General features: G+C 49.8%; 1 protein-coding gene across 1 annotated transcript; it reads right to left on the bottom strand.

The window, feature by feature from the left end:
- Positions 1 to 19761: 19761 nt before the first annotated feature.
- On the bottom strand, positions 19762 to 60051 carry SLC6A1 (solute carrier family 6 member 1). Its single transcript, XM_049766282.1, has 15 exons — positions 59953 to 60051; positions 34709 to 35039; positions 34361 to 34492; positions 33842 to 33942; positions 32739 to 32848; positions 31756 to 31888; positions 30657 to 30791; positions 30420 to 30523; positions 30021 to 30145; positions 26342 to 26454; positions 25921 to 26052; positions 25625 to 25727; positions 24168 to 24268; positions 22364 to 22531; positions 19762 to 20772 (listed from the first exon to the last, which is right to left on the bottom strand). Exons 2-15 carry the CDS (start codon positions 34941 to 34943, stop codon positions 20668 to 20670), a joined length of 1797 nt encoding a protein of 598 aa, XP_049622239.1. The 5' UTR covers positions 34944 to 35039; positions 59953 to 60051; the 3' UTR covers positions 19762 to 20667.
- Between the last annotated feature and the right edge of the window lie 6832 nt (positions 60052 to 66883).

Here is a 66883-nt window from a genome sequence, read left to right on the forward strand (position 1 = left end):
TGGCTCTGCACCAGGCATGACTGTGCTTCGTGGAACAGAAGCCAGAGATGGAGGAGACTCCAGCAACAGAGAGAGCTGGCCCAGGCTCCCCAGGACACCCTCTTCAGACTGAGCAGGAGAAGTTCTAAATCTCTAGCCACTGATCTCCACAACTAGGATCTCTCACTGGACTCATTAATCTTTCTCACAAGGCTCTCGGCTCATCCTTGACTTCCTTCTTTGCTGTTTTTGTTTGGGTGTTTTGTTTTCTTTGGGTCGTGCCCGGTGGTGCTCAGGGTTTACTCCTGGCTCTGCATTCAGAAATTACTCCTGGTAGGCTTGTAGGAGCATGTGGGATACCAATGATCAAACCTGTATCTGCTGTGTGCAAGGAAAACATGCTATGCTACCCACTGTGCTATCATTCAGGCCCACCCCTGACTTTCTTAGGTACCACTATATGGTAGTCAGCAGAGAACTCTTGTGCCCCAGAAGCTGCTGACATTGTGTGTGTGTGTGTGTGTGTGTGTGTGTGTGAGTGAATCCTAGTGTGACCATCTGATCCCCCTGATATGGGTTCATATCACAACTTCTTTGATTTCTTTTGTTTTATTTTTTATTTATTTTAATTAATTATTTTTGGTTTTGGGGCCACATCCAGTGATGCTCAGGGGTTACTCCTGGCTATGTGCTCAGAAATTGCTCCTGGCTTAGGGGACCATATGGGATGCCAGGGTATTGAACCATGGTCTCTAAGTAGGCTAGTGTGAGCAATGCAGATGTCTTACTGCTCCAGCCCCTGTTTTATTTTTTTGAACTTTATTAATTGATTAATTGGTTTTTGGGCCACACCCAGTGACACTCAGGGGTTACTCCTGGCTCTATGCTCAGAAATTGCCCCTGGAAGGCTGGAGGACCATATGAGATACCAGGAATCGAACCAGGTCCCTCTTGGGTTGACAGCATGCAAAGCAAACGCCCTACTGCTGTGCTATCTCTTCGGCTCCAACCTTCTGTTTTCTTTATCTGGGTTTTGGGCCATCTGGGCATGCTCAGGGGTCACTCCCGACTCTCTACTTAGAAATTATTTCTGACAGTGCTCAAGGGACCATATGGGATGCTTGGGGATAGAACTCAAGAATTCATGTCAGCCACATACAAGGCAAACAACCCACCTACTGTGCTATGTATGGTTCCTGCCCCTCTGACAACTTCTGGTCTTGGTCTTAGACACAGTGGGGGTCACCTTCCTTCCTGGAACCCATGTCCCCTGTGTCCCAGATCCATGGCACAGACAGGCTCCTCTCTGGAGGCAGAAGCCTAGGTGACACTGATGTAAGATCCCCCTGGACAAGGCTGGTCATGTCCCAACACCCATCTCCTCTTTGAGACAATGATCACATTGCATTCCTTTTAGATAGGCAATGCAATGATTCAGGATTGTGCAATAATAGATAACAGTAAATCTATCTGACATCCTGTCACTGCACCCAATTACAATACTTTCCTGCTTGGGTCCAGGTTGTCTCCATGGGCAACTGACTGCTTTTAATGTAAGAATTCGAGGTTTTTGTTGTTGTTGGATTTTGGGTCACACCTGGCAGCGCTCAGGGGTTATTCCTGGCTCTGCACCCAGAAATCACTCTTACCAGGCTTGGGGGATCATATTGGATGCCGGGATTCGAACCACCCTCGAACAACTGCATAGAGACAGGGGCCATTCTCTGTGGTTCCTGTGCCACAGAATTGAGGGAGGAGGCTTTCTCTCCAAGGTCTTAGCAAGACTGCCCTCTGCAAGAATTAAAATTGCTGTAGAGTCAGCCAAGATGGAAGGAGACTCAGGAACAAGCCAGACCCAGAGTCTTTGCTTCCTCCAGATACTGGGGTAACCAAGTGCCTTCCTAGGTACCAGATGGGACTGAACCTGTTAGCTCATGGCTAGCTGGGAAGTAGGTGGATGCTGTGCGCATAAAAAGCTGAGGTCTGGGAAGTTTGGGGGATTGGGAGAGGCCAGAGTAGGCAACCCACAGGCAGAGATAGTTAGTTCAGCAGCTCGAAGGCTCCAAGAGCCACCTGGCCGGGGGTTTGAAGGTGGGGGCTGGACACAATCAGGTTGGGGCCAGAGCAGTGGCCCTAGAGGCTTTGCAAGCACTAGCCTAGGATGGACCACAGTTTGATACCCCATCATCCCATATGGTCCCCCCAGACCAGGAGTGATTTCTGAGTACATAGCCCCAAACAAAAAACAAAAACAAAAAACAAAACCAAAAATAATCAGGCCCTGCCAGAGGGAGCACAGCTCTGCCCTGCCACTGGACCCCTTGGCTTGTCTCCTCCTGCAGGTGAATGCCAGCAGCCCAGCCAGGTGTATGCTCCCACCTGCCACAGGGTTGGGGAGACAAGAATAAGGCCCCGCCCCAATTGTGCAGAGTCAGTTTGGCATGGCAGATAGGCGGAGAGCAAGGACAGAGGGAGACCATGCCATGCTGGGAAGGAGATGGTGGGGCACCCCCCCCATTCCCTCTTTCATCTTTTGGGAGGGAAGTCCTGCAGGAGAGGAGTTGTAGGAAGTTCCAGAATCTTAGAGTGGAGACAGGCAGGTAGGAAGGGCAGAGATCAGGGGTCACCGAGCTCTCTGTCCAACTGAGCCCAGGAGGGTTCCTGTGGAATGTCCCCGAGTTGTCTGACTTTGGGACAAGGGCCCAGGCCCAAAGGAGATTCTATGAGATTCTTGAAGACCCATCTTGAAGACCCCTCATGAAAGTCTGTGGGTATACTGTGTGTCTGTGGGCCTGAATGTGGGTCTAGCCCTCCCACTCCCAACAGCCAGAGCAGGCTGGTAGCTGTTGCCTGCCCTCTGTCTTCCTCACTCCAACCACAGATCAGGGTAGTTCTAGCCTCTCAGAATGATCCCTGAAAGGACCCCAGATTGGTCCCTGGAGGCCCCCCTTGTGTTTGCCCCCTCAGTGAAAAAGCCCAAACCTGCACTTTTCTTTTTTTTTTTTTTTTTTTTTTGTTTTTTGGGCCACACCCGGCGCTGCTCAGGGATTACTCCTGGCTGTCTGCTCAGAAATAGCTCCTAGCAGGCACGGGGGACCATATGGGACACCGGGACTCGAACCAACCACCTTTGGTCCTGGATCAGCTGCTTGCAAGGCAAACACCGCTGTGCTATCTCTCCGGGCCCCAAACCTGCTCTTTTCAACCACACCAGAAACACAACTGGAGAAACTTGAGTGCAAAGCCTAGAGCTGTTCCCCAAGCTATCAGTCCCTCACGCATGCGCTTCATCATTCATTCATTCACCTTTCACCTCATCATTCATTCACATCACCATTTATTCAACTCATCACTCCATCATTCCTCCGCCTCATCCTTCACTCCTTCACTTCATTTATTCCTCCACTTCATCATTCCTTCCTCCACCTCATCATTCATTCCTTTACTTCATTCTTCTCTCATAACTCCGTTACCTCCTTATCCAATTATTCACGTCAGCATTCATTCCTCCAGCTCATCATTTATTCCACAACCTTATCATTCATTCCTCCATCTCATCATTTATTCCTCCATCTCATCACTCATTCACCTTATAATTCACTCCACCACCTTATCATTCATTCCTTTACTTCGTTCCTCCACCTTATAATTCCTTTACCTCATCATCCATTTATTCACCTCCAAGTTGCCCTTTCTGCCCTCCTTTTACGGCTTCCCACCTCACCTTGTCTCTCCTGTCCCTCCGGACTGGGGAGGGGCCAAGAATTCCATGTTTCTGTTCTCTACTGAACCCTGGGTTTTCTCACTTGAAGAGGGAAGTCCACAGGCTTCTAGGACTCAGGCCCCCCCCCCCACAGCTGGAAGCAGAGACAGCCTTGGGCCAAGGTCAACCAGCACATGTTTTATCTCTAGAAACATCTGGAAGATGAATGACCCTCCTGTATGTCATTTTAGGAGGGCCCTGTGCTGCCCCCCTTTCCAACCACTCACATCCCTGAGTTTTTTTTTTTTTAAATAATATCTTTAGGGCTGGAGAGATAATATAGCAGTAGGGCATTTGCCTTGCATGCTGTCGACCTAGGAGTGACCCTGTTTGATTCTTGGCATCCCATATTGTCCCCCCAGCCTGCCAGGAGCAATTTCTGAGTGCAGAGCCAGGAGTAACCCCTGAGCACCACTGAGTGTGGCCCCCAAACCAATCAATCAATAAAGTTTAAAAAATATTAAAAAATCTTTATTTAAACACCGCAATTACAAACATGATTGTAGTTGGGTTTCAGTCCTAAAAAGAACACCCCCCTTTCACCAGTGCAACATTCCTACCACCAATGCCCCCCATCTCCCTTCTCCCCTGGCACCTACTAGCGAGATGCCTGGTCAGGACACCAGCGCCACCTGCTGGACATAGCTACCCATCACATCTCTAGAATGAGTGGCAACTGCAGGAAATTTCAGGCCTTGGGGGACAGGGCCTGGGGAACTGTGGTTGAGTGACCCCACAACCCCTTTCAACTCGCTCCTTCAAAGTGCAGATCAACGTCAGAGCTGGGGCTGCACAGAGCTGCTTCAGGGTCAGCTGACACCCCCCCACCCCACCCCGATGTCAGACACCTCATCTGTAGAGGTGGGACCGTCTCTGAATTTTCTCCCAAGGTATTGGGAGGAGGAGAGGAAACAAAACACCATGCTGCACCTCTCGTCATCAGCCAGGTTTTTCTCCTGTGGTCTGACATTTAACATTCCCAGTTTACTATCTTTCCCACCAAATGTCAGTTCTGTCACAGAAGGACCTTGATTGTCACAGTGTCCCCATGATGCCGACAGTGTTGAGAACTCTGTGGGACCCGGTTTACATCTGTGCCCTTAGGACCAGACTTTGCAGCCCACTGATGCAGATGACCAAAGCTGCTGACGGGTCCCCCTGCCATGAAGCATGCACCAGCCGTTACTCATAGACTGGGCTTAGCTGACTTTATTTATACAAACTTTTCTCTTCTTTTTTTTTTTTTAACTTTATTGATTGGTTTTCGGGCCACATCCAGTGGTGCTCAGGGGTTACTCCTGGATCTGCACTCAGAAATCAACCCTGGCAGGCTGGGGGACCATATGGGATCTTGGGAATCGAACCTGAGTCTGTCCTGGATCAGCCATGAAAGGCAAACACCCCACCACTTGCTATCTCTCTGGCCTTTTCTATTATAAAACTCACATACATTAGAATTGTGAATTTAGCCTTCTTTGTATGGGAGGGAAGGGAAAGGGTCACATTCTGTGGGTGTATGGGGGGGGGCCCAAAACCTAAATAAATAATTAGAAAAAAATTCTTCTGAAAAGTGCTTTGAAGTCCTCTTGTGGAATAGAGCCGTTCTGTGCAAATGTGAGGACTGAAGGCTGGAGTGATAGCGCAATGATAGGGCGTTTGTCTTGCATGCAGCCTACCCAGGACAGCTGGTGGTTCAAATCCCAGCATCCCATATGACTCCCCCGCCGGTGCCTGTCAGGAACGATTTCTGAGTGCAGGCCAGGAGTAAGTCCTGAGCGCTGCCGGGTATGACCCCCCGAAATAAAAATAAAGTGAGGACTATAAATGTCAGCACAGGTAACTGGACCAAGAGTATTCGCAGGGGTGGAGGGTGGCAGGTCAGAGTGATAGTTACAGCAGGGAAGGGGTCTTTCCTTGCAAGCAGCCAATCTGGATTCAATTCCCAGCATCCCACATGGTCCTCCAAGCCTGCCAGGAGTGAGAAGTGAGCATTGCCAGATGGGACTCAAAACAGACAAAGAAACAAACACAAAAGAGTATTCGCAGAGGGGACATAGCTCCTGCCCAGGGGCAGGTGGGGCCTCTGACACGGGTCAGAGTAGGCTGAGGTGCTATCCTCGCGTGGACACCAGGTGGCAGACCTGCATTGTGGAACTCCACAATTGGCTGCAGATGAGAGTAGCAGGAGGGCATGGGCACAGAGGCACTGAAAATGGCTTGGAGGCTCTAAGGATGCAATGTGGGGCCTATATCTGCCCTTTGGGGTGTCCTGTGTACATAAAAAACCCCCAATAAGGTTGGGGGAAGGAGCTATAGGTTGCAGAGAGATGCCCTGAACTTGCTAGGGTTCACCAGGCTTAACCCTGCCTGCTATGTGGCACTGGACTCTCTCTCTTGGCCTCTCTGGGCTGTCAGGAGGCCATCTTCATGGTTATGATCATGACAGGAGGGGTGAGAGGCGCCCTCAACATTCTGACAAAGGTTCCTGCTTCCAGGAACTGCTTCCTTACTTCCTGGGAGCAGCATGGACTATTGGTCTATGCAGCATGGACTTCTCACTCCTTCATCCCTTCCTTCATCACCTGAGTAACCACATACTGTCCTATCCTGGTCCTTCAGAAACTCATCATCCCCAGACCTCTTCTCTCTCTTGTTTGGTCAAGAACCCATCCACCCCCCTTTCATGACCTCCACCCCTCATTTACTCCCCTATCCACCCCAACCTCCCCATTCACCCCATCTGTCCCCATCTCTCCTTCATCTACCCTCAACCCCCCATTAGTCTACCCAACCCTTTCGCTGCTATCCTGTCCCAGACTTCAGGGCTTCTTCAAAAGTGAGGGACAGGAGGAGGCAGAGTGTCAAGAGTGCCCAGTCAGTGGTCAGTGGTGCTCTGTCCATGAACCCTGACTAGCTGACTGTCCATACTCAGATTAGGGGGGCTCTGGGAAGCCCCTTTGAATTCTCAAAGAGGACTCCATGGAGCAGACTAGGTAGCACAAAGTCAAGCCAGCTGAGGGAGACCCCGGAAGTCTGCTGTTGGGGTGCAGAGGGAGGGAGGGAAGGGAGGAAAGGGGCCTCTAGATCTGAGGTGGGAGGTTTGGTCTTCATGGGGGTGCTCAGATCTACAGCTCAAGTAAACTTTGAGCACTGCCAGGTATGGCCCCAAAACAAAAAAAAATATTTACCTAACAGGAAGAGGAGGAATGAATTGATCCATATACGCCTGCATAATTGCAAAATTGTCCTAAAATATTGTCCTAAAAGCAAGTACTCAACATCTTCTTCAGAGTCTTTCTATCAATGACAGCAAGGAGTGCTGAAGTCATACTTTGTTTAAGCCAAGTGACATACTGGAAACTTCACAAATGCTGGGGAGATATATCATTGTATTATGTCCAAAAAAATTCAGAGGTGGAAGAGTAGAATCCATCTCTCCGTGACATCATCTAGCAGGAGGTCCCTTTGCTTTTTGTCTCCGTCCAAATATCACACTCCCTGACCACTATATTCAGAACAAGAAGAGAAGAATGTCCTGCTAGTTTGCTTTCAGGGAGGCATATCTCTTTCGGAAGCACTTCCTGTCTTCCCCAAAGACTGTCTTTTACATCTCCAGCTGGCAAAGGGGGCATACTTGGCTTGGGCCAAGAGCTCAGCTAGGGCTTTCCTTCAGTGTAATCTAGGGAAGATACTAAATCCCTAGCAAGACCAACTCTAGTCTTCAGTACAATGCATACAATTGGTGCATTTCAAATCTGCTCTGAGGGGCCAGAGAGATAGCACAGTGGTAGGGTGTTTGCCTTGCACACAGCCAATCCAGGATAGATGGTGGTGGTTTTTATCCCAGCATCTTATCTGATCCCCTGAGCCTGCCAGGAGCAATTTCTGAGTGCAGAGCCAGGAGTAACCTCTGAACACAGCCAGTGTAACCCCACAAACCATAAATGAATGAATAAATAAATAATAAAATAAAATCTGCCCAGAGTGACAGTACAGAGACAGTAGGTAGGGTGCTTTCCTTGTACACAGCAGACCTAGATTCAATCTCTGCTATCCCATCTGATCCCCTGAGCACCACTATGAGTAGTTCCTGAGGGCAGAGCCAGGAGTAACCCCTGAGCACCGCTGGGTGTTGCCCCAAGCTAGCCCCCCCAAAACCTGCCCAATGTGCCATAGAATAAGTCAAAGCAGATAAGTCACTAGCGTCACACAAGCAAACCCAGATTTGACCTCCAGCACTGCATATAATCCCCCAAGTCCCTTCAGGAGTGACCCATGAGTGCAAAGGCCAGAGCCTGAGCTCTGCTGAATGTGGCCCCCAAAGAAGCAAGTGAAAAGTCCCCCAAGAAAAAGCCAACAAACACTAGATTTCAGCATCATAAAACTATAGCAGCAGAAATGTGTCCCCATGATGGGAGACCATTATGACCTGAATACAAGTGGGTTCTGCTAACTTGGAAAAAAGGAGTGTCTGACTTTGGGGTGAACTCCACACAGACTCTTACACACTAATCAAAAATTTTACCAGGGGTCGGTATGATGGTGCTAGAAGTAAGGTGTCTGCCTTGCCAGTGCTAGCCTAGGACGAACCACGGTTCAATCCCCCAGCGTCCCATATGGTCCCCCAAGCCAGGAGTGACTTCTGAGTGCATAGCCAGGAGTAACCCCTGAGCGTTACCAGGTGTGGCCCAAAAAACAAACCCCCCCCCAAAAAATTTCACCCCACGGCTCATAGGAGGTGTCTAGACATCAAAGGTGAAGTGAGCAAGTGGATGGTGGAGGCCAGAGCTGAGAGCAGAGCCAGGACATGCTGCAGTGTGACCCGAACTCCCCAATTTCTGTGCCTCAGTTTCCCCAAGCGTAAAGAAAGATATCTTCCTGCTGGGACTATCTAAAGTTCTGCTGTGTTTCTATGGATTCCTGGATGAGCCTTCTAGCTTGTTCCATCTCCTTCCATCACTTGGGGGTGCAAGCAGCAACTCATCAAGGACAGAAGCCTCAGGAGACCACTCTCCAAGGCACAGAGACACTGGTTCCCCTTTCTGCTTTGCCTCCTGGAGTGCTGGTGCTCAGTTGCTTTCCTCCAACCCGACTAATAGCAGAGGACCACCAACCGTGGCTCCAGCATCCGCCAACTGCGTTTCTTTAGCTAGGGAAAGAAATAAGGCACATTATGCATGGGGTAAGATGTCTGCCTTGAAGACTGATGGCCCTGGTTGATTCCTCTCATGGTATATGGACCTTCCAGCACTGCCAGGAGTCACCTCTGAATACAGAGCCAAGATTAGACCCTGTCCACCCCAGATGTGACCCAAACCAACCCACTGAAACGAATGTCAGGGGCCAGAGAGATAGAAGAGCGGTGGGGCATTTATCTTACATTTGGCCAACCCAGGAGGGATCTGGTTCGATTCCCAGCATGCCATGTGGTCCCCCAGCCTGCCAGGGGCGATTTCTGAGGGCAGAGCTGGGAGCAACCCCTGAGCACCACTGGGTGTGCCCCAAGAACCAATCAATAAATCAATCAGTGAATAAAGTTTAATAAAATAAAATAAAATAAAATGGATGTTAGATATCAGACCTGCTTGGAAGTGTGCTATATGTCTATTCATTTATTTAATTTTAGCAGATAATCAGGTTTCATGGTTTCCTCTAACATTTAGGAACCATTACAAATGGGAGGAGGAGGAGGAGGAGGAGGAGGAGGAGGAGGAGGAGGAGGAGGAAAAAGTAAGTAGGCAACAGTATGTCCCATGCAACCCCCACTAGTATCCCACTAGAAACATTCCTTTAGGTTTTGTTTCTACTCCCCCTGTCCCAGCCAGCCCCCCAGTCTCCTCACACCACATTGACTAGACTTTCTCCTACATATACACTCAGGACCCCACCAGTTACTACCCAGGAGAACAGAATACCATGTTTGACATAAATCAATCAATGCCCACCTTCTGAAAATGAGGGAGTCCTCTGGCAACAAAGCAGGAGGGTGTCTACAGAACCCCACTGTAGAAGGTAGGAAATGGCTGTTGGTTTGCCAGCCAATGGTGTCTTTCCCACCATCTCCAATAGCCCAGAGGAAGAAAAATCTGGGCACAGAGCAAGACCAGCAGCCCAATGGAGGGAACATGGTCTCAGCCCAGGAGCTGAGTTGGCTGACTGGCCTTGGGTTCACTGCAAGCTCTGGGAGGGGGAGTCCTCGATTTGCCTCCCCTACCTTGGGCAAACCCCCACCAGAGGGGTTTCCAGTTCTAGGTTCTCACCTTGGAATTCTTTCCTTTTTTACTTTTTGTTTTTGAGGTACACCTGGCAGTACTCAGGGGTTACTCCTGGCTTTGCACTCAAAAATCTTTCCTGGCAGGCTCAGGGGACCGTATGGGATGCCAGGAATTGAACCCAGGTCTGTCCTGGGCCAGCTGTGTGCAAGGCAAATGCCCTATCGCTGTGCTATCTCTCCGACCCTTTACCTTGAAATTCTGAGGTCATTTGGGTGTGTGAGCACTCACTCCTAATTTAAAACAGTGCAGTGGCACATAGCCAGAACTCAACACATATATTTCCTGATATCTGTGTTTAAGAAGCCTCTGACCCAGGCTTTGAGCAAATGACTTCGCCCCAGGGTTTAATATGGAGGTTGGTGGGAATCTGGGGACCCCCGTGATCAGGTATGTGGATATTAAGTAGCCTTGATAGGCCCTGATAATGCAGCAAATACTCTGCCACACTCACTTTCTCCTCTCCCCTCCATCAGGACTTTGGCCCCCCTTATTTACAAGGATCAGGGCTAGGCCAGACCAACAGGACCCCACACCCTTGAGAAATTGGTGTTCAGCAGAGAGGATATAGTCAGCCCCTTAGAGAGACACTCAGCCCTGCATGTCAGATAAAATCACCAAGCGCCTTAAGCTTTCTGCGATCTTAGGCTCTCCCCTAAAAAGACAAAATCACCTAGTCCAGGATGGGACCCGGGAGTTGGGTTTGCTCAGTTTGGAGGGTTTTGTTTTTGTTTGTATTTTGGTTCTGAGGCCACTCGCAACAGTTGTTGCTCAGGGACCACAAGGTGTGAGGGATAGAACTTGGGTTCCACATAAAAAGCATGCATTCTAGCTCTTGGGACCATCTTTCCCAGCCTCATGTATCAAGACCCAAGATTTTCTGCCAGGAATCAGATAAAAATAATATGTGCTTGTCTCTTGCATGTGGCCAAGCTGGGTTGGATTTTCAGAACCCATTTGGTTCTTGAGCTCTAGTAGGAGGAATGCAGAGTAGAGTATGTCCTGAGCTGTATGAGGTCTCCCCCCCCCCCAAATGACAACAACAACGAAGAACCCACTCACTTGAGTCTTCATTGGATCATAGATTTCCTAGGAATCTTCTTTCTTATATTTATATTTTGGTCTTATCCTGCTACTTCAAAATAGTGGTGGTCCTAAGCACTCATATCTTGGTTCCATGGGCCTAGGATCTGAATGAGTACATTGCTTTCTTTTTTTCTTTTCTTCTGTTGTTTTGTTTTTGTTTATGGGTCATACCTAGTGATGCTCAGGAGTCCATCATGGCTCTGCATACAAGAATCCCTGATGTATGTATCTGGGTGATTATATGAGATGCTGGGTATTGAACACAGGCATGCTGCATTTATAGCAAGTACTCTACCTATTGTACTATTGATCCAGCCTTCTAAATAAATTATTGAAAACAAAAAAAAGATCCAAGATTTAACACATTGAGGGCATGACCAATGACTTACATGATGCATTATTACCTGGTTGAGGTCCTGTTATTTAAGGTGGCATTCTGAGGTTCCCTTTCACCACACACTCCTCTGACAAGCTGTGGACACGTGTCAGAGTTGCCCAGGGTAGGGAACCCTTATATAAGCAGAGGAAACGGCATGTGTGAGGTTGGCAGGACCAGCTTGCTAAAAAGTTGCTCTACCAATAAGCTATCAAGGCAGTGCTGTATTGATTGGTTGAAAGTTCCTCCAGTGGTGATTGGTCCAACTTCGATCCAGGCCCTTTAGCTTGTAGGGATGTTCATGGAAAGATCTGAGCATGCTCCAACATGATAGGTTGGGGGTAGGGGACCCTGGATTTGCCTGCAAGCACCCATTTCAACAGCCTCCTAACTCTGGGTTTTATATAGACACAATATAGGTCTATTTTTGTGTTTCTTTTGTATATTATTTGTCGGTTCTCATTTATGTACTCATTCATCTGTGTTTTCTTTTTTTTATGTGCTGGCTTTTATTTGCAAGAACTGTTATTGGGCATGAAAGTGGGGCATGAGGTGGGGAACAGATAACATCAATATTGCCTCAAGTGAAGGAACCCCCCTTCCCAGAACACAGGAAAGGTTCTGAAAGGCAAGGACCCTGCAGAGGACTCTTAAAGTCTGAGCAAGTATTGACAGGGCAGAGGGGAGAAGGGATAGGATGCCCCCTGACACAACAGAATGGGGGTGTGTGTGTGGCTGAAATTGAATTAGTGGTCTGACAGGCTAAGAGAGTCCCAGTGCAGAGTGAGGCCTAGATTCTGTCCCCAGATGATCTCCCCGAGGCAGGAGAGAACTCCTGACTGTGTGGAGAAAGAACAGGAGAATATTTGGAAGGAGCTGTTCTGAGGGAGGGTCTCCCATCCAAGGTGGAGTAAGGGAGGACAGGAAGGAAGGGTCTGTGGGAGCCCAGCTATGGCTGAGGCTGAGAACCGGGTTTCACAAAGTCCCTGCTGGCTCTGAAGCCCAGATAAGGGGGCCAGCTGCAGACCCACGTGACCGCCATTAGGCTGATTGGGGGGGTCGGCTCCTGCACTTGCAATAAGACCTAATGAGACATTGTTTGATTGCAGAACTGGGGCTTAAAAATACTCAGCGCCAGGCCCAGTTTTTGAAAGGAACGTTTCAGCGGGCCAGGATTCAATGACAGTTCCTTGATGCCGGTTCTGAGGGTGTTATTCTTGGATTTGGAGTTTGGGGTGAGTTTATGGTGTCTTGCCCCAAGGCCTTCCCCCTTTTGGTTTGCTCAGAACCCCTTTACTGCAAGGGGAATCAGAGGGCCAGCTCCATATCTTCTTTATGTCTGTGATTGGGGTCTGGGGGTCTGAGGAAGGAGCTTGCATACCTCCAGGGACAGGGACCTCACTCTCTATCCAGGTATCTTAGGTTAATGTCCTGACACTAAGAAAGTGTTTCATTGGGGGCCAGGCGGTGGCGCTAAAGGTAAGGTGCCTGCCTTGCCTGCACTAGCCTTGGACGGACCGAGGTTCGATCCCCCGGTGTCCCATATGGTCCCCCAAGCCAGGAGCAACTTCTGAGCACATAGCCAGGAGTAACCCCTGAGCCTTACCGGGTGTGGCCCAAAAACCAAAAAAAAAAAAAAAAAAAAAAAAAAAGAAAGTGTTTCATTGATTTCATTTTATTCCTTCCATTGATCTGAGGTTTTGTCTCCTGGCTCCCCTTCCCCCCACCCCCCCTAGAGTCTATCTGTAGACCAATCAGCTTATCTGAGGTTATAATCTATTCTCTACCTCCTACCTTTGTCACTTTCTCCCTTATCTAGAATTATTGTTTTTTAAGCAAGTTGGTCATTTCTCAAAACATCGTTTTCCATCCATCAAATGGGAGTGTTCGGAGCTTTGTGGCAGGTTTCTCTGATACCTGAAACTAGAGTATTTGCAAGAATGATTTAACAGGTTCTTATTCATTTTTATTTATTTATTTATTTATTTACTTATTTTGATTTTGGGCCACACCCAGCGACGCTCAAGGGCCACTCCTGGCTCTGTACTCAGAAATTGCTCCTGGCTTGGGGGACTATATGGGATGCTGGGATTCGAACCACCGTCGTCTTGGGTCAGCTGTGTGCAAGGCAAATGCCTTCCCGCTGTTTATCTCTTCAGCCCCTGATTTAACAGGTTCTTTTTAGGGTTCCCTCCTCCCCTCTTTTTTATGGTTTTGCAGTTACATCTAGCAGTGCTCACGAGTTATTCCTGCCTCAGTGCTCAGGAATCACTCCTGGTAGACTCAGTCTGGGGGAGCATATGAGAAGCCAGGGATAGAATCCAGCTCAGCTACAGGCAGGGCAAATGCCCTCCTCACTGTGTTATACTCCAGCTCCCCTTTTTAGAGTTGTACAAAGCTCAGAAATAAGCCCCTACACATGAACAGTAATGTATCCCCCAATTCAAAACAACACCTGCCTGATCATACCAAAAAAGACCATTGTTTTGCTGGCAACTGCAGGGAACCCATCAAATATTCAGGGTGCTGCTGGGGCAGAAACTAGATTGGGTCTGGAAGATACCACTGGAGCACAGGACAAGAGGCAAAGGAAATAAGAACTTTGCATATGGTGGAATAGGAGGAGGCAGGACTAGGGGTACCAAAACCAATTCACCATACTCCAATTAGGGTACTTGTCCCTCAAGAGGATATGTGTGCAAATAGGAGAGGACAGTCATGCCAGGGAATCTTGGGAACAAGGAGGAAACCATCACCCCAGGTCCAGACAGTCTCCATAGACTTCCAGGAAGAGGCGTCAGCTTGAGACCCAAAGGAGCAATCCAGCAGAAAGCCAGACACAGAGGTTGCATCTGTTTGGGCTGGAGCCCTTCAGAACTCTTCTCCTCTTAGCCCATGTGGCTTTCATCAAATGAAGGTGATCTACCTTGATTGCATTTGTTTAAATAATTGCATACTTAATACGTTGCAAAAGTAGTATAAAGAGTTTTTGTCTCCTCTTCACCCTCATTCCACCAGTATTGATATTTGCGCTCTCTCTCTCTTTCTCTCTCTCTCTCTCTCTCTCTCTCTCTCTCTCTCTCTCTCTCTCTCTCTCACACATCTATTTTCTCAGTCATTTGAGAATCAATCATGAATCACTCATGAATTTCTTATCCCTTTATACCTAATACTTGACAGTTTCCTAAAAGCAAGCACATTTTCTTATAGTGCCACACGCTTTTATCGCAGGCAGGAAATTAACCCTAATCTAATATTATTATTCTCTCATCTCCATAGCTTAGTAGGATGCCAGCTCTTGGCTCACCAATGCTCTTTATAGCAAGGAAACAGATGTGTTTTTCTGACCCAGAATCTGATTCAGGATCATACCCTGATCCTGCATTTTGCTGGTATGAGCCTCAAAGATCCTTGACCTCCAAGATTCTTCCATCTTTATCTTTATCCCGCTAGCATTTTTTTTTCAGAGCATATCTTATTTATAGAAGATATCTCTATTTGGGTTCTGGGGCTATTTTTATTTTGTTTATTTTGGGGAGGGACACACCTGGCAGTGCTTAGGACTTAATTCCTGGCTCTATACTTGGGGTCACTCTTGGGGATGCTCAGGGGGTAATTTATGGTGCTGATCAAACCAGAATTGACTTCTTGCAAAAAACAAACAAACAAACAAACAACAAACAACCCAATGACATAGCCCCTTTACTATATCTCCAGGCCCAAATTTCTGATATATATTTTTGGTTTTGATTTTGGGGGAGTACCTGGCTTAGGAACACTATCTCAGGGTCTGATTTCAGCTCTGTACTGTTGGGGGAAATATATGTGCTCAGGGGTCCATATGCAGTCCTAGGGATTGAACTTGGGCCTCCCCCATGCAAATCATGTACTCAACCCATTGAGTTACCTTCAAAGTCTTCAACTTCTTTTTTTGATATGGTCCCATTTTCTCTTTGAGATGGGCTTGCAATATTTTTTTAAACTCACTCTTCAACCCTACCCAAATCCCCTGATTGGAATGTTGGAAGTACTAACCTAGGATCCACATTGTAACTGACTCTGACTGACTTGCATATGCCGCATGGAGGTTGATACGGGGTCCAGTTCCCTGGCCTGGAGCTCTGTGGCTTCAGGGAAGTTGTTTTCCCTCTCTGAACATCAAGATGCTCCTCTAGAAAGGCCAATAGCAATCAAGACTATACTATGTGCAGGTTGTTGTTGTTGGCAGTATTCTGCACAGTACCCCATTAGAGTTTAGATATTGGGTCCTGGACATGAGCCCAGCTAGGCACAGCCACTGCACTGGTACTATCCATTGTACAGGTTCTGCCCAATTGGTCTGGCCGACATTTCCCCAGGGTCATATCTTCCCTTGTTTTGCACAAGTGCTGGAATCCCTCTCCTGTCCTGTCTCCCTGGGTCACCTTCATACAGCTCAAGCACTTCAAACTCTTGTCTGACACTTGTCTGACATTCAAGTCTGACCTGACTTGGCCCAGGTCTCATGGATAGAGCTGACACATCCAGAGAGCACGTAAGCAGAGCCAAACTTCTTGCCTTCATGGGCAGGCTTCTTACCCAGTACACCGTGAACCCTAAGTCCAAAAAGCATTTCTCCTTCAAGCAAAACAGGCCAGCCCTAAATTGTATGGGAAGACAGAGTCTGGCGCATGAACCATGGTCACACAAGTCCTATTGACTTTCTTACATACTTCCCTTTAGGAAGTAATGCTGGCATCTGCAGTCCATAGCCTAGAGAGTTCTGTGGTGACAGATGGCTCATAGGTGTCCCTCCAAGTGGACTAGACAGTGAGGAACTCTTTAAGGTGTTGTGCTGAAGGTTGAATACATGGGAGATGGACAGACAGAGTCCTCACTTATATCTTTCCCATCAGCGCTGATTACTCCTGGAGAGCTCAGGGACTATACGGGATAGGCCTCATGTAAAGCAAATGGCCTTTCTGTCCTATAGTTCTGGCTCCCCACCCATGTGGTAAGCAAAGACAGCCATTTTCCTGAGCTTTTATCTCCTCTTGACCCAAGGCTGGAGTGACCCCTTGGCAGTGAGACCTCAGAGCCCCCTGGTAGGGAGCTTCCATCTGAAAGAGGAAACAGAATCTTTGGGGGGCTCTGGAGCAATAGCACAACGGGCCTGCCTTGCATGCAGTCGATCCATCGATCTGGGTTTAATTCCTTGCATCCCTGAACCTGCCAGGAATAATTTCTGTTTTTGTATTTTTTTTTTTTTTGGTTTTTGTGTCACACCCAGAAGTGCTCAGGGGTTACTCCTGACTCTGTGCTCAGAAATCGCTCTTGGCAGACACGGGGGACCATATGGCATGCTGGGATTCGAACCACCATCCATCCTGGGCCAGCTGCGTGCAAGGCAAGCTCCCTACTGCTGTGTTATCTCTCCAGCCCTCAGGAGTAATTTCAGAGCACAGAGCTAAGAGTATCCCCTGAGTGCTGCTGAGTGTGACCCAAAAACCAAACCAAACCAAACCAGATTCAGATTGGGGACTCAGACCCCAGAACCCTGAGTCTAGAGTGAGTTATGGGGCCCTGAAGCTTTGTTTTTCAGCTTTGTTAACCAGGGGGGTTATCACCTGATTCCCTGTCACCAGAGGTTGGGGTACCCCAAATGTCATGGAGCGACACTTGTCTAAAATGATCCCAATTCCTTGCTGTCACCTTGGTTACCTTCTGCTAATCAGAGGCTCCAATTAGCAGCCACATCTGATTATGAAGGGGGGGTTTAATTGGTAAGGACAGTTTGGGAGACAAAGCCTTCCAAACTGGAACATCATCTCTGGAAGGGCTCTGGTGGCACTTGTGAGTTTGGGGGTGTGTGATTTTACTCTCAGTACACTTTTACAATCTTCCTCCCTCGCTTCCCCTAGAGGAATCCTGTCTCACTCTGACACAGGCCCCGTTTTCCAACACAGTTCCTTTGCCCTCCCAGCCAAATCCCCCCAACTTTTGGCACATCTGGGCAGTGGCTCAGGCTTCTGCAGCCTTCCTCTTCTGGAAGGGGATAAACCTGACACCAAAAGGAGGAGCCAATCTCTGTGATCACATAAGCTACCTTTATTCTTGGCTTGAATATTTATTTAGATATCTACTTTGGAGTCTTCTTAGCATGGTGAAAGCACGTTCCACTCAGCTCAGAGTTATTTTCTCTACTTTTTTAAAATTAATTAATTTATCAATTGATTGAGTTTTGGGCCACACCTGGAGATGCTCAGGAGTCACTCCTGGCTCTGTGCTCAGAAATCACTCCTGCCAAGCTCGGGGGACCATATGAGATGCCAGAAATCAAACCAGGTCTGTCTCAGGTCAGCCACATGCAAGGCAAATGCCTTACCACTCTGCTATCTCTCCACCCACCCCCTATTTTCTCTAATTCTTCAAGGACTATGAGGATGATCTGCTCTATCTTCCTGGATTTGGAACCTAAGTCTTTGTTTCTCTCTATCTTCCTCTCTCACCCTCTCTCCCTCTCCCAAAGAATGTTTATCCCCTCCCCTGAATTTTGTTTTGTTTTTATTTGGGGAAGACACTCTCAGTGGTGCTCAGGGCATATTCCTGGCTTTGTACTCAGGTAACCCTCCTAACAGGTTTGGGAGACTCTATGGAGTTCTGGGAATCAAATTTGAATCAACAGTGTGCAAAACAAATGATCCACCGTCTGCCCTATCACTCCAGCCTATAGAAAAAGTTTTGCATGTATTATTGCTGTTTTAGACAAGAGGTTCTTGTGTTCATACTCCAAAGAATCAAAAGTCTGACATCAGGGGGACGCAGCGATACACAGCGGTAAGGCATTTGCCTTGCATGCAGCCAACACAGGATGGACCCTGGTTCGAATCCCAGCCTCCCATATGGTCCCCCGGGCCTGGCAGGACTGACTTCTGAAAACAGAGCCAGGAGTAACTCCTGAGCACCACAGGGTGTGACCCCAAAACCAAAAGAAAAAAAAAAGTCTGACATCATATATATCATAGAACCTTTATTATTTTTCCTCTAAATTCTTAGAAACTTACATATTTCCCGTGCTCTAGTTATGACATCATTTATAGACATTTAAAATGCATCTTCATTTATAAATATTTTACATTTGGTCCATAGAACAAGATATTTTTTTACTAAATAATACTGTAATTTTTTTAAAACAGGCTCTGCATATAGTTTGAATATGTATATATTACAGATATATTTTTTTAATATAGAGATAGATTTACTTGGTGTTCTGAGAATAAATCCTTATTGAAAAAAGAAAGGAAAAAAAACCATCTTCCCCCACCCCCCAGGGCAAATACTAAAAGAAAAAAAAAGGAACACAATTCACATCCCTCACAGTAATTTGTACCACGTGTAATATTGTGCTATATAAGTAGGTTCGGATGGCAATCGGGTAAGGGATTTCTTCCCAAACATCTCACTTACAAACAGGAAATACACCGCATTTGTCTTAGAAAGACGCAGGCTTCGTTTCACATTGGAAAACAGAGAGAAGGTGAAACCCCATCCTGCCCTGACGCTAAAAGAATCATTAAGTCACTGGGGAAAAAACGGGCAGGGAGGGTTCGAAACGTAGTGAAAGTTCCTTCTAAGCACTAGAGATTCACAACACAGACACAGTTTGATCAAGGAGAGAGTCGGCAGCACTGGGCAAGGGGTTGTCTTGGCAATGACACTATTTGAACACGCGACCTGGGAGGTCATTAAGCCCCTCCACGCTACGGATCACAGGCTATCTAGCACGTTTGTGGGATGGATTGTACATAGGTAGGCAAAGATACGTGTGCATGAGCTTGGGTATTTGCTCTCTACCCTAATGTGCTCGCATTGGGGAGGTGATGCTGCCTTTATTGCAAGAATAGGTGTGGCCAGTCACTTTGGGATGAGAAAGGTACGAGATGTAAAATATAAAAAAAACTCAGAATCACAGTTATTCACCAGAGTTATCAGGATTAGTCATCAAACACAGTTTTGCGCTAACTAGCTACGTACGGAGCTACGGGCACGACATACGAGTTGCTACGTGGGGACCATCTTGCTGGCACATGGGAAATGCAAGAGTTACTGGAGCTGGCAAGAAACTCTCCGCCCAGGGGTTGGGGAGTCCATGCCACCATGTCCACGGAGCCCCATCTCCAGGGGAAGGAAGTCGCATCATCATGAACAAGCAGTCTCAGTCTAGGGAGCATTCTGGGAGTCCAGGGGGTGAACTCTTTAAGTTCCACAGTGTGCTGGGGTGGGTGAGTGGCAGGGAGGAATCCACTCAGGGGACACAAGAGTTTTAAGGGTGGCAGTGAGGGCCACAGTGGAGGGAGCCGGAGGCATAGCCAGATCGGGTCCGACTCAAGGGCAGACCATTTACATAACGACTTGCCCTGTGTTTGGCAAAACAAGGGGGCAGCCTAAGAGAAAATGGGACTGACTCTTACAGGGACATTTCCCTAGATTGGTGACTCCAAAGAAAATCAATCAATTGTGCTTGTGATAGTTTTCCAAGGGGCCTCTGGAAAGATGGTGGAGAGCCAGGTGCTATGGGTTGACCTGGTAGAGAGGGGCCAAGAGCTGGCCCCCACTGGGCTCAGCTTGGGCTAAGAGGACCCCCACATCCCCACTCCCGTGGCAAGGGGTGGGGAAGTGATGGAAGTCCTGGGCATTTTTTTTTTTGTTAAGCTGCCTCAGGAAGGAGAAGAGGAGAGACAGCTCTGTGGGCTCCCGGCAACTTCAGAGCGAGTTTCTCCAGGGAAATCACATTATTCGAGATGCCCTTAGTGTGGGGACAGAGCAGTGCCCACTGGTGGCAGGACCCTGCAAAGTCTGGTAACAGTCGTGGGCTTCGGCAGTAAAGGAACAGTCAAGGATTGTGCTCACGGCTGATGGGAGGAATTCTACAGGGCAACAGTCCATAGGCCCAGGGCTGGGTTCTTATGGGGGCCTGGGTGGAAAAGGTCACCAGTCTGGGAAGGAGCTGGTGCCATTGGGCCCTCAGCCCTCGTGGGCACCCCCTTCCCGGTGTGAATGCATCCCACCCCCCCCTCGCTCAGAGTGCTGATAATGTCCAGACGTGCCGCTCGAGGTAGGTAGAGATGGAGACTACCTTCAGACTTCAAGGGGTGGTCGGTTCAGTCAGGTTGAGGGGTGTATGCGAGGGGCCTGTGAGCAGCCTCGAACCCCTACATGTAGGCCTCTTTGCTGGCTGAGCCACTGGCCTGGGGCTGCTCGGGGCCATTTTCGGGGCGCACGATGTCCTCGCTGGGCTGGATCATGACCTGGATACGCTGTGGGATATACTGGGAGAATTAGGATGGGGTGCAGATGGAAGACCGCATACCTTCCCTTCAAGTTCATCGCATCTGCACACTGTGCCTGCACCCCACCCCTGCCACTGAATTGGGCCCTCCACATCTGCTGGTTGGCCCCTGCCTGCTCAGGGTCATCTAATGTATTTCATAATTTTTTGGTTTTGTTTTGCTTTGTTTTTAGGCCACACCCATTTGATGCTCAGGGGTTACTCCTGGCTAAGCACTCAGAAATTGCCCCTGGCTTGGGAGGACCATATGGGACACTGGGGGATCGAACCATGGTCCTTCCTTGGCTAGTGCTTGCAAGGTAGACATCTTACCTCTAGCGCCATCTCACCGGCCCCCATAATTTTTTTTTATGACACAAAAATATGGATCCTTGGGGCCAGGACAATAGCACATCGGTAGGATGCTTGCCTTGCATGTGGCCAAATTGGGACAGACCAGGGTTCGAGTCCCAGAATCCTATATGGTTCCTGAGACTGCCAGGAGCGATTTCTGAACACAGAGTCAGGAGTAATCCATGAGCACTGCCAGTGTGCCCCCCGAAAAAGCAGGGATCCTATTTATTATCATCCTGGCTGCATCCCTGCACTGACAATGTATGTGACTTGGAATATGTGCTCAGTACACAGTCCCCATGAGCCTACCCCATTTCTAAACTGTCTCCATACGTGACGTGTCTCCTGATCTGCCATTTGCTGCTGGGCCACTGGGAGACACCACTGCCTTTCTCTCTTCAGCAGAAGGTCATGAAAAACAAAAGAGCTTGTCTAGAACTCGGGGAAAGGGTTGAATACTCGAATTCTTTAGTTTACTTAATGCAGGGGTGTCATGTGGTGGCCTGTTTGGCCTCAGTTTCCCCAACTGTGGAAGGAGACAAATCTGGGGCTTACCCAAGTCCCACCCTTGTATCTCCTCATCTTCATTATGCTGTAATACCAGGAGCTCCCCTGTTGGGTCCGGAAGGTGTATCTCATTGGAAGTCAAGTCCCTGAATCATTGAGTCTTATCCCTGCGAAGCCCTCTCCACCTGCATTCCCCACTGTCCCGACTTCTGAAGGGTTCCCATTACCAGTTTCACTCAAGAGTGCTCCTAATTGTTGCTTGAGAGTCACTGTGGGCCAAAGTTGTTGTCTTTCTTGGAATTCAAGGCCAAGTTCTTTTTATGCTATCAGGCCCATAAATTATGGGCAGATCCAGACCTCAGTACACCAAGCCTATGTCCAGCAAGCTCTGACTGACCTTATATCTCTATTTTCACCTCAAAGCCTGTCATTGAATCTCCCCTCTCTCCTCTTCTGCCACACATATCAGGCTATACCCCAGGAACTTTGCCCATGCTTCTCAGCCTCCTAGGCCTCTCCTTCACTTTTCTCTCTTTCAAAAGCCATCCTTCCCTCCCATGGGTAGATCTAGGGTTAACCCACAAACCAGCTTTTCACTTTATTTAAGCTCTAACACTCTACAGTCATTGCTTACAGGTTTATCTACCACCATAGACTGAGAACTTCCAGAAATCTGGGCTGAAGCCCATCCCAAAGGGAAAGGTTAGAGCAGCACTTACCTGCTTCAGGGAGCCCTTCAAGGTGAGGAACATGTAGGCCATGTATCCTGGGATGAGGACCATGGAAGACAGAGCCATGAGCCAGCCCACGCCCTGACCCCACTTGGGGAACACGTAGCTTCCCATGGTGAGCGGCGTCATCTGCACAGCACTGAAAATGAACACACCCTGGGAGTACATGAGAGGGGATGGGCCAGTTAGTCACCCTGGTGACGTAACCAAGGCCCCTCCAAGGCCCTGAGACCTAGAGAGCCACTGACATTTACTCCTACCTGAAACTGCTGCACACTGATATTATGACATGACACTTTGCTGCATAATAAGAAGCAAGCAAGGCACCAGGACCAAACAGGTGCAAGACTACTAAGTATTAGGCTAGTTACAGAGGGAACAACATATTCTGGCAGCCCTAGGGGTGAGGGAAGAGCATATGGGAGATAGGACAAAAACGGAGGTGTAGGGAGGACAAATTGGTGATGGAAATCCCCCCTGATTTTATGTAAATATGTACCTAAAATATTATTGTCAACAATATGTAAGCCACTATGATCAAAATAAAAATTAAATTAAAAAAAAAAGAAGCAAGCTCCCTTTCTGGGAGAACCAATAGAAACAAAATGCCCATCCCTAGGAAGACCAATAGAAACAAAACCCCCTTCCTCCAAGTTAACTTCTGGCCTCGCAGAGCAAGAGTTTCATGCCAGTTGCAGTTGCCATCATGCCATTCGTGGGTACCCTGTGCAAGATTACAGTCCGTGTAATGAGCCACTTTTCCCTCCCAACTTGGAGTGGTCCCTCCTGAGTCTGCTCATGCCTCAGTTTGAAAGACTCACTGTCGATCGATGGGTTGGATTTCACTGTCAAGCACCCCCATTTGAAAACAGTTAACAGCCGCTGCTTTGTGGCAGTGGGGTACACAGGGGACCCCTTAGCAGTGAAGCGGGTGCAATAAGTCTGTTGGGCAGAGTTTCTGGGATAATGGAATCAACTCTGCTGGGTACATAATGGAGGTTCTCCAAGGGGGCAAGCACAGTACTCCGTCAATACAGGAAATTTATTGTCTCACAATTTTGAAGTCTGCAAGTTCAAATCAAGGTGTTGAAATCAGATAAGGAGCCTCTTCCCTTTCTTGTGCTAACCTCTGATGATTGCTGTTAACCCTTGGCATTTTTTAAAAAAAGAAATTCTTTAATTGAATCACCATGAGATGCACAGACACAAAGTTATTCATGATTGAGTTTCAGTCATAAAACATACAACACTCTATTAGTGGACATTTCTTGCCACTTTTTTTTTTAAAGGTCTCCTGAACCTTTCCTTCCCCTTCCCCTCTTTCTTTTTTCAGTCACCATAGAGCTGAGATCTAATGGAGCCCAGGCTCTTCCTCACATTATTCTATATGGTCAGGACCTAGATCTGTGAGATTAGCCCTAGGGGTCCCTAGTTAGAAGATGCCACAGAGAGAAAGGATGCCTTTCTCTGCCTCTGGCAGACATCTCTCTCTCTCTCTCTCTCTCTCTCTCTCTCTCTCTCTCTCTCTCTCTCTCTCTCTCTCTCACTCCACTTTTTCTTTTAGATATCATGCTTTGCAATATTGTTTCTGAATGGCTATCATACATATCACTTTATCTCTTTCAGTATACCCAGTTCTCTCCTAGAATGACCATCTCTAATTATCATTGTCATAGTGGCAGTGACCTCTCCTAACCCCAGTCCACCTTGCACTGAAAGTGTTTCTCGACACAAGTTGCCCCAGGGCCTGGTATAGTGCCCCTTAGTGGAGGTGGGGTAGCCCTGCACTCACCGCCACAATGATGGGGGTGAAGAAGGACCAGCACAGCTTCCACCAGATGCAAGGCCTGGAGCCCACCATCTCCTGGATGTTGTCATAGAAACGGTTGACTCCTGTGACAAGAGTGAAAGCAGGAGGGAACAGTGAGCTGGGGAGTTGCGGGCCACTTCCTCTCAGGGGGACCAAATGCAAGCTCCTCCACATCCCCAGCTGTTACTTCTGTTGGGGGGGGGGTCCCATGAGTTTTGTGTGTAGCTTCCAAGCCCTCCATATTAAGAGGCAGAAGAGAAAGCCAGATCATTCAAGGACAAACTGACCAATGATACAGCCTTCCCCCCCTCATGTGTTTCCTCAAAACCCTCTGAGTGGGGTTTCGCCCTCAGCTCTGGGCGCCCAAAGTAACTGGCCAGAGATGGCCATAAAAAACTGCAAGTCTTGTCCAAGAAAAAAAAGAGAGGGTCCTGAGAGACAGCACAGTAGTAGGGCATTTGCCTTGCATGAGGCTGATCCAGGAAGGACCCTATTTGATTCTCAGCATCCCATATGGTCCCCGAATCTGCCAGGGGCGATTTCTGAGTACAGAGCCAGAAGTGGCCCCTGAGTACCACTGGGTGTGACCCAGAAACCAATCAATCAATCAATAAATAAAGTTTAAAAAAATAAAAAGAGAAGAAAATGACCACAGGTAAACTAAGGGTGGCACCAACCACTGTCACTGTAATAAGCCAGTCACTGAATGACAGGATGTCAGTGCCTCAGACCAGAGGAAGGCCATGAGGGCAAAAATGAAGCAGAATATGTTCTTTGACCCCATCATTTTTATATAGTAAAGCCTTACGACCGGTAACAGGGGCCCCCCAGTCATATGTTGAGATGCTGTGTCTTCCATAGTTCTTCCTCGCATCACCCACTCCTCATTCTGATTCGGAATTTTGAAAACAGGGATTTTGGGGGGGGGCTATGGTTTGTGTCTTGCTTTTACTTTTGGATCAGATCTCAAACAGGCCTCTCCTCAGAGACATCTGTGTCCCCCTCTGAAAGGCAGTGACGTTGGCTGAATTGTTTGCAAAACTGAAGAAGAAACTTGGGTTTCTGTTTTTCAGTGAGTTTCTTTCTTTCTTTTTTTTTTTTTTTGGTTTTGGGGTAACACCTGGCAGCGCTCAGGGGTTACTCCTGGCTCCACGCTCAGAAATCACTCCTGGCAGGCTCGGAGGACCACATGGGATGCTGGGATTCAAACCACTGTCCTTTTTCATGCAAGGCAAATGCCTTACCGCTGTGCTATTTATTCAGCCCCTCAGTGAGTTTATTTCATACTTTCTCTCTGGCATCTTCTAACCAGGGACCCCTAGGGCTAATCTCACAGATCTAGGTCCTGACCATATAGAATAATGTGAGGAAGAGCCTGGGGTCCATTAGATCTCAGCTCTATGGTGACTGAAAGAAGGAAGTGAGTGAATGATACTCACCATAAAACCAGGAGATGGAGACACATTCAAAGAAGACGAGGAAGAGCAGGCTCATGCCACTGGCCGAGTAGTAGTCAAAAAGCTTGAAGACATAAATGCCCCCCTGAAAGGAACACAGGGTGAGAATAGCCCACCCCAGTTGGCATCAGAGCATCAGCCAGAGAGATGTGGTGGGGATCAGAGTCTGAGGGTTGGGGTTAGTCTTCACTGTAAGGCCAACTGTAGACTGGAGAAAGCCCTAAGGGACAGGAGAGGATGATTTGTAGATTGGGAAGAAAAATGGCGCCATGCATCACCTGGGTGATGTTGGAGAGGCCAATCAGGTAGGAGACAACGCAGACAGCGGCGATGAAGAGCTCCCGGCGTTTGCGAAGGAGTCTGGGGTACTCATCCACCAGGGCTGTGATGAAGCCCTCTACGGTACAGAACTTTGGGGGGAAGGAAACAGAGGTCAGCTAGTCTTGGGTTGATGAGCTAACCACCCACCCAGAAAATCCTAGAATCCATGCCTGGTTCTGCCTCTGCCTCTCCCCCGGAAATAGCATCTCCTTCTGGAAAATAGGGACATGGGTTGGGTGGTGCTCTGAAGTTTCATACAGGGCCCTAAGACTGTCAGTCGGCTCTCTGGGGGCCTCAATCATGGGGTCTCCTCTTCCTGCTGCCTGAAAGCCCTGGTCAGAATGGGGGATGATGCCCAAAGGTGTTGAAAGTTTGTACCTGGCTGTCAATTCCCAGCATCAGGAGCATGGAGAAGAAGAGAATGGCCCAGAGGGGAGAGATGGGCAACTGGGTCACAGCTTCCGGATATGCCAGGAATGCCAGCCCAGGGCCTGGGAAGGAAGAGAATGAGAAGGAGGTCCTGAGTATGGCAGTTGATTTATCTAAATCAACTTGATTTAGATAGCTTGATCGCTCTCTCTCTCATCCTGGGAGGAACCATTCTGTGTTGTCAGCATCAGGGAGAGGCTAGGAAGGAGAAGAGGCTGTTGTGCCCTGGGGTCTGGCTCTGCAAAAGGGAGTGACTGGGGAGGTCCAGAGAAATGAGATGGTAGGAGCTTAGGGGGTGAGTGGGCACAGTCTCTGCAAGTGGGAAGCTTCAGTTAGATACTACTTTTGGGTTTTTTTTTGGGGGGGGGGCACAATCGGTGGCACTCAGGGGTTACTACTGGCTCTGCCCTCAGGAATCACTTCTGGTTCAGGGGACCATATGGGATGCCGGGAATTGAACCTGTGTCCATCCCGAGTATACGACATGCAAGGCAAATGCCCTCCTGTTATGCTACCACTCCAGCCCCATTTCTTTCTTTCTTTCTTTCTTTCTTTCTTTCTTTCTTTCTTTCTTTCTTTCTTTCTTTCTTTCTTTCTTTCTTTCTTTCTTTCTTTCTTTCTTTCTTTCTTTCTTTCTTTCTTTTTCTTTCTTTCTTTCTTTCTTTCTTTCTTTCTTTCTTTCTCTTTCTTTCTTTCTTTCTTTCTTTCTTTCTTTCTTTCTTTCTTTCTTCTTTCTTTCTTTCTTTCCTTCTTCTTCTTTCTTTCCTTCCTTCCTTCCTTCCTTCCTTCCTTCCTTCCTTCCTTCCTTCCTTCCTTCCTTCCTTCCTTTCTTTCTTTCTTTCTTTCTTTCTTTCTTTCTTTCTTTCTTTCTTTCTTTCTTTCTTCTTCCTTCCTTCCTTCCTTCCTTCCTTCCTTCCTTCCTTTCTTTCTCTTTCTTTCTTTCTTTCTTTCTTTCTTTCTTTCTTTCTTTCTTTCTTTCTTTCTTTCTTTCTTTCTTTCTTTCTATTTCTTTCTTTCTATTTCTTTCTTTCCTTCTTTCTTTCTTTCCTTCCTTCCTTCCTTCTTTCTTTCTTTCTTCCTTCCTTCCTTCCTTCCTTCCTTCCTTTCTTTCTTTCTATTTCTTTCTTTCTATTTCTCTCTCTTTCTTTCTTTCTTTCTCTCTCTCTTTCTTTCTTTCTTTCCTTCCTCCTTCCCTCCCTCCCTTCATTCCTTCCCTCTTCCCTCCCTCCCTTCCTTCCTTCCTTCCTTCTTCTTTCTTTCTTTCTTTCTTTCTTTCTTTCTTTCTTTCTTTCTTTCTTTCTTTCTTTCTTTCTTTCTTTCTTTCTTTCTTTCTTTCCTTCCTTCTTTCCTCCCTCCCTCCCTCCCTTCCTTCCTTCCTTCCTTCTTCCCTCCCTTCCTTCCTTCCTTCCTCCTTCCCTCCCTCCCTTCCTTCCTTCCTCCTTCCTTCCTTCCTTCCTTTCTTCTTTCTTTCTTTCTTTCTTTCTTTCTTTCTTTCTTTCTTTCTTTCTTCTTTCTTTCTTTCTTTCTTTCTTTCTTTCTTTCTTTCTTTCTTTCTTTCTTTCTTTCTTTCTTTCTTTCTTTCCTTCCTCCCTCCCTCCCTCCCTCCCTTCCTTCCTTCTTCCCTCCCTTCCTTCCTTCCTCCTTCCCTCCCTCCCTTCCTTCCTCCTTCCTTCCTTCTTTCTTTCTTTCTTTCTTTCTTTCTTTCTTTCTTTCTTTCTTTCTTTCTTTCTTTCTTTCTTTCTTTCTTTCCTTCCTTCCTTCCTTCCTTCCTTCCTTCCTTCCTTCTTTCTTTCTTTCTTTCTTTCTTTCTTTCTTTCTTTCTTTCTTTCTTTCTTTCTTTCTTTCTTTCTTTCTTTCCTTCCTCCCTCCCTCCCTCCCTTCCTCCTTCCCTCCCTCCCTTCCTTCCTTCCTCCTTCCCTCCCTTCCTTCCTTCCTCCTTCCCTCCCTTCCTTCCTTCCTCCTTCCCTCCCTCCCTTCCTTCCTCCTTCTTTCCTTCCTTCCTTCCTTCCTTCCTTCCTTCTTTCTTTCTTTCTTTCTTTCTTTCTTTCTTTCTTTCTTTCTTTCTTTCTTTCTTTCTTTCTTTCTTTCTTTCTTTCTTTCTTTCTTTCTTTCTTTCTTTCTTTCTTTCTTTCCTTCCTCCCTCCCTCCCTCCCTCCCTTCCTTCCTTCTTCCCTCCCTTCCTTCCTTCCTCCTTCCCTCCCTCCCTTCCTTCCTTCCTCCTTCCTTCCTTCCTTCCTTCCTCCCTCCCTCCCTTCCTTCCTTCCTTCTTCCCTCCCTTCCTTCCTTCCTCCTTCCCTCCCTCCCTCCCTCCCTCCCTCCCTTCCTTCCTTCCTTCCTTCCTTACTCCCTCCCTCCCTCCCTTCCTTCCTTCCTTCCTCCTTCCCTCCCTCCCTCCCTTCCTTCCTTCCTTCCTTACTCCCTCCCTCCCTCCCTCCCTTCCTTCCTTCCTTCCTTCCTTCTTCCCTCCCTTCCTTCCTTCCTCCTTCCCTCCCTCCCTTCCTTCCTTCTTCCCTCCCTTCCTTCCTTCCTCCTTCCCTCCCTCCCTTCCTTCCTTCCTCTTCCTTCCTTCCTTCCTTCCTTCCTTCCTTCCTCCCTCCCTCCCTCCCTCCATCCCTCCTTCCTTCCTCCCTCCCTCCCTCCCTCCCTCCTTCCTTCCTTCCTTCCTTCCTTCCTTCCTTCCTTCCTTCTTTCCTTCCTTCCTTTCTTTCTTTCCTTCTAGCAAGGCAAATGCCCTCCTGTTATGCTACCACTCCAGCCCCATTTCTTTCTTTCTTTTCAGTTAGATACTTGGCACTGCATAGATCCCCAAGCATGGCCAAGAGTGAGCCCCAACCCCCAAGCTGGATGGAGAGCCTGAATATGACTAGGTATTATCCTAGCATGATCCTCTCCAAAAGAGAAGAAATGAGATGAGGACCCTGGAGGGAACCTTCTCTTCCCATTCACCCCTCAATCCCTCATTGCCTCCTGTAGCTGCTATTCTTAGCAGTTTTCCTCAGCAGCAGAGATGGGCTGAGCTTCCAGGGTTCCTGGAACCCTGTGACTGTGGTAACAGTGGCACAGACCCTACTGGTGGCACTGGCATGGAGGATATGGGATCACCGGATCACAGTGGATGTGGCTTCCATTAGTCTGAGCTGGAAGAGTTTAACCCAGAGCAGCATTCTCCAGCTGCCAGGCCTCTTCAGAAACACAGTCTCCTCCCTGGGCAGAATTGCTGGTCTGGAGACCCTGGGCAGGCGAGGTGCCAGGTCAAAAAACAGTCTACAGGGCAAGCACAGATATGCTTCTCCCTTCCAGAATAGGCAGATGAAATCTAGATCTAAGTGTCTGTAGAATAGACGGGATTTGCACCAGCTAGGTCTGAACTCGATGCCAGGACCTATGTTTTCTGAGCTCTGTGAATAGAACCCTATGAATGTGGTAATTAAGAGCAGCCACCCCAAGATGTGGGGGAGATCTGTGGACCAGCCCAGGTAGCAATATGCCCAGTGCTTCTCAACACACAGTAATGCCCACAGCCAGACAGGGTAGGGTAGTGGAGACAACAATGACCAGGACCACAAATACCAGTGGCAGGAACCCCTTCTCTCCACACTGGGAGCCCAGGCCTCCCTGCACGGCTGACCTGAGGCCGCCACATCAGCAATGGACCTCTTGGTGACATGGGCCATGAAGCCCACAATGGAGAAGATGACGAAGCCTGCAAACATGCTGGTGCAAGAGTTGATGCAGCAGACAATGATGGAGTCCCTGTGGAGAAAAAGGGTGGGCGTCAGGGAGGGCATTGGCAAGAAGATGTGATGATGTGAAGGGACAGGCCAAAAATCTCCATTCCCAGAGAAGAGAAGAAGTCATACTGGAAGGGGAGGAGTTAAGAGAGGGGCTATGAGACAGAGCAGAAAGATCTGGGTGGAGGGGCTTGGTCCAAAATGGGGGGAATGGTTACAAGGATGGTCTCTTTGGGGCTTGGCCTCTTAGAAGCATGGTTGCAGAGCTAAGGGCTCCATAACCAGTGCTCTCTCACCTGTACACATTGTTGTGGAAAGAATTGTAGCTCCCAAGAGCAATCAGAGATCCCAGGCCCAGTCCATAGGAGAAGAAGATCTGAGTGGCCGCGTCTAGCCACACCTGTAGGCAGAATCATAACAGTCATGCTAACAATCGCAGCCAGAGACACCCCCTTCCCAGTTCTACCACCAGCTCCCAATGCCAATGGATAGCTCCTTGTGCAGGGACATCTAGTAAATCGGATGGGACTCACCTCAGAGTCTGACAGCTTGCGGAAGTTGGGGGTGATATAGAAGAGAATGCCTTCCCTGGCCCCCGGGAGTGTCACTCCACGGAAGAACAGGATGATAAGCATGATGTAGGGGTAAGTAGCTGAAAAGTAGACCACCTGGGAGGAAAGGAGTCCACTGGTCACAGCTTATCCTGTACTTGTTTTTCTTCCCCTTCCCTGCTTCACCTGGGACATACTTGTAGTATGGCTTTGGTCCCCATTTCTCCAGGAAGTCTTCCCAGATCCCTACCCTATTCTACTTGGCCCCTTGTTGGATTCTGAACCACGCTATACTGATAGTCTGGCTTGGTCTTCATCTTAACTTCCTTTTTAAATTTTCTTTGACTTTCTGTCAAATTATTCCAGTCAGACATGAGATAACAGAAAAAAAGTGAAACCGAAACAAAAAGAATCTGAATGCAAAATTTAAGTTCTCTTTGGTTCCTAAGAAGCTAAGATACATGAGACGTAGCTTGTCCTGTTGGTAGCTTGGAGGGAATCCACACAGCTGGATATACAGCTGAGCTGGGATTTGAACCCAGGACTGGAGGATTGCATGCCTGGAACAGGGCTCAGGGAATAGTGCTCTTCTTGTTTATGTCAGACTTGGGGATCTTGGGAAGTAATCTGGGGCCCCTTAAACTGACACTGTGATGTGGGCCTGACCTCCATTGTGCTTTCACCTTCACGGATGCCCAGAGATGGGTCCTATTATAATCTGCATAATTTTTTAACGATTTGCATGATGTTCCAAAAAAGGAAACAGACAGAATCGTCAAAGTACTTGCTTGATTCAAGGCTGAATGGGGCAATGTGGTGGGCAGACACCCTGCTAAGGGCAGAGACTCCCTAAAAATCCAGCCCTCTTTTTTGGGGGGGGCACACCCATTTGACGTTCAGGGGTTTCTCCTGGCTATGCTCTCAGAAATCGCCTTTGGCTGGGGGGCGGTCATATGGGACGCCGGGAGATCGAACCGCAGTTGTCCTAGTCTAGCGCTTGCAAGGCAGAAGCCTTACCTCTAGCGCCACCAATCTGGCCCCAGATCCAGCCCTTTTTGAGCAGCACTATGTGCCCTCTTACCTTTCCAGTCCAGCCGACACCCTTCCAGATACAGAAATACACCAGGACCCAGGCGATGGCCAGGGTGATGGCCAGAGGCCAGCGGATCTGACCTGGCTTATCCAGCCCATCTGTCATCTGATGCATGTTGCGCCTGGTGGAATGGAAAAGGGAAGGTTACATGGGGTTGGAGACTGACTGGCAGTGGGGTCCTGGAGGACCATTCCCTCCACTCCTCCTCCATCCCTACATCAGCCCCTCCCTGCAACCTCGTTGCCTCACTCTCCTGCTTAAAGCCTAGCGGAGAATAAATTACTCCCTCCATTGTTGGAAGGAGGAAACTCTTCCGGCGACCTCTCAAGGTCTTCTGGAGCTTTTCTGTTCTTCAGTCTGCTCCCAGCCCTCCCCACAGCCCCCCAAACTCATCAGCTTGCTTTTCTCTTCCCTGCCCAGGACTTGCTCGCTTGCACCTGCTTCTGAGCCTCAGGCACGCTCTGCCTTCTGCTAACACCTGCCTCCTCGACACGAGCTCAACCTGCTCTGCCCTGGGCTGGCCCAGACACTTCCCTGGCCCTCCTGTGCCCCTGTTCTGCCAGCTTTGCTCACCAGGTGCTGCTGATGCCCCTCTGTTCAGGTCTGACAGCAGGCGGTCAGGTGCCTTATCTGTAGATGGACTTTGTGGCCAAAGGTCCCAGGGCTCTTACTACTCTTTTTGTTTGTTTTTTTTTTTTCTGGAAGATGGCACACCCAGAGACACTCAGGGATTACTCCTGGATATGCGGTCAGAAATTGCTCCTGGCTTGGGGGACCATATGGGACGCCTGGGGATCAAACCGCGGTCCATCCTAGGCTAGCGCGGGCAAGGCAGATGCCTTACCCCTTGCGCCACCACTCCATCTTACTACTCTTGCTGCCCCTCTCCATCTGTACAGCCCCTGCCTGACCCTGCAGGGACGGCCATTGCAGATGTCTTCCCTTCTCTCCCAGACCCCCTGTGCACTCACTCCCAGAATTCCACCACGGCACTGGTCATGTTGGTGGTGTTGACCACGCTGTAGTTGGAGAAGCAGCGGTCTGTATTCCAGGGGTTGTCACACTGCTTCCAGGGCAGCGCCTGCACAGACAGAGCCACCAAGAGTGCTCAGGAACCCCTGGTTCACCCATCACATCTTCTCACCCCTCCCCAGCAGCTCCAGAACACAAAGACCAGAGAGGGACAGCAACTTTCTAGAGACCATCCAGCATCCAAATGTCCCCACAGCAATTAAGGCCTGAACTGCACCTCGAGGCCACTTGCACATGCTGGAACCACTTCCTGTTGCTTGGCTGAGGGGAGACAATCACCCCCTGTCTGTGTATGCTTGAGCTAGTGGAAAGAAGCTTACAGGCCTGTTCAGAAGCTCGGTTTCCTAACTCCTCTTCCGATCTAAGAGCCACTGAAGTATAAGAGAGATTAAAGTCGAAATACTAGGGTTGGAGGTTAAAATTCTCTTTTTGTGTTTGTATTTTTTTGTTTTGTTTTGGGGCCATACCTGGAAGCATTCAGGGGTTACTCCTGGCTCTGCATGCAGAAATAGCACCTGGCAGGCTCAGGGGACCATATGGGATGCCAGGGATCGAGCTTGGGTCCATCCCGGGTTGTTAGCATGCAAGGCAAATGCCCTACCACTGTGCTATCTCCCCGGACCCTTCTTTAAAAAGACACACACATACACAAATAAAAAACTAGCAGGGGAATAGAGATATGGAACAGGAGACTTTCCAGTTCAGTCCACGACACCCCACAAGATCCCTTGAGCACTTTCAGGAGTGACCCCTAAGAACAAAGCTCGGCGTGACCCCAAACCCAAATAAAAAAAAATGATTGACTTTTGGGGATGCCTGGGATCAAACTCAAAAAGCACCTCACACCCATGAGGCGTATGCTGTCATGACCAAGCTATATCCCAGCTATATAAATATCTCTCCATTTCTTCTCATCTGTGGAGCCAGACCCACTTCAGCGGCAGTGTACAAGGGTGCTGACCACAGAGTGCCTACCCAGAACCTGGGCTCCCTCCATGAGCTGGGGTATGTGAGGCCTCTGAGAGGCACTGTGGGGGCTCACCGTGGTGAAGGAGTGGTACAGGTAGTAGATGGCCCAGGAGATGATGACGATGTAGTAGATATTCAGCCAGAAGGACAGCACGGCGGCAGCCAGGCCTACTCCTGGGGCCACACAAAGAGTGACGTCAGTGTCACACATAGGGTGACATGCCACTGTTCCCCACACTAGCACCCCTCTTCTGGGACTCAGTCAAGATCTCACACACACACACACACACACACACACACACAGCGAACATGCACTGGAACCCAGCACTGGGGCCTAGCAGCGTGATTTCCCATGTACCCCCAAATATCTACCAGGCAGCTATGCCCATTGGGAGATAACTAAGGGTGCCTAAATAGGATTGCTGTGTGGAACCTTCCTCTACTACCCATGGCTAAGGTCTGGGCAGGCAACACCTCCCCCAACACGTGGCTTGGCCTAGCGGACCCCTCTTTCCAAGTGAGGTCAGGGGGTGAAGGGCCACTCCCTCCCCCCAGTCCAATGAGTGGGCCACCCTGGCCAACGCACACTTACCTTTGAACATGGGAGCCAACTTCCACACCCCTAGGCCCCCGATGGAGGTGTACTGGCCCAGGGAGCACTCGAGCAGGAAGAGCGGGACCCCCGCAAAGATGAGTGTCAGGAAATAGGGGATCAGGAAGGCCCCTGCAGGGTGGAGGGAGAAACTTGTGGCCCCCACTGGCAAGATCCACCCAGAGGGAAGGACATGGCAGGGCCTTTAGGGGGTCCCAGACAAAGTGAGGTCACAGATTGGGCTTTGCTCTAATGCACCCATCACTTTAGGTGAAAGAGATCTAAAGGCCCTTTTCCCCAATCTTCGCCCACCCACAGAAAGACTGAAGGCCCCATGGGGGCACCCACCACCGCCGTTCTTGCCACAGAGGTAGGGAAATCGCCACACATTGCCCAGGCCGATGGCATAGCCCACGCAGGACATGAGAAAGTCAAAGCGTCCTTTCCAGGTGTCTCGGTCCGGCAGGTCCCCCTTCTTCTGTACCTTCACCACCAGCGTCTTGGGCTTGTCGTTGGCCACTGGGGCCTCACTGACCTCCGTGGAGATCTGCCCATCTGCCACCTTGCTGCTGTCGGTCGCCATGTTTCGGGGCCTGGACGCCACGTGGGTCCTGGCAGGCGGGCGGGCGATGTCAGCTCCAGTCCACGTGGACAGCAGCTTTGCAACTCAATTTGCAATCTAAGGTATCAATGGTGGTGGAGACACAGACATGGGTAAGCTCCCAAAAGGATCCCCAAAGAACCAGGGCACAAACACACACACAGTGCCAGCCCAAGGCAGCTCATGGCCACCCTGTCGTCCTGTCCTCTCCCTCACAGAGACTGTCTGCAAAGGCAGATTGAGCCTCTGAGCTCTGTCCTCTGTCATAGCTCAAAACCCATGCCACCAGAGCTTCAGACAGATGCTCTGTGCCAGTGTGTTGGCTGTGAGCTCTCTATCCTAGGGTACTGGAGCCAATGGGCAGTGAAGTGGCACTTATTTGGGGTGCAAGGAAGGGCAGTTTAGAGGGAGCAAGAGGATGGGATGGGCACAGCACAAGTCATCACACTGTGTGACTCTGAGATCCTTCATCCTCCATCCCTTCTCCCATCCTCCACTTCTCCCTATCCTCCCGCCTTTCTTCCCCTTTTTCTTCGTTCCATCCTTTTTCCCTCTCTCCCTCCTTCTCTCCCTCTTTCCTTCCTTCATCTCTTTTCCCCTTCTACCCTTCCTTCCTCTTTTCCTGCTTCTTAACTTCCTTCCTTTCTTCTCTGACTTTTTTTTTTTTGGTTTTTGAGCCATATCTAGTGACCCTCAGGGATTACTCATGGCTCAGAAATCGCTCCTGGCTTGGGGGGACCCTATGGGATGCCGGGGGATCGAACCGAGGTATATCATGTGCAAGGCAAATGCCCTACCAATGTGCTATCACTCTGGCCCCCTTTCTCTGACTTTTTTTTCTTACATCCAGCTCAGCTCAGGAGCCCCTCTGGACAGTGCTCAGGGAAGCACGTGGTACCAGGGATTGAATCCAGGCCTCCATGTGAAAAGAATGAGCTCAGACCACTGAGCAATCTTCGTAACTTTGAATAAGTTTCTCAGCTTCTCAAGCCCTGTTTCCCCATAGAAGGTTCTGGAGGACTCAATGATCCTCCTTCAGTACCTCCACCTAGGGGTGTTTCCAAGCTGCTGGAAAGTGTCTGGAGTTCCATTTTTCCGGTCACAGCCTGGGGGCCACATCAGCTCCTCCCAGGGCCTGGCCTGGAACTACAACTCCTTGCGAGTTGTAGTTGTGTAGTTGTGTAGGCGGCCAGGCTTCAACGGAGGAATCTTGTAGCTCATTGGGGCTTCCAAACACCAGCCCTGAGCCCCACTCTCAGCAGGTATAAGAAGTTTGAAATTGGAGCTGGAGAGATCGCACGGTGGTTGGGTGTTTGCCTTGCATGTGGCAGTCCCGGGACAGACCTGGGTTCGATTCCCAGCATCTCATATGGTCCTCTGAGCCTGCCAGGAGTGATTTCTGAGCTTAGAGCAGGGAGTTACCCCTGAGGGCCACCAGGCGTGGCCCCAAAACAACAATAACAACAACAAAAGAAGTTTGAAATTACTGGTCGAGGGACCAGAGAGGTAGCTTGAGGATTAAGGCACTTGCCTTAACTGAGGCTTGGCCTGGTTAGGATCCCCAATGCCACAGATGTTCCCCTCAACACTGCTGGGATCACTCCTAAATATAGAGCCAGGAACAATTCCTGAGCATCTGGGCCTATGGCCCCTCAATCTCAGAACTCCAAAGACCACTGGTCTGCTGTGCTGCTTAGCTCTTCCAGTCTTACTTTGTGATGTTGGTCGCCCCAGATTTCCTCTCTTCCTTTCTCCTTTCACCTCCTCCTTCCACTCTCCCTCCCTCCCTCCTTCAGCTCAGAGATGGCCATGAAGGACAGTGTCTCATGTGCTCAGGTAAGTCTTGGTTCAAACCTCTAGCCCTCCCTGTCTGACCAACTGAGTGACCCTCTTCTAAATGGTTTTGGCCTCAGTTTCTTCACTTATAAAATAGGGATTATTCCTGGATCTACACTCAGAAATCACTCCTGGCAGTGCTCCTAGCTGGCTTTTAGAATTGTGGTCCAACAACTCTGCTGGCTTCTAGGAGAATTTTCATGATGTGTCTGGACAGGGTCTCCATGCATGCAGAGAGCTTGTTTGGGAGGTTGGAGGTACCTGTTGATCTTCTGTGGGGGGTCTGCTTCAGAGAGGTCCTCTTGTCAGGGGGCGGCGAGAGCCTGCAGGCAGAGGAGGACAGGAGTAAGCAGCAAGTGGAGGCTAGTGGCAGCCAATGGCAGGGGACAGGAAGCCTGCAGAGTCCCAAGATGGAGGAGACCCTGGTTCATTCGCGCAGAATGGCACGGGCCTGGAGGTTCTGGAAAAATTCAGTAGTGGGGAACGCTGTTCCCAACACAGCAGGGAATGGAAAAAATGTTCCACAATATTGAAGGTTTAGTTTAGTTTTGTTTTATTTTTTGGGTCACACCCGGCAGCACTCAGGGGTTACTCCTGGCTTTGTGTTCAGAAATCACCCCTGGCAGGCTCGGGGGACCATATGGGAAACTGGGAATCGAACCACCATCTCCTGGGTTGGCCATATGAAGGCAAACACCCTACCACTTCACTATCTCTCCGGCCCCAATGTTCCACAATAGAAGGAAAGAAAGAAGGCAGCTGATGGGTGACTATAAGAATGTGGAGATGGTGTGACTTCTGGGCAGTAGGAAAAGCCACTTTCCCAGTGCTGACCAAGTGTGGGCCTCATTCCCCCCAAAGTCAGTTCCCACAATGTTCCTGTGAATTGAGTCTGTGTGGATTTTTGTTGTTGTCTGTTTCCAGTGGGGATTACTCCTGGCTCTACACTTAGGAATCATTCCTGGTGGTGCCCCAGGGACCATGTAATGCCAAATATCAAACCCAGGTTAGCTTCATGCAAGGCAAGCATCCTCCCCACTGTACTATTGCTCCAGCCCCTCTGTATGGTTTTGATATACTTCTTTTCAAAGTTCCTGCATTTCAGTGTCTCAGAAAGTATTTTATTTTATTTTAAAAATATTTTTGGAGGGCTGGAGAATTATTAGCACAGTGGTGGAGCTTTTGTCTTGCATGTAGCCAACCCAGGAGGGATCTGTCTCAATCCCCGGCATCCCACATGGTCTCCCAGCCTGCCAGGGTGATTTCTGAGTGCAGAGCCAGGAGTAACCCCTGAGCACTGCTGGTTGTGGCCCCAAACCAATCCGTCAATAAATAAAGTTAAAATTTTGTTTTATTTTTATTATTATTTGGGTCTCACCCAGTGATGTGCAGGGTTGACTCCTGGCTCTGTGCTGGTGAATCCGAGAGGACTATATAGGATTTTGTGGATGGAACCCAGGTTGGCCCTGTGCAGGTCTTTACCCACTGTACTATGGCTCCATCTCCACAGAAAAGCTTTTAAATTTATCCAGGAAGGCAGAAGAGACTCTTGAAGTTGTTGGGAGCATGAGCTGGCCTGTGGCTTCTTACTGAGGGGCAGGACCAAAGTTGAGTGTACAAAGGGCTGCTTCCTCAACCCTGCCCCTCAGCTCCCCCATTTACATTGTATTTACGCTCCAGTCAGGAACCAGAAGTCCCCCTTACCACACTTTGATGGGCTTCCTCAAGCTCTGGAGAAACACACTAGATTCAGGTATGTGAAATTTGACCCTGGTCTTAAGGGTCATCCCAAAGCACATCCTGGATGTCCCCTGCACCTAGTCTGGGTCTGACACCATCCCAAACCCCTGAATTCAAGCAGGACATCTGGATCCCAGCCTTGATCCCTTGGAAGGATGGGCTCCATGGCTGGCCAGGGTGTGCGGGTAGAGAGTGGAACTGAGAAACAGGGGTTACTTGGGGAATGGGTGGATAAAGAAAATGCCTTTGAGGGGCTCAGCCATTTGCTGGCAAATCCACAACGCCCTTAAGCCAGAGTGATAGCATATCAGGTCAGGCACTTGCCTTGCATGTGGCCTACGTAGGTTCAATTCCTGATATCCCATATGGTCCCCAGAAACCTCCAGAAGTAATTACTGAGTGCAGAGCCAGGAGTAAGCCCTAAGCAATACCAGGTATGACCCAAAAGCAAAACACAAACAAATAAAATCATAATGCCTTTAGCTAGTTTCCATGTGTGCTGCATTGGCTCTTAATGCTCTGATGACCTAGTCAGGCCAATCACACCAAGTTTCTCCTGGGTGGGGACAGAGGACTGAGAACAAGGCCCTTCCCCCTGAAACTTGGGGACATATAGGCAATAGCCTTCTGTTGCCCACACTGGACTCAAATCTCAGAGACAGTGCTCTGCTGTGGAAGAAGAAACCAGAGTCCAACAACAGAGAGAATCTAGAAGACATTCCACGTTGCAATCCTGAGTTTTCTAAAGACTGCTGAGCTCCCTGGTCTAGATGGCACCATGCTCACCGCAGCAATAAGTAAGTCCTATTTTTGCAAACACTGGCTCAGAGACTGCCATTTCTATTGCCACTCTCTGCGTGCAGCCTCCTAGCACTTGGCCACACTCTCTAGAAGCTTGATGGATGGCGGCTGTGCAGATAAAACTTCTAGTTTTCTTCCTTCCACCTCTACTCCGGATGGACTATTTGACTACCATGAAGACTCAACTCAAACTCCAAAATCACCCCGAGAGTTTGGAAGCTAGAGCTAAGCCCTGGGCCACACAGGATCCCCAAAAGCATGAAAGTGTCAGAGAGCAGCTTAGCGCAACCCAGTGGGCAGGCAAGATGGCGGGTGAGTGGGTCAGGATGAAGCTTGGTTGAGGTTGGGAGAATTCTGGTTCCCTGGTCTTCTCCATGAGGACTTGGAGAACATCTTCATGCTACACATAGGACTGGGCACACTGTCTGCTCCAGAGCTTAGCCAGGAGAGGACGTTTTCAGACTAAGGAAAGCAAGCTCCTGTTTAGCACTGACAGGAGGCAATTCTACAAAGAGCCTCATGACCATGCCAAAGATTTGGCTTTGGAATTGCAAGGTGCTGAGCTAGACAACCCAGAACCGGGCCAGCTGCACACTAATAACTTGGATGGACGCACATTCTTGCCACACAACTAGTTCTGGGCAGGAAACATGAACTAAAGGGTTTCATGTACAAAGTGGGAGCATCATAGTTCCTTATCCCCAGCTGGAAGTCAAGGTCATGGTGGTCATATGTATCATGGAAGCATGTGGAAAGGCAGAGCAGGCTCTGGCTTGGGCACAGCTGTGGCTGCTGACTATCTTTGTGGCTGACAGGTAGTGCTCCGTCATGCCTTTGCCCATGCAAGCACCCAGGAGGTTTGCTAAGGAGGCATTCAGCATCTTCTAGCACTTGCCAAAGCCCAACGAGAGATGTGCTTTTAGTGGCCAGGAATAAGATCCATAACACAAACATCAACAGTCATTGTGCATGTGATGTTGGTGTGATTAATCTTAACACCCAGTAATGTTCTGCCATTAGGAAAATATAATTCGTAAACATCTAGACAGTGAGTTGCAAATTGAGAAAACCAGGGGCTCAGCTGCTTGCAGAAGCCGCCTCTGATGCTCTTACTTGCAGGCAGAACATCACAGAACTGGGGTACCAGACAGCCATTTGCTCACCTGTCATCTCCCTCACTGCAAGGAAGTAGCTGGCAAAGATCATAGCATCACAGACCAAGATTGCCTGCCTCTCCCCCAACAGTCTACTTGGATTGTGGTGGCAGAGTGCATGCAGTGTGGGACAGGGTTCTGGGAACAGCAAACTTGTACCCACGTGTCCCTGATCCTCCCACCCCCAGCAGATCTGCCTGTGAGGGAACAGGCAGCAGGAGGAAGGACCCCCATCCACTTTGGTAAGATCTGGCTCTTCCTCATGGGAGTACATTCTGCAGTGCTCCCCCAATGCATCAAAAGCCCCCATGCCTTGAGCCCACCAAAGCTGTGTGCAAAGAAGTAAGGAGATCCCAGAGCACAGGGCATGGGCCTAGCAATCTGCATTCGCTCATGCTCCTTTCTTGCTTTCTCCACCCAGCAAGTAGTTCCTGAGTGGAGCACTGTTCTGGGTATAACACCCTGCTTCCTGCACCAAATCCAACATACATAAACAAGAAGATTCAGTTGGGGGCCTCTTTTGCATACAGACAAGGTCCCTGACCCAGCTAAGATATAATTAAGAGAAGAAATAGCACCGCCTATGGGATCTAGACTCCCCCAAGACCCTCCCTCTCCTTGCTCTGATGCTGCCTGAGTAAGACAGGGCCAAGGAGGAATGTGAAGCTCAGCCACAGGAAGTATTCCACTTGAAGGGACATTTGAGTGGAGGTTTGAAGGCTGAACAGGAGCTCATAAGGCTAAAGAAGAAGAAATACTCTTCTCCAGAGGAGTTTGAAGCTGGGCAGTTTGCCTGGGAAGGACTCTGGACACCAGGTCTGGACACACTTCAGGACCAACTCTACAGAGATGGGGTGGGGTGATCCTGTGATCAGGCCTATGTGGGAGAAGGTGGTTCCCTCAGACTCTAAGGACAGTGTTCAGGAGAAGTGGAGGCAGGAAGTAGTGAGCTCATTTTGATGAACCCAACTTCTCAAGATATGCATTCGGTGACCACGGGGGCAGAGCAAGCAGAAGGTGTGGGTATGTCAAACCCCGAGTGGGAGAAAGCCAAGAACACAAGCTCCTACATGGCCCTGGAGCTGCTTTGGTTTGGCCCAAACAAAAGTGACTTTCAGTTTGAATTAAGATCCCAAACAGTGACTTGCTGGGGGACAGGCTCACACGAGTGACAGCATGTTCAAAGGCCCTGAGTCAAGAAGGTGTGGGATTGTTTGAGCATCCACAAAGGCCAGCAGGACTGGGCCTCTGAGTCCAGGCCAGGAGTTCAGCCTTTATTTCTCAAGGTTGTTGGAGAGGTGTGGGGAAGACACTTAGATCTCCCTCCATTGGCCATACACGGCTTCCCAGAAAGGTTGTAGAGAAGACGTGAGGAGTCTAGCTAAGAGGCAGGCATTCAAAAGTGATAGCACAGTGGGTAGGGTGTTAGCCTTGCATGTGGCCAACCAGGGTTCAATCCCTAGCATCCCATATGGTCCCCTGAACCGCCAGTAGTGATTTCTAAGCTCAGAGCCAGGAGTAACCCCTGGTCACTGCTGCGTGTGGCCCCAAAACAAATAATCAACCAAACAAAAGAGAGCTAAGCATCCAGGAAGGAGGTAGGGTGAGTTGAGGAGGGCACCAATGGTAGAAGGGGTACATAAGGAGATACATAAGGGTCCTGCCCAGAACTATCCATTGACAGCCCAGCCTGGGACAGGGTAGCCTGGGGGAGACATTATGTGTTAGACTCCCCCTTTTTCACTGCATCATCACAGTTTTGAGAGGGGTCAGACCTAGGTAGAGACTAAAGGCCAGAACCGGAGTGTGAGGCCACCAATGCCCAGGACTAGAAATTGGAGTGGGAGTCTCTCTCAGCCTCTCAGCGTGGGAGCCAGAAGTGGGGGGCCCCCCCCCCCCGCACCTTCCCATGATGCTGTGCATGCATTGGCTTTGTTACGCTCTGGTTCTGCAATTATAGAAATTATAGAGCCTGGCTGCAGACGGCAATCACTCTCGCCTCGCTTTGCTTTCTTTGTGAAACTCTGCAGTTCAAGGGAAAAAAAAATTATTCATATCGGGTTTGGCTTCCTTCCAGGGGAAACAACATGTTTCTTATCATCACTTTGGGTGTGTGTGTGAGGGGTGGGGGAGGCAAGGTTCCAGCTATGGGACAAGTTTTCTCGGGCATTTGCCCAGACTTATCCGGGGAGAGGTTCTGACTTGGAGGCAGCACCTATGGTGCCCCTGGCATGGCACAGGTGTGGCAACATCTGGCTGCGTCCTGCCTCAGGGCTCCCTTGATAGTCTGATAGAGCAGGCTAGCCAGGGGTCTCTTTAAGGGAGTTTCAGATACTAGTGATTTGGGGTCTGGCCAAAGTAGACAACCTAGAAGTTTGTTAGAAATGTGTAAGGGTAGAAGTGGAGGGTGGAATGATAGTACAGTGGTTAAGGCATTTGCCTTGCACTTGGCCAACCTGAATCCAATTTCTGCCATCCCATATGCTCCCCCAAGTCTGCCAGGAGTAATTTCTGAGCATAGAGCCAGGAGTAATTCCTGAGTGCCACTGGATGTGGCCCAGCCCCCCAACAAAAAGGAATGCAGCGTGGGGACAGTGAGAGAGGTTAAGTAGAGAACACTTGCTTTGCACATGACTGGCCTGGGTTCCATTCTTAGCACTGCATACAGAGCTCTGCTGATCCCTGAACTCAGAACCAGGAGTAAGCTCTGAACACCTCCAGGTGTGATTCCTTTTTTTTTTTTTTTTTTGGTTTTTGGGCCACACCCGGCGGTGCTCAGGGGTTACTCCTGGCTGTCTGCTCAGAAATAGCTCCTGGCAGGCACGGGGGACCATATGGGACACCGGGATTCGAACCAACCACCTTTGGTCCTGAATCGGCTGCTTGCAAGGCAAACGCCGCTGTGCTATCTCTCCGGGCCCTCCAGGTGTGATTCCAAAAATAAAAACACATGCAAGAGAAGCCAGAGCGATATAGTAGAGTGGGGAGAGGATTTACTTTGCACAAGGCTGACCTGGATTGATCCCTGCATCTTATATGGTTCCCCGAGCCTTCCAGGAGTGATTCCTGAGCAGAAGTAAACCTTGAGCACCGCTGGGTGTGGCTTACCCCAAATAAAAACAAATAAACAAACCCCACAAAATGCATGCAGGAGAGGGACCGGAGCGGTGGCGCAAGCAGTAAGGTGTCTGCCTTGCCAGTGCTAGTCTAGGACAAATCGTGGTTCGAACCCCCGGTGTCCTCTTTGGTCCCCCAAGCCAGGAGTGATTTCTGAGCACATAGCCAGGGGTAACCCCTGAGCATCACCAGGTGTGGCCCCCAAATCAAAACAAAATAAAAAATGCATGCAGGAGAGAAGCCCTTGCTCTAGACTCCCCAGTGTACAAAGCTACATTTTCACAAAACCCCCTAAGAAGCAGGTACCCTCTCCCAAACCCCCACCTTCCCTTCTCCTACAGAGCTTGGTTCTAATCCCCATGTGACTTGGGCTACTTTTTTGTGCTTGTGGGATCTCAGTTCCTTCACCCAGAAACCTGGCCCTTCATCCTTTCCAGGAGGGTTGTGAAGCGGAAGGGAAGTCCAAAAGCGCAGACAGGGCTGAGAGTGGGCCTGCCACACAGGAAGTCCCTCAATAAATAGCAGCCTGGCTGGTCATTTAAAGAGATGAATAGCCAGGGACATGCTTTGTGATTGCAAATTGCAGCAGGAACGTGAGACGCGTCAAGGACAAGCTGAGCTGCCGATCCGTGAAGGTTAGTGGAGGGGCCAATGGTCCAGGTGGAGGTGGGGGGGCTTTGGGCCAAGGTCAAGATGAAGGGACCGATAGAGAAGGGGTTCAGAACTTAGAGGCCTGAGCTTGGTCTAGGCCAGGAGCAAGTTGCAGGCAAAATGAAAAGTGTGGGGGCCTTTGTAAATGGCAGCCCGGATCCAAGGGCCCTGGGCCAGTGAGGTTTTTAGGTCAGGTTGTGGCTAACTGGCTTCCTTCTGTATTCACACTCGCTCTCAGCCACACAGATAAACCTGGTTTAGGTAGGCAGATTATAAAGGAAGAAAATGGCCCAGAGAGGGCTGATGGCTGGCATCAAGTCACACAGCCTATGAATGCTATAGCCATCTCCCCTCCTCCTGACTCCTAGCCCATCATGCAGTCCTGAGAGATGAAAGTAGCCTTGCAGATTGACTCTCCTCTTCCCATCAACTGCCTCAACCTATTCACAGGCCAGTGCCCAGGAGTGACAGAAAGCCAGGTTAGAAATCTTGCTTGGTTGAGGGCCACATCTGCTGGTACTTGGGGACTCCTCCCAGCAGTGCTCAGGGACCAGAACTGGAATCCAGGACTGCTCTACTCAAAATCTGCTCAACCCACTGAGTGTCTCCCTGGGCCTGCAGGTCCTTGATCACCATGACACTCAGGTACATCCTTCCATCACAAGTCCTGTTCCCTGGGGCTCACAAGGAGACTGCCACAGCCTGAAACTAGCAGATCTAGCCCAGTGAGAGTTGGTACATCAAAGCCCCAGGGATTATTTGCCCCATTTTGTAGACGGTGGCACTGAGACTCAGAGAGATTTGGGAGCCTATCCGAGCTCTCAGGATCTCACTGTCTGTGGGTGACAGTCCAAGGTTCAACTCTGGGATTGGTCATGCCTACCTTCTGTGGCTGGCAGGGTCAGGAGGAGCCATGTATGCTCCATAGTCTTTTCTGTATATGGCCTCTGAGGGCCTGGAGGGCTGATTTTTTTGTTTGTTTGTTTTTATTTATTTATTTTATTTAACCAACTTTATTACATACATGATTGTATTTGGGTTTCAGTCATGTAAAGAACACCACCCATCACCAGTGCAACATTCCCATCACCAATGTCCCAAATCTCCCTCCTCCCCACCCAGAAGGCTGATTTGGGGGGCATCTTCAATAACAGAATTGTGACAACAGCAGACAGACCACCTCAACAACCAGAGAGAAAGCTCCGCTCCAGCCCCAGAAGCTATTGGAGGGGACCCAAGCTCAGGAGATGTCTCATTCAAGCTGCCGGCAGATCTGAGTAGTCACCAAGAAAGAGATGAACGGGAACGGCTCTGAGAGATGGGAGGCTGCCGAGTGGGCAGATTTGCCTAAATGCAGAGGGGGCTGCTCCCAAGACCTTATGCCCCCAACTCACTACGATTACACCCCATCTTACTGATGGGTAAACTGAGCCAGGGGGAAGTGAAAGTGATGAGCCAGGAATCTGTCTCCTAGCAAGGGGGCATGTGCATGCATACATGCGTGTGTGTGTGTGTGTGTGTGTGTGTGTGTGAGAGAGAGAGAGAGAGAGAGAGAGAGAGAGTGAGAGAGAAAGAGAGAGAGGAAGGGAAAGAGAGAGAACCAGAGTCAGATAGCTACTGTATGCATATTCTAATTACTCTATTCTCCTCTCTGTGGAGGTCTGACTCCAAAACCCCCAAATTCCAGCCTTGGGGTGATGAGAGTGGCCTTCCACCATGCTACAGGAACAATCTCTGCTGCTCCTTGCAGAGACACACAGAGGCACTGGCAGGCCAGCTGGTCCCATGAGCATGGGATAGAGTAGCAGGAGCCTGGGAGCCAACATGAGCCCAAGGGCCTGAGCTGAGCCACTTCCCAGGGCCCCCGGGCCAACGCATCAAGCACAGTGTGTGACAGTGAGGCCTCGGACACCCCAGTTTCATTCCACATCCAGCGTGGCCTGTGTGGGCAGCAGAAGGTACCTCACTATGCACAGCACATTTGCAGGCTTTCTAGAGGCTGTCAGGAATGAGTCAGGGACTCTGGAAGTCCAGAGTCAGATGACCATCCCACCGTGCACTTCTCCTCCCATGCCAAATTTCCTTCCCTGCACTGTCGGCCATGTTATCCCTTCTTTTCTCCATGGTTCAGTTTCCTTCTCTATCCTTTATGGACCATGTCTTTCCTTCCCATCCTCCTGTCCCTTGCGTCCTTCCTTCTGCAAGGCTCGGCTTAGACTCTGACTTACAGCCTCCTCCTTGGTTTGTTGGCACCAGCAGACCCCTGACATCTATTCTGGTCCCTCGTTGTCTTCCCCTTTGGGCAGTTTCAGGTCCAAGGGAGCAAATCTTAGCCCCACAACAATGCTGGAGAGCCAACGGCCATGCCAGCTATGTGTGGGGGGGTGAGGGTGCCAGTCAGGGTGAGGGTGCCAGTCTGGTCCAGAGGTCCAGAGGTGTCTGCCTGATCAAATCCCCAGCAACACATGGATTCCCCCCCCACCATACTGATGCATGCCAGTCCCCAATAACACAGTGTCTAAGCAGTGAAGCATTCTGGGGCCCTACCTAGCACTGAGACATCTAAACAGGGTGGATCTCCTGAACCCTGCCTGAGAGTGTCCCCCACCCCAAATGATGTTTAGTCCTGCTACTGCTAAATTCTTGCAAAGCTGGAGGTGGGTCACAGTAGCTGCCAGCCATAGCTGCTGAAGCCAATGGGCCCAAAGATAATATAAGCCTAAAGGTTGGGACCCCAGATCTATACAAGGTCAGAAAAGGGACAGTACCCATGGGGAGAGTGCTGCAGGGAAAGGCACCAGGAGGGATAGGTCTACTTATCTCCATCAGTAGCAGAGCAGGAGTGCAAGGGCAGACACAGACAGGGTCACCCCCAGAGCCCCATCAAGCTGCTTATGTTCCAGCTCAGACCCTGCATTGAACTGATTTGGAACCTGGGACTCAGGAAGTGAAACGGGCACCCAAGGTACTGGGCACTGGGGCATATGGATGCCATGATGGGCTCCTTACTGCTCCTTCTGGCCATAGAGGACACCAGCAGGGCAGGAGGGGGAGTCAGCTGGAATAGAGAAGGGCAAAAGCAGACAGAATTGAGAGAGAGAGAGAGAGAGAGAGAGAGAGAGAGAGAGAGAGAGAGAGAGATGTCCACCATAATAAGAGACTACCTGTGTTGAAATCATTTCCCTCCTCTTTCACAGGCTGTTTTGGAAGTCTCTCCTTCAGGAAAGGGGCGTACACCACTCAGAACACTAATGTAGGTGCAGAAAGAAGGTGACAAGCTGCACAAAACCTCAGTGGGCTGGTGTGGGCAGAGCGCCCAGCTTCTAGGACAGTACAATGTGTTCTGTACACCCCAATTCACGTAGGGATCAGGAGTCCCCATGCATGAAGCAGTCATAGGCTTGAGAAAGACATATGGCTACTCTGGACAAGTCTGGAAGGAAAAGCCAGGACTGAAGAGTGAAGAAAAATGGAGCAACACAGAGGTAGGGTGAGGAAGAGGGATGCTTGGAGGAGGCAAGAGACAAAGGAGGAAATGAGGGGCAAAGTGAAATTGAATTGGAAAGAAGGAGAAAAGGAGGAAAAGAAGGAAGGAAAGAAGGAATGAGGGAGGGAAGGTAAAAAAGAAGGTAGGTGAGAGGAAGGAAAGAATGAAGGTAGGAAGGAGGGTGAAGAAGGAATGGGAGAGGGGAGGGAAGTGGGGGGAGACAGAGAGGAGGGATTGGAGGATGATGGGATGAAGATAAGGAGAGAAGGAAAAAGGATGAGGAGAGGAGGAAGGAGCAGAGGAGGTAGGATAAGCAGAAGAGGAAGAATGGAGAATGAAAGGAGGGAAGAATGAGTGGAGGGAGGATAAGCAGAAAAGGGAAGAAGAAGGAAGGAGAAGGAAGAGGAGAGGAGAGAAAGAGGTAGGATAAACAAAGGAGGAAGGAGGGAGGAGGAGGAAGGTGAACAGAGGAAAGAGAAGAGAGGTTGAGTAGAGAAGAGGAAGGAGGGAGGAGGGAGGGGAACACAGGGAGGAGAGAAGGAGGTGGATTAGAGAAGGGACTATGCTGCTCCTTTCAGTGATCCTGAGATTCTCTCTTGGTCCAGAAGAACACTATGGGATTACATTTATATGTCAGCAATGAGAATCCGGAGGCTGGGGGAGTCCAAGCTGGAGATAGATTGGAGCCCGGACACTTGTCCCCTGACCCCCATAGTGGAGGGTGGCTGCATTTGCTTTGAGTCAACCTGAGGACTACTGCCCCTCCTGAGAAGGTCCTCCACTCCTCACTTTGCTGAGGACCTTGGGGGACCACAGGAGAAGGCTGAGTCTGGGGGGGAGCCTGTGACTCAGGTTCTGTGCCCTATCTTTGGCCAGTGGGGGTTCTCACCTCTGAGCAGACCAGAAGGAGTCGCTGGAGTCCGGAGTGGGAAGGAAGGGGCAGGACGTCTATGTGGGAACTAGCTGGATCCAAGCAAACACGACCAGGGGTATGAATGGGATACAAGTGCTTCCCTCTTCAGCACTCCCAGGCTGGGTCAACCTGTCCAGACCAAACCCCAAAGATCTCAGGTCACAGGATCAAAGATCAAAGGTCACAGGAAGAAGGAGCAAGGACCACAAACAGAACTCCTGAAGGCCACTGAACCCACAAACCCTAATATGCAGAGAGTGATGCTTTCTCAGGATGTGGAAATGCTCATTTTGGGAAGAGTCCCCCATTCATACCAGGCCGTGCCAGAATGATCATCCTGTCCCCCACCTGCCCAGCCTCATGGACTCCCCTTTTCTTGTCTGAGTCCTCCTGTTCTACCTGGTACCAATGCAGTTCCTGGGACTGGAGAAGAGACATGTCTTCTGGGATGAGGTCTTCTTCCTCTTCCCAGAGGGATGGACCTCACAGCTGGACTCGTGTGTCAGGGGAAGAATTTTTAAGCCTCATGCTTAGCAAAGCCCTTTCAGAGCATGACTTGGGCAGTGAAGCTATGAACAAACGTGTGGGCCAGAGCTCAACCCTACAGGTCACCCACATGTACTGGGGCCTCCTGACATGATGACTAGGGATTGTGGCGGAGAAAAGATTTGGCATGAGGTTCAGGGCAAGTGTGGGGTCCTGAGCTAATTATCCAGGGCCTACTTGTGCTTATGAGTCAATTCTGAGTACCCCCAAGGTCTGGGCTCCCCGAAAATAAAGGGGAAACATAGATGAATAAGTTATGCTTTGGGCATCACAGCTTTATATTTAGAAAACAATCAATTCTACTGTTGTCTATTGGGGCATGGCTCTAGGTTGAGAGAAGAAGAAAAAAGAGGATGGTATTTTCATGGTGGTCTCAGGGTGGACCAGGAGGTTCCAATACTTCCCATGAGTGAGAGCTGGTTTTATATTTTATTTTTGGGGGGGGAGGCACACCTGGCAATGTTCAGGGGTTGCTCCTGGCTCTGCACTCAGGAATTACTTCTGGTAGTGCTCGGGGACCATATGGGATGCCAGGGATAGAATATGGGTTAGTTGCTTGCAATGCAAGTGCCCTCCTCATATATTATTGCTCAGGGCCCCTGAGTTGTTTATATTTTTCAGAGCCTCTCAGGTGTGCTCACCCAGTCTATGCATCTGTCATTCCTTTTGCTCCCCAAGGAAGCTTTAGGGGTGTAGGATCAATAGTATAGGGGATTGAATATTTGCCTTGTACGCAGCTGACCTGGATTTGAGCCGAGTTTGGGTAGGTAAATTGTTGGATTACTGGTCCTACCCTAATCAAGTCATTCTCCACCCTAAGGTGTAATCTAGTGTGATCTGGTTTATTGGAATTATTCCCTCCTTGGTATTCCTCTCCCACCCTAGGGGTGGGGCCTGATTCTTGTCAATAAAAGCAGGGGTCCAAGGAAGGCAGGCGCTCATTCTTCGGTCTTCCTCCACTAAATTGCTTTCCTTCTTAGGAGCTGAAGGCTTCTGTGATGGAATTCTTTGCTTCAGTGCTGGATTTCCTGAACTCCTTCTTGTACCTTTTCATTGTATGGATTATTTCCTGCATCAGCATTTGCTTCCAGACCCATATCTCACCAGATCCTCATTTCGGAGCGTGGGGCTCTGACATGCCAGAGTTGCTTCTAGCTCTTTAGAAGGTTACTAGGAGAACTAACAGGGTAATGACGGAATGGGGTGAACACAGAGGCTGGGATAACATACTCTTGTTCCCTGGTAGAAATTATAATGAGTTACCTGAATCACACTAGTAGTATTGTTTGCCCTTTAGAGAGTGAGGAGGGATGGGCAGCCACTCTGGGTAGAATGTCACAGTTATCTTAACCTATAGGTAATCAATATGAGGGACAAGCAGTGCCACTGGGACAGGCTGCTGAAATCCAAATCACAGCACACACCGTTCATTAAACATTATTGCAAAGCAGATATGTGCAGGAATCCTGCCATCAGCTCCACGCTTCAACCCCCTGTGAAATGTCACTGTCTTTAACTACTGAAAGAGCCTCTAGGTACCTTTCGAGCCTGCCCATCCGGCCCCTAGCAGCTGCAGCAGCAGACCAAGCTGCCCTCCCTTTGAGGGGGTGTCCAGGGAGCCCCTCACGGTGGGGGGTGAATCTGCTCAGACAGGTTTGCAGAAACCACAAAATGGTGGCTTGCCTCCCGGCTATACCAGGCTCCCTGCCCACTGCCATTGCTTCGGAATCAAGCCCAGGCCTGAGCCCTGAGCCCAGCTTTCTGCTGGGCTTTCTGCTTCCTGAAAGGAACCTGAGATTGTCTGCCAGCTCAGATCCCCTCTCTGCCAGAATTCAAATGAGGCACTTTGGGGTTTCTCGTAGTGTTAACCCCAAGCTCTCTGATCCCCAAGGAGGGGGAATAAATCTCCCCCACCAGCTGTGCTTGAGAGAACTCATTTTGCTGAAATGCTGGCAGCGAGGGGCAACAATGCTCCCACAGAGAAGACACAGTTTCCCCTGGGGGGGCTATGCCTGGAATCTGGGAGCTCACTGACTTCCAGGTCCCTCGGTCCCACTTTCCAAAGGCACAATATTGATGCATATTTTCAGTGAACGGGACTATTCATTTGATCGACTGCTCTTCCCTAGCCTGAAATTAAGAGTCTGTTATTTCTCTTGCCTGTCTCTTTTGAGCCAGACCCACTCTGACACACAAATTCCAAGCTGACACAAGGCTGGGAAGGGACCAACTCCTTGGACACTCCTGCTTGATTAGTGGCCATTGTGGCTGTGAATCATCTCTGCCCGGGTGCTGAAGACTTTCCCTTGCAGCTTTCCCAGGAGGCTGATCTGGTTGGCTTCCTTGAGGCTCAGAAAGATGAGGGAACCTGACCAGCTAGCACCATCCAGCCAGGAAGGCAGAAGGGAGGCAGCAATTATGCCCCTCAGGTTGATATTTACAGTTACCTGCTGAACTATCACCCCGTCTCTCTGTTCCTCTAAGTGAGGGGTTATTGTTTCCTACCCCAGCCCTACCTAAGCTGAGGGAGTCAGTCTGCAAATCTGCAAGTCCAGCTACACCCTGATAGTCTGCAAGTCCAGCTACACCCTGATTGTGCACCCTGGGGATGGGGGAAGTGGATTCCTCTGTCCCAGACAGATCCCTCTGTCCCTGACCATCTCCAGAAGTGCAGGAAGGAGGATTACCTATGACAGAGTCCAATGGCAGGCCCTGTCACTGATTCCGCTTGCCACCCTCAGCCTGCTTTCCCTGGGAAGCTCAGGCCCCAGATACAGTCCCCCTGTGCATGCTGCTCCCGAATCAGCATTCAGCACACATCACTCTGCCTTGTGCAACGCCATTATCTCCCGAGGACACAGGCTCCGTCGTCACGGCAACCAGCGTCCTTCCACCAACTCTGGTGAATAATTTCTCAGCAGCGGGGCCGGGCTGACGTGGGGCAGCGAGTGAGCACTGGCATAGGGGAGGAGCTCTGGGTCTGGGTCCTAGCACCCTGCCCCGAGTGCCTCAGTTTACCCACCTGAATCCCAGCCCGATCTGAAATGAGTGGGTTTTCTTGACTTTCTCTGGCTCAATCTCTCTCTCCCTCCCTCATCTCGCACCCCCAAGAGATGGTACTCGAGGGCCAGGACTCAGGTGGCTGGGCCGGGAGCTTCTGCAGATGGACCAGGGGTTGGAGGGGTACTTTGAATTCACAAGATCTAGAAGCTTCCTTTGGGGAACTCTGTCCTCATACTAAATTGCCTCTGAAAGGGACTTTCAGACAGGGGAGGGATATATAGGGCCCCTGGGTTCAGGGCTTGAATAAATTAGGGAACCCAGCCCCATTATAGCTTGCTGGCATCCAATTACAGGTGTGCCAACAGGGATTCAGAGACAGCAATGTGGATGCCCAAGGTCACAAGCCCAAGGGGATGTCTGGCTGTCCCCAAAACCAGTAGTTGTGGGTGGTTTAGAGCCCCCTTCCCTCAGCACACACCACCCTCAACTATTCACTCCCCATAACTTCTCACTGCCAGGGGCCACACTATCATCAACAGAGGAGGCACACTTGCTAGGTACTGGCCACCAGCTGACATGATCTACTATTAAGGGCTTAAACTGGGGATCCTGTACCCCTCAAAGACCTGAAACAATAGAGGAGCGAGTCCAGGACCTAGATCCAAGCCTGGCATACAGCAGGGCTGCGAGTCTCACAGGCTGGTCCTCATGTGGTGGTCATGAAGACCCCCAAAGCCTTGGGGCTAGCAGCTCCAAAGAGCCACTGCTGGCCCCTCTGGAGAGGGGGGTGTCCTGCCTGGCTCCAGAACTGGGCATGGGGGTCTGAGTTGGTGCAGCCAAATGACCTGGCATTGCGGCTGGGCCACCGCCAGCCTGAGACGTGCTGAAGTCCTCTGGGGCTGGCGTTTCATTACATACCCACAGCATAATTACCTGCCACATCTGCTCTGGCATAAGAGGTGTTCGTTGCCCTGTACACAAAGGCACTCGTCGTGCCGGTCATTAGTCTCAGGGAGGCCATTCTGGGGGAACAGGAGAGGAAGTGGGGGTGTGCAGTGCCCCTTCTCCTGCTTGGATCGCAGCCCCAGGAGCCTCCTGGCCAGGGTCTGCATCTCTCTCTGCACTGAGAAAATGAAGTTCTCCAAGGCAGTCCTTCCAGGCAGGACAATTGGTGGCTCCCATTTTTTCCCAGGCTGGCCGGACTAGGTCCTCTGGTTCTGCATGTCTTCCCCTACCAGAACCACCTTGGGTAACCAAGTGTACCTCTGGGCATCAGTTTCTTTGGAGAGGTTCCTGTGCTGCCTGCCACATGTGACACGCAGAGCTCAGAATGGCTGGTCTGTGCCCGCAGGTTGGGCAGCACCTGGCTGGGCAAACTATCAACACACACACACACACACACACACACACACACACACACACACACACACACACACACACCCAGCTCCACACATCAGACATACATCAGGTTCAGGATGAATCCTGGTCTCTGTTCCTGTTATATGTTCCCTGACCCTTGGCCCTAGTCCCTAATTCCTGGTCCTCGTTCTCTTTCCCCTGTTCCCTGGTCCCTAACCCTTGGCCCCAAGCCCACTTGTTCATTCTCTAACTGCAGGCAGCAGGAGATCTGGTGGTGGGACCAGTGCACAAGGGGGATCTGGGGGTCTGTGTCTAATACCATTTGCATGCACAGAAACTGGGTTCAAACTCGACTATGCCCCCCAGCGAGTGAGTCCCCAACTCAGGGTTTTGCACACATGACTGAGCACTGCGCTGACAGCCCCAATCCTGTGAACTCAGGCCTGTACCCAGAACACCCCCATACTTGGTGGACTTTGGTGTTGGCGTGGTCACTTAATCCAGGGACCTAGGAAACTCTCAGGTCCTCTGTCCCCTTAGCACTTCAAAAGATGATACTTGCAAACCCTTCAGCAGAACAATGGCTAGAGGGCAGAAAGGAGGTGAGGAGTGCCAGGTGGAGGGGATCTTGTTCCCCCAAAGCCTACCCATTGATTCTCTCCTACAACTGGACACGACTTAGAATGACAAAGCCCCTCCAGAGGGGCCAGAAACACCTAGGCTGAGTCTCTACCACTCTTGACTTACCTGAGTAGGCCACAGACCCTTCCCACAACCTCAGGAGGAACCACAAGTGCATTGGCTCTAACCCATCTAGATTAGCACATGCCTGTGAGTTCTGCTGTCCCCAAGGCTAGACACTGCCCCTTGTCCCATCCCCAGCACAAGTAGACTAGAGCTCTGCCTAACAATGTGGCAATGAAAAGGTCTGGTCTGTGCTTCGGGGAGGTTGGACATGATACCTATTCTCTGCTCCTAAAATCTCCACAACTTCAATGCTGACCCCCCACATCTTCCCCACACTCTGCCCATCACAGACCTGGCCAGCTGGCTCCTACTCGAAAGGCTCCACAGAGAACTAGGATCCAAGATTTGCAAAGCTGAGTCCCAGGGACCACGGAGGAATGTCCGGTGGGATATCAATTTTCCCATCCAAAAGATAAATGTGTTGATGATTGAATAGTAATATCATGTCCACATGGGTCTCCCAGCATGGCGGTCGACTTTAGGGGATGAGATCCTTGGTGAAATTCTACACAAACGTGTAAATGCATGTTGCATGTTCAAAGTGCTTGTTTACATGTGTGCTTGCATGTACGTGGTCAGTGGATGTGTGTGCATGTATGTGAGCCCATGTGTACATGGTACATATATAGGAATGTCTCCATGCGTATATAATAGTTCTCACCAGATTTGCCACACACTGTTCGGGTCTTCTCTTTGAGAAAATGAGTTTGAAAGAGGGGAAAAAGTATCTGATTGTTTGAAGAGACCTGTTCCCCTGGCTAGCGGGGCCCTGTTTCCCACGCCTGGATCACTTCCCACAGATCAAGAGAAGAAACATCCATAGGGGCTCCCCCCCAAAAAAACTGTAAAGTCAATTTGGATGCCCAGGAGAGAGAAACAGACCCAGAACAGTCTCAGTAATACTGAGATGCTGAGAGTGAAAGTCAGCGCACATAGCCGGCCGCACTCCACAGCAATGAGGCCAGGCGAGCCACCTGCTGACCCTGTTTCTGCCTCTCAGGCCATCTTTGACCTTCAAAGGCCCTTGGCCTACAGCTCTGCTTGCTCAGGAGCTGGAGTGTGGCACCACACAGCTGAGAGATGGGCAGGCTTGGGGGCCCGCGGCTGAGGCTGCTGCCAACTCCTGCCTCCACCAGCCACCTCTGTGTCCTTCGTCCCACCGAGGCCTGCAAGTGGGGGGTCTCTTTCATGGTTCAAATCCCAGGCCCCCTGATGTGGCCCTTTCCACCCAGTTTACTAACCCCTTCTGCCCTCGCTCTCCAACCACCTCAGCCTATGGATCGCAAGATCCTTGTAATTTCCAATTTGTGAGAAATATAAAAATAGAAGGCCATTCGCCGCAGGCGACTCGCATCAAATCGGATGCCACTCTAGGTCATGTCAGATCATGGTAAACGGAACTGATGTTTCCGGCGGCCACTCCTGCGACTCCCAGTGCAGTGACAGCATGAGGAGATGCTGGGGGAGGCAGGCGGCCACCTGAGAATCAGGGTCACGTGGCTGGTTGCACAACATTCATACTCAGGGATGATGAGGGTCCAAATGAATAAGGCATTAGGGCTGGAGTGTAACACAGGGGGTAGTATGCTTGCCTTGCACATGGTCACCCCAGGTTCCATCATCGGCATTCCAGAGGGTCCCCAAGCACAGCCAGGCCAGGAATGATTTCTGAGTGCAAACGGAGGAGCAACCCCTGAGCATTGCCAGGTGCGCCCCAATACAAAACAAAAACCAACACAAAATAAAATATAAATGAATGGGGCATGCGGGCATGGAGGGCCTTGGACCACTAATCTCCCATCTGCAACTTGGCAGATGAGGGACTGTGCACACAAAGGCAACCCTCTGCCTCAGTTTCCCTCATCTCACTACCAGCAGCAAAGTTAAGAAGCTAGACTGGATGGAAATGAGCTTCCAAGGCTCAGCTCCTCCAATGGACAGCAAGGCAAGGACTGCTGTAAGACAGTGTGACGCATTGGGCCAACTCCAGGGCTGTAGATGTGACACAAGGGTCCTACAGTGACCACCTCGTCTCCCTCTTTTTCTTCTCCTCACCTGTTCAAGGACAGACTGGTGACAGGTTTCCTAAGCTCTGGCACAAATACAACAGAATCATATGAGCAAAACACCCTGGCTCTATAATCGCTTCTTATTGCCGCGTTGATAAGAGCATCCTGGGAACAATATTTAGTGTTCCTACTCCTTCTGTTTAACATAGTCAAAGTCTGCTGAAATCTCACAGTTTGTCTTCACACCTACCATCTATGCCAGGCAACCCTCATCTCTGCCACCAGCTGCCTTCCTGTTGATTCGTCTACCCCCCAGTCCCTAACCCTAGCCCTTGAGGTCTTCGGGTGAACTTGGAAAGGCAGGTTCTGGGGGGTAGGGTGCAGAGAGAGAACTCCAGAGGTTGATACATATTTTGCATATAGGAAACCCTGGTACCATCCCCAGGGCTGCATATGATCACCGAACGGATTACTACCATCACCAGGCGTGACCCAAAAACTAAAACCATAAAGACAAGTGCTAGATGTTTATCTAGTGCATGAAGGAATATTTCCTGGGATCCATAATTTCGGGGCTCTGAGCTTTTCCCCCTCTCACGTGCTCTGGTACTTCCACCTCCCAATGACCTTCAGAGAAGGGACAAAATGGATTACTGGACTCCTTGGGGGAGCCTATGGAGGAGTGCCACAGGCCAGGCTTATCTGACTGTAAGGGGTCCCCAATGTTTTCTGTAACCAGAGGCAGTTTCAAGGTCATTGTTCTCTGCCCACCGCACTCTGGCCAGAACTTGATTCCGGGAAAACAAAATTATTCTGAAGCCTGCAAATTATCTTCCTTCCTGTTTTGGGTGTGAAGCAATTCAGGGGCTCTCCCTGTTTCATATGCTTACATAGGAGGGGAGGGCATTTGGCACACAGCAGGCTGAAGAAGATCCATGGACACAAAGGGATCATGGGAAGGGCTCCTGCTTCTAAGAACAAAGACATGGACTTTGGGGTGCAGATGGGCTTTGAAAAATGGAGGGCAAGACTTTGTCAACTGTGACTGGCACTTGGCCTGGGTCATGCTTACACCCGAATGAGAGGCTGTGAGGACAAATCTGATTTTCAGATTTACATGGATGGCCAGGCGCACCTCATCAGTGGTTGACATGTGTGGGAAGGGTAGAATGACCAGAGGTTTTTCACTCCACTATCTGTCAATCCCTCCAACTCATCTCTCTGTGGGCATAAACATGGAGTAGTGTTTGGGCCTGGGCATCATAAGGGCAGGTTTGCTGGGCCGCACTAGACGTTCTGGCTCTGTGACCTTGGTCAAGGTCCTGTCTTCTCTGCTCTGCAATCCACGGCCCCAAATCAGGGAGCAGGATGGCACCTGTGGGGCAGGGTGATGGGCACAAATGATAAAACAGGCACACGGGCACTTTTCAGTGCTCCCTTCTTCCCATGGGGTGACAACTTGCCCAAGGTCACCTGGCCAGAAAATGTCAGCGGGCTCCCCAGCTGATGCCAAGTCTTCAAGGCTCATCCAGTGTGTTTTCAGTGGGCACCTGTCTCAGTGGTAGGGACGAGCTCGCTGTTCCCTTGAAGGGGGCTGAAGAGAGTCGTCCTGGTCCCCAAAGCAGTCCCCATGCCGGGCACCGGCCAAAACAGATTCCAAGCAGAGCCAGAGAGAGAGGACAGTGGGGCAGGGCTCCTGCCTTGCATATGGCGGATCTAGATTCCATCCGTGGCATTCCATCTAGTCCCCTGAACACTGCCTTAGGGAAGATCCCTAAGTATAGAGCCAGGAGTAACTTCTAAGCACTGTTGGGTTGTGGCACCCAAAACAAAATAACAACAGATTCTGAATATCTGTAGCTCCCAATTCTGGGCAAATAGAACGGTGGACGGGGACAGACAGTGCCCGCCTCCCCTTCTCATCACTTCCACTTTGCTGTCTCTGGAAGCCCCATCGTAAGTTCTATTTGGGGGGTGTTGCCCAAGCTCACTACACCCCCCAATCATGGAATCAAGGGTTCTGAGGAGGGGAGTGAGGGTCCGCTATCCCCACTAACTCACTTTCTCCCTCATGATTGGCTCACCCCAATGCCTGACCAGACAAGCCAGGCTGTGTCCCACTCTGCCCTGGGCACTCCTCGCCCTCCCGGGCTTGGCTGCTGAGAGAGAAGGCTTCCTTTGTTCCCAGCCTGCCTGGCGATTTATTTCTGAGGCTTGAGGGAGGCCATTTTTCTGGGGCTGCTTGGGGTGTGTGTGGGGGAGGTCCCTCCAGCTGAGAGCAAGAGCAGGCCCTCCTTTCTTCCATGCCAGGAGGAGGGTAACCTGGGCTCAGATGGGGACCAGGGTGGGAAGACTGAGTCAGGAGAGTGAGTGAGCTCAGGCAAAATGCCTGGGGATCCTGCAAGACCCCTCTATTCCAGAACTTGGAGTTAGGGTGACCCTTTCTCTACCCCAGGTCCTCATGAATTGATTTCCCCAAAGTTCCCAAGGCGATCCTTTTAGTGGCCAATAACCCCTTTTCCTGTAGGCATCCACATCTTGTGTCAGTAAAAGGAAGGGCGGCCCTGAAGTTCAATCTCAAAGCTACCAGATTTTTGGGGGTGGGGGGGGTCACCAAGCTCAGTTCCCTCTGCCTCCAGTGCCTAGTTTTTCATGGGTTGAGTTCTCTGAATGAGGAAAGCAGGCAGTTCCAGCCCCGGTGGGAGTTTTTTCTTATTTGTTTGTTTGTTGTCTTTAATCTAATTTTCTTTTTGGGGTTCACGTCTATTTTAAGATTAGATTAGGGCCTCACTTCGTGTGTGTGTGTGTGTGTGTGTGTGTGTGTGTGTGTGTGTGTGTGTGTGTGTATGAGGGGGGCAGTTGTGGAGAAGAAGCCACTCTACCAGAGGTCTGTGGGTGCCATGACACACGGACACATGGAGAGGGAGGTTTTGAGGAATGGGGACAGCTCTGGTGGGGGGCAGGATGGCCCCTTCTTTTACCCCTTATTTCCAGGAAAGGAGGAAAGCTCCCCCTCTCTTTGGAGGTAGGGAGAAAGAGAAGGAAGCTGCACGAACCTAACGGAACTGCATGTCATATGTCCGCCAACCTTCCCCAAGAGCTTGGGACACTGCCTGGTGGGGTGAGGGCCCCCATACCCAATTAGCCAGTCCCCCACCCCACTCTAGCTCTTGGCAAAGCCTTGCTGGGCACAGCTAACTCTGCGCACACACAATCTGCAAATGCTTTTCGCCCCCTTTCCTCCAGATCCCTGCCACCTACGGGGGGGGGGGCACTGACCTGGGGGACTCCTAGACGGCCAGATGGGCAGACTCCAGAGCCAACTGGGGTCCCCGGGGTCCCCGAAGCTAGGAATGCACTTAAGATTCGCTTGTGCTTTGGTCTTACTCTTTCCCCCCACCCCAACCCCAGGGACCTGGCCAGGGCGCATTCACGTCGACGATGGCTGGGATGCCCAGGGTCCTGAATCCTGCATGCCACCTCTGGAGATGGAGAGTTGGGGTGTCCGCCCCCCACCCTCCAAGCTCTCCAGAACCACTGGGGGGATTCAGGACACCGGGGGACCCTCCAAGGGGGCCGTCCTGGGTGCCCACGTCCCGCGCTTCGACGCCTGGTGCCCACTCCCTACCTGTGGCCCCAGGCGACGCACCCCTAGGTGGGCTCCGTGCCAGGGCGCACCGGCCTGTGCGCTCCCTGCCCTGCTGCGCGGCTCTTGCAGCTCGCCCGCAACCTCGCTGCTCGCTCGCTCGATCTTCCGAGGGCGGGCAGGGACCGTGGGCACCGGGAGAGGGGGTGGGAGGCGGGTCCCGAGCCAAGGCCAACCCCTCTGGGTGGGCCTTCGTGCGCCCCGCCTCGCCAGGCTGCCAGCGCGCAGCTTCCCTGCCAAGTTCCCCTTCTTGCCTCCCCTCCTTCCTGGCTCGCTCTCCCCTTTTCCATCTCCCCTTTTCTCCTCTCTCCATCTCCCCTCTTTCCCCCCACCATTTCCCTTTTTTCTTCCTTCTCCATTTCCCCTTTTCTTTCTTCTCCATCTCTCCCTTTCCCTCCTCTCCAGCTTCCTTTTTCTCCCCTCTCCATCTCCCTTTCTCTCCCCTCTCCATCTCTCCCTTCTCCCCTCTCCATCTTCCTTTTGCTCTCCTCTCCATCTCCCCCTCTTCTCCCCTCTCTATTTCCCCTTTTCTCCCCTCTCTATCTCCCCTCCTATCCCCTCTCCATCTTCCCTTTGCTTCCCTCTCCATCTCCCCCTTTTCTCCCCTCTCCATCTCCTCTTTGTTCCCCTCTCCATCTCTCCTTTTCCATCTCCCCTTTTCTACCCTCTTTATCTCCCCTTTTCTCCCTTTTCCATCTCCCCCTTTCTCCCCTCTCCATTTCCCCTTTTCTCCTCTCGCCTCCCTCCATCTCCCACCTCTGTCCCCTGCCCAGTTATAGGCCTTATGCTCTCTGTTCTTTCATCTTTACTTTTCTCTTTGCACCCTTTCTGGGCCCCCCCTCCAGCTTTCTTTCTCTGGGCCCCTCTTTCTTCATCTCCTACAATGGAGACCCCAAGAGTGAGGTGGGGAGAAGCTCCGGCTGTCCTTTCCCTAGGTAGTCAGACAGTGTGAAAGCAATGTAGAAGGCACTCCTTACTTACCCTGAGGTTTGGGGAGGCTGAACTCCAGAGGCTTACTATCTCTGCTCTCTCCTGAGTGTTCCCCAGAAAGGGGACTCCCTAGAGCCCCAAAACCCACCTTCCTCTATCTGTGGTCTCCTAGTCCCTCATCCCTTAACTCCGCTTTGTACCCCTACCCTGAGTCCCACAACAGTGCTCTCCAATATCTTTGGCTCTATTTTGCTGACTCTATTTTGTGCCATGTGGGGTCCCCCAGTCTTCACCCATCTGATCCCCAACTTCTACTTGCTCTTGCACCAGGTTCCAGGTGGACAGTGAGCACTAGGATCAAACCTAGGTCAATTGTATGCAAGACAAGTGCCTTACCTGCTGTACTATCTCTTAATGCAAGGAATTTATTTTTAAAACAATGTTAGTAAAAGCTAAGTGACCCCCCCACCCCATGTTGGATTATGACCAACAGTTTAGGAAGTTAGGGTTTCTGTCAGATGTCACCAAACTTACTTCCAAAAGACCAGATAGGAAAGACTCCCAATTCTACAGCGTTTATGTTTCTGTTGCAAAGACTTATCCCTGTGAAAGAGAAGACATGGACTGCTGATTAAAAATAAAATATATAATGAGAGCCTTTACAATGGATCAGTAAGCCTGACCATGTGCTGATGGCTACATTCCTGATGGTGTTAGGGGTACAAACAGGAGTTAGATTCAGGTGGGGATGACTTTCATCAGAAAAACACTCTCTTCCCCATCCCCATGATGAATGATGAGTTCTGCCAAACGGGCATATCTCAGAGGACTTGGCATGGCCCAGCAAGATGCCTCCAAGAAAGTGCTCTCTGAGGTGAGGACTGAGGGACCAATCGGGCTTCCTGCGTTGCTTGGAACAAGAATACAAGGACAGCAAAAATGGCGACAAATCTCGTTTGCCTGGCGTTTATTTCAATCTCAGGCGATAACACCTCAGCTTGCATCCCCACTTCTGATGGTTAGGTGGGGAACCTTCCCTTCAGGGATGGGACTCTTCACACATCACCCTGAGCTCAATGGGGGACATGTGGCACATTGACTGGGAACATGGGACATGTGTTAAAACCCTGATCACCTGATCATGTGTTAAAGCCCTGATTCCTTTCATGGCTGCATCTTGATGGACAGTAGCCAACCCCAGGGTCTGTGATTTAATTTCCATAAAGTGCCCTTGGCAAGTGCCAGCTGGATCCTATTTACATGATTCTTGAAATCCCAGAAATCCTGTTGAGTTGGAAGTTGGATTGAGACCACCACAGGGATGTGTGTGGGACTTTGGTCCCCACTCCCTGGACAGTGTCCATGTGGCTGCCATCCCTGCCTCAGTTGGTGCCTCCTGGACAGTATCATCCTTGTCCCATCAAAACAATTTTCTTAGACTGGACTGTCCCCAGCTCCCTTTTCTCTGGTCTGGGACAGTCAGGAAACTGGGGGAGAAAGAGGGGGGCCTTGTGGTCTAGAAAAAATGTTCTTCATCTTCCTCCATCTTGGCTCCTTCATACCCAGAAAATGTTTTTGCAGCCTCAGGTAGAGGGATGTAGAAAATAGGCAAATATTTACATATCAAAAAGAATTTTTTAATGGGCTATACCCAGCAGAGCTCAGGGTTTATTCCTAAATTTGTACTAAGGGATCACTACTGGTGAGGCTTGCGGTACCATATGGGGTGCTGGGGATCAAACCTAGGTCAATTGTATGCAAGACAAGTGCCTTACCTACTGTACTATCTCTTAATGCAAGGAATTTATTTTTAAAACAATGTTAGTAAAAGCTAAGTGACCCCTCCCCACCCTATGTTGGATTATGACCTACAGTTTAGGAAGTTAGGGTTTCTGTTAGAGATCACCAAACTTGCTTCCAAAAGACCAGATAGGAAAGACTCCCAATTCTACAGGGTTTATGTTTCTGTTGCAAAGACTTATCCCTGTGAAAGAGAAGACATGGACTGCTGATTAAAAATAAAATATATAATGAGAGCCATTACAATGGATCAGTAAGCCTGACCATGTGCTGATAAAACTTTATCTACAAAAACAAAAACAAGCCGGGACCAGGTTTGACAGTTGGCTCGAATTTGCTGATGCATGATCTGCACCATCTCCCAGGTATAGATTGGGGGCGGGGGAATCTTACTTTGAACCTTTTCATTGTTCATGGAATCACAGACTTCTTTCCCCAACATGCACAATTGGGTTGGACCCCCAGGAAACTCCTATGTCATGAATCAGTGAATAGTGCCCCCTTTGGGTCAGATGTCAACCATTTGTGGGCCAGGAGTGAACTTCGATGGTACCTAGATGTGGCATGAAGCAGCAAGGCTCCATGAAGGTGGAATGACCCTCGGTTCACAGCCTGTTATGTTCACATCCGGGTCTTCAGAGTGTGGCTAACCTCATGATAGGAGTGTGCTGCCATTTTACCAAGAAAGTGACCATCTTGGCCTCTCCACAGTCTGGATTGGGGCTTTAATATAACTCTTCTTTGCTTGTTCTCCTTGGCATTCTTTCCTGCAGATTCTATTTTGGTAAGGGTTCCTGGCTTAGCGTTAACAGTGGTGACAGGAAAGGGTGATTTTAAGAATCAGATTTTAAGAATCTGGCAGGTTTCCTAGAGTGGGGCATGAATGTTGACATAGGAAAATGGTACATGAAAGGCTGGAATTTAGGAATCAGTGGGTGGGTTTGCCGATCCTTGCTCTGAAGTTATGCCTTCAGGAAAGTGTCCTGCATTAGCTCTTCAGCTGATGGGGTTGGCCATCACTCCCACTAGTTTCTGCCTTCCAGGGCCCTGCCTCTGGGGACAGTAAGAAGTGAGGGCCTGGTCTGGCTCCCATCAGTCTCCCCAAATGGTTTTGCTGTCATAAACTGAACTTCTAGCTGTGATTTTATTTGGCACATGTCCGAAGCTAAAAATTAGATGCCCCCAGGCTGAGAATTTCAAGGGACTGTCCAGCTCACTCTATTTTATTCTGGGGTGATACTTCATTCTCTTTTATTTGGGCTGTAGGAGGAGGATGTTGTCAAGTGATAGATTAGCTGACACAATCCATGGTGGGGGCCCATGGAGGGGACACAGATTTCACTCATACCTACACCCCATGTTCATGATACGGTTGAATTAAGCCAGTCCTGGGTCACAGGCACCTCATCCTCATGGAACCCTGGCACAGGTAAGAGCCCTGAGCACCGTCAGGTGTGGCCCCAAAACAAAACAAAACAAAACAAAACAAAAAGCCAAAAGAAAAAAAAGCTTAGGAAGTCCTGGAGAGCTGTGAGGGAACTGGTCTGAGAAGGAAACTTTAGAAGACAAGTTTCTGAGAAGTAGTGTTTCTGCTAGAGCATGTCTAGATGTTCTAGTGTGGTGCCCACTTAGAGATCATCTCTGAGACAGAGATCTCAGTGCGAGTGGGCAGCTGGTGATAAATAAATCAAGGTTAGAGGCGCCCCTGGGAAAAGTCAGGCCTGGGATCACGGATGATCTAGTGTGTCCCCTGAGCAAGGTGATGCCCAATGAGGTATTGCTATGTCTAAGCCCCTTTCTTTTTTTTTTTAAATTGGTTTTTGGGCCACACCTGATGGCATTTAGGAGTTACTCCTGGCTTTGCACTCAGAAATCACTCCTGATGGGCTCAGGGGACCATATGGGATGCCGGGAATCTAACTGGGTTCATTCCAGGTTGGCTGTGTGCAAGGCAAATGTCTTACCACTGTGCTATCTCTCCGGCCTCTCCCTTCCTTGTTTTGGGGCATTTGTGCTTCCTGAGGAAAATGCTGCTGTCAGAGAGATCTGAATCCTGTTCTCACTTGCTGTCAGAGGTTCCTGTTTCTTTTAGTTTCTTCCTCTAATGTACAGGCTCATTCATGATGACCCAGCACGGGCATGCAAAGGCTGAAGGCGTTGCTAGCATGTGAGCCTGGCACAGGTGTCTGCCCTCTCAGGGCCAGTGGCAGCCAATGCCTCTATCTTCGGAGCCGCAGGCGTGCCTGCTCCACTTTGTCGATCTGCCATCCGAAAACAGTTAATCACAATATCATTATTTATGAGAATAATGGATTCAGCATTTCTGCTCCAAACGGAAGCTATTGATATTCCTAGAATAGGCCCAGGAGAGGGAAAACCCATTGCAAAATGCTCCTTTTGAGACAATTTGTAATCAGGGGAGCAGGCGTGGGGCCAGCGATCTGGTTTGTGCCAGTTATCTGATAAGGGGGAGAGCCTTTAGGAGGCCAGCAGCAGACACTGACCTCTTTTGGATGGGGGGACCCAGCAGAAAACCAGGGGTTCCAGCAACCAGCACCAAGCTGAGAGGGGTTAAAGTTGCCATGACAGCTGGAGACAGAGATACAAAAAATGGATTCCTCAGTTTTTTTGTTCCCCCATTCAGACCCTTTTTGCCTCCTCTGTTACTCCCTTTTCTTGACCTCATTTTTCCCTTTCTTTTCTGTTCTCTTTGCCTTCATTTTTTCCTCTTTAAAAATCAGCATGTTCAGGGTATAGGTTAGTGATTAGGTCTCCTGGTATGCCTGTGTTCAACTGGGGTTAAATCCCCAGCTCCACATGGTGCCCTGAGCATCGCCAGGTATGGCCTGGGTCATACCTGGCATAGGCGTGTTGAGCCTCACCACATTATGGGTTGGATGAAAATTGCCGATAAGAACCCCAGGTCTTCTAAGCAGTTCAGGGGAGCCCCCCAGATATTATGAATCCTGTGAGATTTCCGATATTTACTTTATGCATACTGACAACACTCAAGGTTGTTTCTGTTCCATTTTTCCACCAAACTGCAGATGTCTCATCCCTGTCCAGAGCCACTGTGCCATTCGGTATTCTAGACTCTTCCTGGCACTTTCATGCATCTTCATAGACCCAGGAAACATTTAGCAGCACCTCTGAGTGTGTGTGTATGTGTTTTCTTATGTGTGTTCATATGCTAAATGTAACAACCTGCTCTTGTTCTCATTCTGAATTTTGTTGTTGTTGTTGTTGTTTGGGGTCACAGCTGGCATTGCTTAGGCCTCACTCTGGCTCTGCACTCAGAGATCACTCCAGGTGGGCTCAAGGAATCATATGGTGGCACTAGGGATCAAATCCAGTTGGTTTCAAGCAAGGCAAGTGACCAACCAATCCCTTATTCTGATTTAAAAAAAAAAGGGCTGATTTTTGTTTGTTTGTTTGTTTGTTTGTTTGTTTGTATTGGGGGGTAGACCCAACAGTGTTTAGGACTTACTCCTGACTCTGAATTCAAGAACCACTTCTGGTGGTGCTCAGGGCACCCTATGGTATACTGGAAATTGAATCCATTTAGGCTGCCTGTGAGGCAAATGTCCTCCCCATTATACTATTGCTCTAGCTCCAAATAGGCTTTTTTAAAGAGAAGTTTCTGGTTCACAGTCAAACAGAGAAAGTGCATGTTTTCCATCTGTTTCCCACTGTGTATCCCCACATCATCCTTTCCCAACTATCCTCATCTGCCCAGATGGAGACAGATGTTCAAATCCACAAACTCACCCAAACCCAGACCCACTCATCCCCGCAACATCACTCTTTTTGGTGCTGGCCATCCCATGGGTATGGACAAAGTAGAATGACACGTGTCATCACTGTGGTGTCATATTGAGCAGCTCTGTGCCTCCAAGTCCTCTATGTTCTGTCTCCTCATCCAAGGTCCTCTCCCAATGCAGCAACTCCTGCTATTCACTGTCTCCATAATTTCTCCCTTTACAGAGCATCACAGGGTCAAAGTCACACTGGTCGACCCCTTTGGAGCCTAATTCCTCTCACTGAGCAATGAAGATTTGCTCCACAGCTCATTTCCTTCTCACATGTAGCACTATTCCATGGTCTGCATGGACCAGTTTATTTATCCATTCACTCACCCGAATAGTGCCTTTGGTTTTGTATTAAAACAGTCATTGCCAGGGAC

Source organism: Suncus etruscus, chromosome 20 (assembly GCF_024139225.1).
Source record: "Suncus etruscus isolate mSunEtr1 chromosome 20, mSunEtr1.pri.cur, whole genome shotgun sequence".
NCBI lineage: Eukaryota > Metazoa > Chordata > Mammalia > Eulipotyphla > Soricidae > Suncus > Suncus etruscus.

What these genes read in the sequence shown, in the direction of transcription:
- SLC6A1 (XM_049766282.1), bottom strand. Translation starts at nt 34,943, where the DNA reads ATGGCGACCGACAGCAGCAAGGTGGCAGATGGGCAGATCTCCACGGAG. An exon ending in GCCGTGGTGGAATTCTGGGA is followed by an intron (nt 31,889 to 32,738) that starts GTGAGTGCACAG and finishes CCATTCCACCAG; the next exon opens with GCGCAACATGCATCAGATGA. An exon ending in TGCTGATGTGGCGGCCTCAG is followed by an intron (nt 26,455 to 30,020) that starts GTCAGCCGTGCA and finishes CTTCCTTCCCAG; the next exon opens with GCCCTGGGCTGGCATTCCTG.